Source organism: Phoenix dactylifera, unplaced genomic scaffold, assembly GCF_009389715.1.
Source record: "Phoenix dactylifera cultivar Barhee BC4 unplaced genomic scaffold, palm_55x_up_171113_PBpolish2nd_filt_p 001983F, whole genome shotgun sequence".
Classification (NCBI taxonomy): domain Eukaryota; kingdom Viridiplantae; phylum Streptophyta; class Magnoliopsida; order Arecales; family Arecaceae; genus Phoenix; species Phoenix dactylifera.
The window spans coordinates 1-56,531 of record NW_024069265.1 but is presented as its reverse complement, the minus strand read 5'-3'; the positions used below and the strand labels follow the sequence as shown (position 1 = coordinate 56,531).

At 39.4% G+C, this 56,531-nt stretch overlaps 2 protein-coding genes, 1 long non-coding RNA gene and 2 pseudogenes across 4 annotated transcripts; 3 read left to right on the top strand and 2 right to left on the bottom strand.

Moving 5' to 3' along the window:
- Positions 1 to 4,890: 4,890 nt before the first annotated feature.
- Positions 4,891 to 7,299, top strand: LOC120109281 (annotated as a pseudogene).
- A 10,763-nt stretch (positions 7,300 to 18,062) lies between these two features.
- On the bottom strand, positions 18,063 to 22,059 carry LOC120109282 (annotated as a pseudogene).
- Positions 22,060 to 38,790: 16,731 nt separating this feature from the next.
- LOC103703183 lies at positions 38,791 to 41,609 on the bottom strand. The gene is made up of 3 exons (XR_003384675.2): positions 41,109 to 41,609; positions 39,737 to 40,052; positions 38,791 to 39,584 (listed from the first exon to the last, which is right to left on the bottom strand). It is a non-coding gene; the product is annotated as an uncharacterized LOC103703183 (long non-coding RNA).
- Positions 41,610 to 42,559: 950 nt separating this feature from the next.
- On the top strand, positions 42,560 to 49,453 carry LOC120109283. Of its 2 annotated transcripts, none has more exons than XM_039123043.1 (3): positions 42,560 to 42,576; positions 47,269 to 47,554; positions 47,644 to 49,453. In XM_039123043.1, the coding sequence occupies exons 2-3, from the start codon at positions 47,421 to 47,423 to the stop codon at positions 49,346 to 49,348; spliced, it is 1,839 nt and encodes a 612-aa protein (XP_038978971.1). In that variant the 5' UTR covers positions 42,560 to 42,576; positions 47,269 to 47,420; the 3' UTR covers positions 49,349 to 49,453. The 2 variants fall into 2 exon arrangements, with proteins under 2 accessions (XP_038978971.1, XP_038978970.1); XM_039123042.1 differs by lacking the exon at positions 42,560 to 42,576 and adding an exon at positions 47,071 to 47,181.
- LOC103703171 lies at positions 49,169 to 52,709 on the top strand. The gene is made up of 4 exons (XM_017842196.3): positions 49,169 to 50,727; positions 50,895 to 51,305; positions 51,662 to 51,891; positions 52,236 to 52,709. The coding sequence occupies exons 1-4, from the start codon at positions 49,410 to 49,412 to the stop codon at positions 52,485 to 52,487; spliced, it is 2,211 nt and encodes a 736-aa protein (XP_017697685.2). The 5' UTR covers positions 49,169 to 49,409; the 3' UTR covers positions 52,488 to 52,709.
- The last annotated feature ends 3,822 nt before the right edge of the window (positions 52,710 to 56,531 follow it).

Sequence of the window (56,531 nt, the reverse complement as noted above, 5' to 3'; positions counted from 1 at the left end):
CCGGATTTCCCAATTGGACGCTGCGTGCCCTTGCATACATTGACCGGATTGCCCTTGCCAGTCTTAGTTTTGCCTATCAAGCTCTATCAAAATTATATTTAGCCAAAAAAAAGCTCTATCAAAATTATATCATAATTAATGTCTTCCTTGCTTATTTCTATCATTTGATACAGAGAACAAAATGATAATGTCAAAATTATATTATATTTTAATATTATTTTTATGATAATTTTATTATTAGCTGTAAGAACATGAAGTTTCTAACATAAGATTTGAAATTTTATTTTATTATCAAAGAACTTTGAGTGATATATGACATGAGAAGTAATAAAATAATTAAATCATATCATATGGTTTAAAACAACGAATTAGCCCCTCCAATTGCAGCGTTAAGAATGTATATATTTGACTTCTCCCAACTTCATAATGGCATGAGCCTTGTATACTGACATATTTGTTTAAAGTTTTTAAGTTAATTTGTAAATAATAGATACGCTCGATAATGAGTTTGTCAGAGCCGTATCATATTCTTCGCAACACTTGTTTTAGTAAGTTATCAGTCCTAAATAACAATGTAAAGATAGAGAACTTTCCACCATATTCCAAACTCTTGCCAACTCCCTAAATGATTTGTTATTTTTATTCTCTCCATCTTTTATTTATCTTAGAATGTTCACTTAATCATAAACATTATTTCTCATAAATAGTAGAAAATAATATTTTAGTGGTCATGTGAACTTGCATCCTAAGGTTATATTCACTCTTACTATTATACTAAAATTTGCCAATGATGAATCTATATTATACTTTTTTAGTCAGAAGTAACTTGTTCAATTAGTCATAGAAATCCAGTGAAGGAACTTTTGTTTTTCATCATCTTATCAAATAAAATATAATGCTTGTTTAGGTTAATAAATCTCAATAAGTAAAAAAAAGTTTTGAGCTGCCACCTTATCATTGCTTTGTGGAGTTTTATGAATTGTCAAACTGTAAGTGAGCTGTTGCTCACCTATGGCCAGTATATTTCACCAATTTTCAACCACCACTTGGGACACAGAAATAAGTGAGGAACGAAACAACATTTACTAATAATACTTATAATTAAATGCACCAAGTCCTGAGCACATGCCCTCCGAATTATTAGGACAGAAAAATTGGTATCTAAAAAATGTCAAAAATAAATTTTTTTTGTAGTTTAGAGTACCACTGTACGCGATTGTAGACATTGCGTATTGCTATAAATATTTTTGAGCCCTATTCTTTGATTTGACTTTTATACTATGCATCTCGAAGCCGACCTTTCAAGATTCTGAAAATCCGATAATATCTTCTTACATAAAATATTTTCTATTATATTAATTGATATTTTAATACAATCAATAATTTTAATTCTATCGTATGCAGCCAACCTTATAGCTTTATGATCCAAACAAAATTATATCAGCCACTTCGTTTTGCTTATCACTTCCCCTCCTTCAATCTATATACAAACACCTATCCATATATAGAATGTACTAGAATCAGATCCATGCAATTGCAAATGATGCTTTTATTTGATATATGAATAGCTAAAATTATGTGAACACTCTTTCAATTGTCACATACTAGAGATAATATTATTCTACATACTCTTTATAAACATCATTCCGATGAATATAGCAAAGCTTCCTAGCATATAGTATATCAATAAAGACACTGACCGGCATCCTCCGTGCTATACCTATAGCATGTAATTTATATTATTCTAAAATTTATAATAATAATCATTATTATTAATCATCCTTATTCGCTAATTAACAACACAAATGTGATAAATCAACAGCCTATAATTAGGATGCTAGAAGCCACAACAAAGATAAAGGAAAAGATTAGTTTTTTAGAACATAGTTCTCAAAGGGTATTGCAAATGGAAAAATATTAGAAGGGTAGAATGGAAATTGCATCAAGGGGAACCGGCCCCTCCGGGAAACCGGGTCTGCCAGCAGTCACACCCCTTCGCCAAACGTCGGAGGGGTGCAAATCCAGGATTTCACCCCCACGCTCTTTCCTCCCCCGGCTTTCACCTTTCACTCTACTATTTAACCCCCCAAGTCCCATGCTCGGATGCTCTACTCCCCACTTGAGAGAGAGAAAGGGAGAGAAAGAGAGAGAGAGAGAGAGAGAGAGCAATCGCTATAGAAGCGAGGACCACCGCCTTCCGCCTCTCTCTTGAGAGAGAGAGAGAGAGAGAGCGATCGCTATAGAAGGGAGGACCACCGCCTTCCACCTCTCTCTCTTTAATCGTTCTCGAGTTACCGAGCCCACTTCACCTAATTTTTTCCCTTCTCTCTCTCCCCTCTCTTCTTCTCTTATAGCTTGTCGTCGTCGTCGTCGTCGTCGTCGTCATCGGCAGAGGAGATTGCTTTCATGGAGTAGCGAAGCCAGATCCAGAGCCGGAGCCGAGAGGAAGAAGAAGCAATCAAGGTTTGGTTTTTTTTTTTTTTCTTTTCAAGCCTTCTTCTGCTCTGTTTTGTTCTGTCTTTCCGGTCTGCTCGATCTCTGCGACGTGCTTTTTCGTTTTGAGTGCTTTTTTTTTCCTTCTGAGACTCCGTTCGATCTCTGCAGTCATTCCTCTGTTCGTTGTAAAAAAGATTCATTTTTTTCCTTTTATCTCTCTTTGTATTTTTAAAATAAGACTTTCCGGTGGGTTTTCGAGCTCGATGGGGCATCTCTAATGGCGAATCTGAGGCCTTATATCGTAGCATCACAGAGGACGAGTTTCTCGAATATAGCCAAAGCCTTTCCGTTTTAAACGTTTTTTTATAGAGGAATTGCCTTGCTTTTATTTTTTTTCGTCTTCTCTTTGCAATATGGTACAGCTCGATTTATAGCTACTGAGATCCGAATCGAACATTTGTCTCAATTAAGCACTTTGATTTCGATTTAATTTTCGGCCGTTTCGCGATGCCGTGTCCAGCGAGAAAACGCGTTCTTTCTCTCGGGTTTGGATTCTACTCGAGATACGCGATCGGATTGCGCGCCGTGTCGGCTTTAATTATTTCCCCTTTTTTTTTAGATGGGAGGTGGATGAAGACGGATTATTGTCGGCATCTCCGCGTCCTCTTACCCCCTCTTAATTATTTCCAGATTTTTTGCGTTTCTATTTGGACTTTCTTCATCTATCTTTGATCAAAACTTCAAAGCCTTTCCATTCTAATTTTGTAGAAGGTAGAAGGAAAAATAGCCAGTTTCGCCGCCGTCTCAAGTAAGATCAGTTGATATCGCTATCTTTATAAGGTTAATAATCTGTTCCATGGGTCTAATTCAGATGCTCCAGCCATCGATCTAGCAGCGTTTTGACCTCGGTAATTGGAATCATTAGGGTTGATGGAATTTTTTTTTCTTCTTTTTTTCATGTTAGAAATTGAAAAGGGATTGTTTTAATTAAAATTTCTTTTTGGGGTCACTATCTGCTGTTTGCCATTATTTTGAGAGCTTCCTATATTATTTTCTATTTCATTATGTTTTAATTTACTTGACGATGCGCTTTAATCTCTTTTGCTTTCCATTTTTGTGAGCCTCTGCTGTTCTTGGTTCTGAAATGTATGTCTGCTCTGTTGGGCTTCTATGAAGGTGAACTTGTTTTTGCCACCTTTGGAACTTCTGATGGGTTTTGGTTTCAATTTCTGATTTTGTGTTTCTCGAGTTGGTGTGGATATGGAATCAAGACATGGGATGTTTTGTGCATCATGTGAGGGGAATGGAGTTTGTTTTTCCATCTATGCTTTTTATTTGATGTTTCGATGATGTCTCTTTGTAAGCTGTTTTTCAGTTCTTGCATGATTAGTAGTAATTTTATTTATAACCCATCCCATATGTGCAGTCATAGCTTGGATGTGGGACTAGAATGTTTTATTCTTTGCTAATTTTGAAACATTTTATTACATAGCTTGGATTTGCTCTGATCTGGCTGTTTTCTTTTCGATCCGAGGAAAAACATGATGTGCTTTGGTTTTATTCTCTTAGCTGGCTACAACTTTGCTTTCCTCTTATGCAAATGTGTTAATTGTCCTGCTTGCTGCTTGTCTGGATATTAGTTTGGACACATGGAAGATCCTGCAAACCTCCACCCCACCGCCCCCCCACCCCCCCACCCCCCCCCCCCCCCCCCAACCCCATCTCCTACAAAAAAGAACAAAAAAAATCCTTAGTCTCGCTCGACTAAAAGTTTGCTATGTCAAATGGATTTATTTTATGTTTGTAACACTCTATGATCTGGTTCATCATTTACTCATATTGCTTGCATACTGAATATTTTCATGTTCTTTGGCAGTAGAAGAATGGATTTCTATTTCTGTAATAGAAACACATTTTTACTTCTCTCTGGAGAATTGATTTCTTCAAAGCTTGCGTGTGATTTCTTCTCTTCTGTATTGTGATGTATGGCTTTGGCATCAATTCTATGATCACTTATTCAATTTAATAATAAAGTTGCTTGAACTTATGGATATTGTTGCTTTCTATTAGAAGATGTATGTCAAGAAAAAATCCTTTGTCCTGGCACTCTATTATCTTAAAATTAGATAGAGATTAATGCTTTGTTTGATCTAACATTTTTCTTCCATTTCTGACATGCATTTTTTTCTTTACAATAGCTATAAAATATGATTTTTCCTTTTTTTTTGTTGGATTCCATGCATATTCATTTTGCAATACGAATGCAAAGTGAGTGAGCATCTCCTTGTTCTACTTTTAGAAAATCCTGCTTTGTATTTAATTTCATTCATTGTCTGTTACTTCATTATGTGCGCACATTTCATATAACAATGTTAATGAAAATTTTATGCTTGTGTTCTTCGATTGCAGGAATTTATTGCATCTGCTTTCGATTCTGCTAATACAGGCTTAAGTGCCCGTTTCCTGGCAATGATGGGCGGACCATTAATGGACGGTATGATCTTCTCTGCTAGCCAGAATAACTACGTGCCACTCATGCCATCTGCTAATGAGAAGAGCATCAGCTTTGGAGCCCTCCTCAATCCGCCTATATGGGTGATGCTATTTTAGGCGAGGGAGATCTGGTGGACCCTCCCTCTGAGAACTTTGCTGAGGCCGGGGAAGAAGAGAGTGATGATGACATTGACATAGAAGAACTGGAGCGGCGTATGTGGAGGGATCGGATGCGGCTTAAGCGTTGAAGGAACAGCAGCAGAACAAGAACAAGGAACAAGGGGCTGCTGACTCAGCCAGGCAGCGCCAGTCCCCAGGAGCAGGCACGACGGAAGAAGATGTCTCGTGCCCAGGATGGGATCCTGAAGTACATGCTGAAGATGATGGAGGTCTGCAAGGCCCAAGGCTTTGTGTATGGGATCATTCCAGAGAAAGGCAAGCCTGTGAGCGGTGCATCTGATAACTTGAGAGGCTGGTGGAAGGAAAAGGTCCGGTTTGATCGGAATGGTCCTGCTGCGATCGCCAAGTACCAGGCTGAAACTCCATTCCGGGTGCTAACAATGAGTCGAACCCTGGGACTGGCAAGCCCTCATTCACTGCAGGAGCTTCAGGGACACAACACTGGGCTCTCTCCTATCAGCGCTCATGCAGCACTGCGACCCACCGCAGCGAAGGTTCCCCTTGGAGAAAGGAGTCGCCCCGCCGTGGTGGCCTAGCGGGAAAGAGGAGTGGTGGCCTGAGCTGGGAATCCCCAAAGATCAAGGTCCGCCACCGTACAAGAAACCCCATGATCTTAAGAAAGCATGGAAAGTTAGTGTTCTGACCGCTGTCATCAAGCACATGTCGCCCGATATTGAGAAGATCCGCAGGCTGGTGAGACAGTCCAAGTGCCTTCAAGACAAGATGACCGCCAAAGAGAGTGCGACGTGGCTGGCGGTAGTCAAACAGGAGGAGGAGTTCTACCTGAAGCTCCACCCGGATGCGCGCCCTCCTCAATCATCAGGGAGCGGCGTCACGGGGCCATCTCCTTCAACAGCAGCTCCAGCGAGTACGATGTTGAAGTGTTGATGATGGCAAGAGCGAGGAGGTGGGGAACCAGAAGGCTGCTGTTGATGGAATGCTTTCAACCTGATTGCTGCTGCAGGGAATGAGAACTTTGTGGCATCCGCGCCACTGAAAGAAGAGACTGATGTAGAATTCATCCAGAAGAGAACTGCTGCTGAGCCTGAACTGATGCTGAACCAGCGTGTGTTTACCTGCGATAACATGCAGTGCGTGCATAATGATGTTCGCTTCGGGTTTGCAGACAGGAATTCGAGAAACGCTCACCAGTACCTCTGCAAAAATCAGAACAGTCTTCCTCAAGGTATCTCAGCAACCTCCGGTGGTGGCATGCGGATGAACGAGAACAAACCCCCAGTTTTCTTTATGCCCTTAAATGCCCAGCCAAATGCAACTGGTCTTGGATCAAGTGTCATCCTATCAACATCTCCGGTCTGGGTATTCCTGCTGATGGGCAGAAACGATCAGTGAACTGATGAGCTTCTACGAGAACAGCATCAATCCTAACAAGAACCAGGGAGGGATGAACCAGGGGGGCATGACCCCAGGAGGCATGACCATGTTGGATGGCCAGGATTCCCTTCAGCAGAAGCTTCAAATGGAGGATAACTTCTTCGGACAGGGGACTGGCACGGGTGGCACTGTTTTTGAAGAGGTCGGCAACTTAATGCAGCAGCAGCAGCAGTTCTATGGCCGGGAGGACATGATGCCAGTTGAGCAGCAACTTGGGAACCAGCCTCCTGATTTGGGCACTGACATCGATTTCGGTTCTGGTTTCAGCATGCCTACCATGGGCTATGCTGATGCATTGCAGAAAGGGATGGGAGGAGTTGGGGCAAGAAGCCCGAGTATCCAAGCTGGTTTTTCTGAATGAAATGGAAGAGACCTGATCCTGATGCACCGCCAGGGCATTGGGTCGTGCAGTTAAAACTGGTAAGATGGTCATCTCATGCAGAGGAGTAGAATTCTGGTGCTGAACATCTTTATATTAATATCTGGTTTGGGCTTCAGGTGATCTTCTCCCTGCATTTAGGTGTAGTCTTCTCCTTTTTCTTCTTTGTTTGCTGGAACAGATCTTTATATGTCTGATATTGCTTCCTAGGGGTTCCCTGGAGGTTCTCCAAGCGAAGCATTCCATCAGACTTTGGTTTAAGTATATAGGGTTGTAGGGTTTGGCTTTAGCTGCGGGGAACTGATGAATGGATGGTTTATATGATCCAATCCCGCATCGAAATCTTTACAGACATCTTGTGTTTAAACTGTTATTGGGGTTAATTAGAATATAGTTTTGCTTTTGTTTATAATTATGTGATTTGTTTCTAGTTGGAGTGAAGTTCATGTGCTTGTTGCTTCTTGATAATGGCTATATATTTGCTTTGTGATTGCTGACTGCCCTTCTGCCATCTCTGTACTGTAAGATGGATTATCTAAGGGCGAGTATGTGGATGACCTTGATTGGAAAATGTGGTGGTGCAATGTTGCTATAAAGATAGCTAAATAGCTTGAAGTTGTGATGCCATTTATGCTTCCTTGTTAATGGCAAAACGTTGCCCTTTATGAATGATGCCATGGTTTTCTATTTCATGGAGAATTGTATTAGTCGCACTCTACTATTCGTTGTTGATCGAGGACATTGCATTGCTTGCCAGCTTACCATCATTTGCTTAGGTAAAATGCCTCTTTTTGTGCTATATAAGTAGCTTTCTACTTGTGAATCTGGTGCCAATTTTTTGCTTCATGCATTACCTCTGAAACTCCAATTGAATTGTTGTGATTCCTTGGATTGCTAACATCTTAATGTAGTGCTATCTAGCATCTCGTGCTTCGTTCTCCGCCATCTCTCTCCCATTTTTAGTATGTTCTCTTTCATGCAGCAGTGGTCAAGTATTCGATTGGCCATAGATGTTTCAGAAACTGTTTAGCTAAGTGAAATCCTTATAATCCAAATTCTATGATGTACACCTCTTTTGGGTTCTCGAAGCTCCTGGTAGCCACCTTGCCCCACATCACCTAAACATTAATGGAGTCCATGGTGTTCCTGTTGGTCTGCACTACTATGGTAATTGGTAAAGAAAAGTAGGTAGATCAAAGACTAAAGTGCCTTTTGAAATCTATAAAGTCCTGTCAACCATCTTTCATGGCACTTTTTTAGTGACGGTATCTCACCTTTCTTGTGTTGGCTGTATCCATCCCGTCCCACCCCTCTCTTGTGACTCTCTTCACATGCTCATCTGGACAAGGGTCATGAGTCATGACAAGGACTCCATCCTCTCCCTCTTCACATGCCCCCACTCAAGTTTGTCATCTAAAAACTAGGTAGGAATCCATTTTGGATGGAATCAAAGGCTAAGGGCCTTGGTTTTACACTTTAAAACATGGGAGGGTGATGTGGATGCATTCCAAACATTGGAGTTTATTGTAAGCCGAGAAGAGAAGATCATCGGCTACCTAACCTGGTATCGGTCGGCTCTAAATCCGAATCGAGTTCTTGGATTTGGCTGCCTTTGTTTAAGTTATGCCAACAATCATAGAATTTGTTCCTAGGGATATTCTTAGAGGCACACACATGAATTGCAGTCTGTAAGTGCTGAGAGGGAATAATTGAGGAAGAAGCCTGGAAGGAACAATATACAGTGTCAAGTGATTCAGGTCTTAATGGTGGTCCATGGAAGTTATGAAGATCATCTTGACCAAGGTAGGCCCCTGGGTAGTAACCTTGGAAGTCCTAAAAGACTTGTATAGGTGCATTGTATTATTGTTGTTTGAATAGTTTAATTAGCAAATATCACATGCCTAAACAATTGATAGTGATGGTTTTATCAAATACTAGCAGAGGTATCATACTTCTACCTCCCAGTAGTGTAGGTGTATATTTATATTTTTTGGAAAGGTTAGGGATACATGATTTGTTTATAATGAGTGGAAGGAAGAGTCTGAGCTACAGATTGAAATCGATCGGGTCGGGTCAAGTATGCTCGAAATCTAATCCACTTGAATTACCTTGGATGTTCTCGACTGAATATTATCTAATTAGGGTTGTTTCTGGTTCATGTTAAGCACTATAGATCCATAAGTTGGATCGGTTTGGTTTGATCCGGTTGCAGATTTGTTCTCTTTGTATTCAACTGCTTCACTAAGAGCTTATTTCTTTGATAACTTGATTAATCAAGTATTTCAAGCATCGGTGGAGGACAATCAATTTTACCAAAGATTTCATTAGACCAGTCAAACATTTGAACTCAAACATGGTTGAGAAGGAGACTGGTCTGTGGTGTGGATCCATTGCTAAAGGAAAGATTCTTCACGGCAAGCCCTTGATTAATATGCCCCTAACCTGCTTACCCTTGATGTAAACAAAGGACACGGGGACCAATCTCACCATCTCTCTGCCACCCCTCCACCGAGGGTCGCTAAGGACATCGGCACCGAGACAGAAGTGTGGGTTCCATATTCTAAGGAAGGGGAGGGGGTTCGGGAGAGGGAAAACCATGCCTTGAAACAATCGGTAAAAAAAAAAAAAATAAATCAAAATATTAAGCAAATTATTTATATCCTTGGCATTATCCTCCTTCTTGTTACCTGTACTTTAATATAAGGCCATGGTAATAATTACATGTGCTCCTTACCATGTTAGAGATAATGGGAATACATATAAAAAAAAGGGCAGAAAAGTTCATCAATCATTATGTTTTCATTCCTTGACTCCATGACCATGATTGTCTATAGTACTAACCATTGATGGAAAAAACTAGTCATGAAGATGGGGGTATATATTGGTTGAGTCTGAAACAGATTGATCCTAAAAAGGACAAAAAACAATATGATTTTATTACAGTTTTCTTTTAAAGTTGGTGATATGTATCCTATAATTCTCTGTTAAGTGGTGATATAAAGGTTGTCTAAATTAATGATGTTGCAGTATAAGGTCATAGTGAGAGCTGAGGGCAGCCCCACCTTTATGGTCCATAGAGTGGTCTAAGAAACATGTGTTGCTTGGCATATATTCATCTCTCTTTTTCTCTTTGGTCCATTATGTTGACCAGCCAATTTGCTTGAAAGGTCGCACTCTCGCACTTTGGGATCCCATTGTATGATTGATATTATAAACTTAATTGACAAAATAATACGATGTCAACAAACAAATGAATTATCTTGCAGCCTTCGAGTATATCTGCACATTAACTGCTTTTAATTCCTATAGTTTGATTCTTGAGAAAATATATTAGTTTGGCCACAACTTATGGTCATGTTGGTAATACCTCGTCCATGGTTTCTCCTTAATTTTTTTTCTATTAAGTGTATATGGTATTTTGGTGCGCAATTATTGGAGCATCACTTGTAGCATTTATCCAGTTGAAAAGGACCGATGTCAGTGCTTCAACGTCATCTAAGCCTCTTTTTGCCTCTTTATTAAAGGAGAAGCAACACTTTTAGTACTAGTTATAATGCATGTGCAAATTATGGTTACTACTAATAAATTTTAGATATGTGATAAATTTAGAAAGATTCTGATGTGAATTAGGTAATATATACCTTTTTTTGTAAAATTATTTAAAATATATTTAGCATGTTATATTGCTAATTTAAATAACCATAAGTCTCACTATGACAAATATTTTTTTTTTGAGTACCAATTTTTGACGATGTAGGGACCTTTGTTATACATGGAATAATGAAAACATCTCTTTTATTCATAGAAATCTAGCATTGCTAAAACCCGCAAGGCAGAAATTTGGTCAGGGTTATTATGAATTAAAGTTGGAAAATATTGTCATTTTTTATATAGTGTTAGAGGATTTATTTTAATTAAAGTTCGTTCTAGCGTAATACAAGAACTTAGATTTGGACTCAAATCTATGTTCCCCTATAATACAAGAGAATCGTCCAGCATTGTAATATGCTTTAAACATCAAGGATGAGCAATTCGACTAATAATCTCAGGCACTATAAAACTTACTTGAGTATAGCTTGAGATCAAGTTAAGCTAATTGTAAGACACCTCTCTCTCTCTCTCTCTCTCTCTCTCTCTCTCTCTCTCTCCTATGTGCATCGATGCTCTTAGCCACATTTATGATCTACTGAATTAGTGCCAGCCCATTGAAGACCAGTGGGGCTCCTTTGTCCATGGCTCGTGAAAGAAATGGAAGCCCCCCTCCCCAAGCCAAGGCTTTTGTGGGCCTAGTTGCCACGATTATTGGCCCCTTTCTATCGGGCCCCAACACTGACGTGGTTGCTGAGCCGGATGTCGTTCCTGAGTGGAGGGAGCAATCGGATCAGACCGGATAAGAAAGGTTGGATTTGAAAAAAGATCTTAGAGTGTCTAGGGTTGGGCCAGGAGGGGGCTCATAACGCCTTTTTTTTTTTTCTTTGCTAGGTTAGTTAGGAGCTTGCTAACTAACCTAGCTCACTCTCTTCCGCGTGAGAGTATATAACATATGAAATAAGACATATAAAAAGTTCCCTTCTCTTACCGGAAAGTACTGGAAAGTCAAGTACCGGATTTGGTCGAATACAAGACAGATTAAAAATCCGTCAACTCAAATCCGACCTATTTATTAAATAGGTCAAAAATCTGGACTTGAACTTGTCCATTTCATTAAACATGTAACCTAATCCGGTCTATAATGAGTTAAATCAAATTAAACAGGTCAAATGATTAAGCATTGTCATCTTTCAGAAAATGGCTCTCGGAATAGGAGAAATGATTAAGCTATGTGATGCTTCATGAATGGTATGAATCGGCATGTATGTTGGTGCTGCTTTGTCTTGGACAATTTTGGTCATCAACTTTGGTCGCAATCAGCCTGTTTGATTTTGGTGTAGTTGGGTATTCTGTTGGATGTGCCCTTGGTTCCTTCTTATGTTGAATAGATGGAATTGGTCCGTGATGTCATGTATAATATGTATTCAAAGTCAGAAGTGCTGCTGCCGTGCTTCTTGGGATGTATATCATGAACAAACACTTGGTTCAAAAAAGGGTAGTTTGATGGAAATTCCACTGCATGCGCTAATGGAAATCATTTGTATGAACCAGTATAGACGAAGGATTGAATGCAAAAGTTGTGGAATCAAAAGTGGCTTCACCTTCCTCTTCCTTTCTTAGATGTACTAGAATAATATTTTTTTTATTAACGTGATTCTGTATCAACCTATATTAGTTTCTTTTGTTAGCATAATCTTGCTAGCACAACCTGTATCGTATATATTATTTCATGTATGGAGTCTGTATACGAGTATATATAATTTCTGAGCTGCACCGAATGCAAGGAAAGAAACAATAGAGAAATAAATTCACGTTTCTTTCTCTCTCTTTTTTTATTATTTTTTTCTTCTTCTGCAAATATTTCAACAAGACCTATGGGCGGCAGAATTGATGAATGGTCGCATTTGGACCTGATGGTACTGCAGGAGGAATCTTGATCGGGAGGAACTCATGACACTTTTCTCTTAGATCTTCCGCCCAAAAAACCTTTTCCCTCATAGTTGCATTACATTGTCAGACATTGGAGAAGAATCTAATTAGGGCTGAATGAGAGAACTCATAGAGATACTTTCTTCCAAGAATTGATTGATATACCCAGCATGTACCCGGGTCCTTGGCTATTGGGCGGCAATTTCAACATCACCAAGTCATTAGAGGACTGAAGAGGTAACCCACAGAGTGTGAAGGACAATATAGCCTTTATGGACTTCATCTTGTCACTAAATCTAGTAGACCTTGATCTAAAAGGCAGAGACTTCACTTGGATTAATGGACGATTGCACCCTTCTTTGGCACGTCTTCACCGATTTTTACTTTCAGCTAGCTTTCAGAAACCCCTCTTGAGCACCACCTCAGTTCTTGTACCAATTGCTTTAGACTGCAACCTCAGGTTTCAATGCCGAATATTTTTAGATTTGAAGCTCGGTGGCTCGAAGAACCCGGAAATTCATGACCTAGTGAGGAGTAATTGGCGGGGCATTAAAGATGCATCTAACGTGGCGGCGACATGGGTGGAGAATCTAAGGAGAATCAAATCTATCCTGAAACCCTGTCCTTCTCTAAGAAAATCTCAAGAGAGTTGAAAGAAAAGATGTTGCATGACGTGAATATTATGGATCTTACCACTGATGAATTCAACAAAAGAAGAATTTTACAGCAATCCTTGGATGAGTTGTATCATACGGAGGAGATTTTTGGAGACTGAGCTAAAGTTACTTGGCTTAAGGAAGGGGACAGAAACATCTCTTTCTTTATAAGGTGGCTTCCGGAAGGAAAAGGAGAAATCATATTGCCTTCATCAAGCCATTTGCATCGGACCGATCTGTGTCTTTACCTCAGGTCATGAATCAAAGATTCCTCCTAGGAGTAGGTCTGTGCCATGAATGTGAAGGAAACGACAAAACGAGATTCGAAGGCAATGAATGCTCCTGTTTATTGGTCTGGATATGAGATCTTTCCTCCACTGCTTCTTCTTACGAGCATTAACATTTCCTATCCAGATTATCAGGCACTTGGTTTGAAACCATTTAGCTTGTAAATATGATTAATCTTCAATAAAAACTGGGTGGCTTTTTTTGCCTCCCCTTTACATCCAAAAAAAAATAAAAAATAGTATTGAGTATCATAGCAAGAAGACACCTCTCTTCATCTCCACTCCTACTTTGAAAACCTCTTCGGCCTCACGTAGTTGTTGAAGCCCTCCATCAAGTGGAACTTGATCTATAGTAACCCAACAGTCAATTTTAATGATTTGGTGCAGGATTCCACAATTGAAGAAATCAAAAGTGTAGTTTTTCCTTTTGATGGCCTCAAAGCTCCAGGGCAAGATGGTTTTACATTTGCATTCTTCAAAAGCTACTGGGATCTTCTATGTGATGATACTGTAGTGTTGCTTGATAACTTACACAAGGATGCTCTTGACCTATCTAGATTGAACTTTGCCAACATTAACCTCATCCCAAGAAAAGAAGGCTCCCTCATTACTAAGGATCTACGGCCCATTATTTTGCTGAACAGCTTCTACAAGATCATCTCAAAGGTATTGTCTGAACGACTTGCTAAGTTTCTTCCTTTGCTTATTGATGAATCACAGTTGGCTATTGTAAAAGGGAGGTCCATTATTAAAAACTTTCTCAGCGCGCATGAGATGATTGCCTATTGTAAAAGAACTGGATAGAAAGGAGTCTTGTGCAAGCTAGATTTTGAAAAAATATTTGATAAGATAAATTGGGACTTCTTATTTGCGGTGTCATAGGCTAGAGGCTTCCCTTCGAAATGGAATTGGATATGGAACCTTCTCTCTTCTGCTTCTGTTGGCCTTCTATTGAATGGATTATCTGGAAGATGGATTCAATGCTGGCAAAGTTTGAGGCAAGGAGACCCACTCTCACTTGCTCTTTTCATCTTCGCGATAGATGTTCTTTCCGGATTAGATTGAAGGAATTGACTGCAGTAAGGAGTTCTCTGGCATCAAAAATTTTTTATTTGCAGATGGTATATTGCTATTTTGTGTTGGTAAAATTGACAGTATTATGGCAACAAAAGCTATTTTGCTTGGATTTGAAGGTGCCTCTGGATTGAGAATAAATTTTTCCAAGAGCTCTATTGTATGCTTGAATATGGATGAAGAGGGAGCCAATAGATTCGCCTCCTTGATGAATTGTAAAAAGGGCTCCCTACCTTTCACTTACCTATGTCTCCCATTATGTGACTGAAAAGTTTCAAAACAATGCTAGATGCCTTTGCTAGAGAAAATTAATGCAAGATTGGCTATTTGGAATGGGAGGATACTATCTTAGGGAAGCAGACTAACTCTTATTAATTCAGTTTTACCTGCATTGCCAACCTACTACATGTCAGTGTTCAAGTTTCCCAAATAGGTGTTGAATAGAATTGATCAGATACACCGGGCATTTCTATGCAAAGGGAGGGAGACAATCAGTGGATTTTAATGCCTTGTTAATTGGGATAATGCATGTAGATCCAAGGAGCAAGGAGGCTTGGGTATAAAAAATAGTGAACAGATGAACCTTGCTCTTCTTGCAAAGTGGGCATGGAAATTCACCCAGGATCCAATAACATATGGTGGAAACAAATTAAAAGTGCATATTATATGTAGAAAAAGGCTTGGGATGAGAATCAAGAAATGCTCCAAAAAGCTCTTTCCCATTTGGAAAGATATTATCAAGAGTATAATCTATCTCCCACTTATTCATTAAATGCCTCTCTGCACATAGCCTGTAGAGCACCATTAAAATTCAGCTGAACCTATGAGGCTGGCCATCAAATGTGCATGATCTTTGGACCTACTGCAGGCGCAAAAAATTTCATCCATTAATACAGATAGCAGGGGATCAGCTATGTGCAGCCCTATGTTAGGTAATATGGAGAGAAAAAGAATGTAGGAATCTTTATTGAAAAGAAGCCTTCCATCCGGTCAACCTTGAGCTTTGCATACATTTTACTCTTGGGAGCCACTATGTAGTAAGAAGTCAATAAAAAGTCATGTCAAGCTATGGAATAACCTAGTATTTCCTGTGCATTGCTCCTCCTCTTGTACATAATTTCTTCATCCACTGGGGGGGGTTAAAAAAAGACAGAATTGTAACAGTCTTGTAATGGTTTTGAAGGAAAATATGGGCTAAGACGGAATGTTCTTTCTTTGGTTTTCCTCGGCAAAATCCGCATCTTTGTAAGCACCAAATTCCTATATGGTTAATTAATAAAATAGGGTCAGTTCATCTCCCTCTTCAATCAACTAACAAGAATTCAAAATTTTACAGAATATTATCAGCGCACATCTGATGCAAGAATAGCATCTTTGTAATGGTAAATTTCATGCTCTTACATTCACTATGTTTTATCATGGATATACTTGATTATTGATTTGCTTCAGAATTTTGACCTGTCACAAAGACAGTAATGCTTCAGCGATCACCAAGGTAGGAGTTCCCTCAAATTATATAATAAAATGCAGAATGGGCATGCCATTCATGAGCTCACTCATAATTAGCTTGATTGAATAGTTGATGAGCCTAGCTAGACCTAGGCTCCATTTACTTGAGCTTAGCTTGATTAAGCTCGAAATATGAATATAAACTAGTTCAAATTTAGCTTGACAGGAAATGAGTTAACATGATTTGACTTGATTACAAACAAGCCATGGTTGAGCTACGCCTTGTTGGAACTTGGCTTGTTTACACCCTCTCCCTTTTTCTTTTCCCCCCCGGTTAAATACATTTTAAAATCATTAGTTTCACCGTTTTATTCTAAGTCAGTGGCCAACAAATGTCTGAGCTCCATGGTTCAGTAACAAGTAACAGAAGCAATGCCTTACCTTTTAGCCGCAGCATGCCGTAGGATTAACTTGTTCAGGTTCGTGGGAATGGAATTGGTAAGCAACAACCTCGTGCAGCAAGAGGGAACCTCGCAACATGATAATATAAATGGCCAAACCATAATAATCATAAATTGTGATGCTATCCTGATGGTTAGGTAATGGACTTCTCAATATCACCTGAACTTTCAAATGGTAAAGAAGAAAGAACACAAGGAGTTCATTCATACACAACCACCTCTCATTTGATTCAGGGAATGAGAAGGGTGCACATTCAGACAGAGTTTCGAAACATAATTCCGATTTATAGCTAGCATGCTTCTACAATCAAAAGATTTATCTTTGCGGCTTGCAAAGGTGGAAGCAATGATACTGAAGATGTACAAATTCCACCAGATGTGACATGTTTATTGTAGCATAAATGGCAACAATTTTAAAAGAGAATATTTACATCAGATTCTCAATAGTAAATATGATATAGTTTAGGTAAAAAAAAATGACATAATTTTATGCAAGTCAAGTGGGTAGTTGTTTACTCCATATGGCTTGACAGGTTCTTTTAGTTCCAATTTAGAGATAACATCACCTGCTTTTTGGTCAATCTGGGTCTTCTAACTTTGGCCATGATCAAATATATAAACACAGCTTTCACAATCATGTAAAAAAGCTTTCAAATTTTCTTATCATTCTATTAACAACTGGCTTATTACAGGAACGCTAAAATATACTCACTCCATAATGCAATAACTTATTACACATTCATCAAAAGGGGAAAATAATAAAAAGCAATTAAAAAAAAACTTAGAGTTGAGTCACAAGATCATTAAAGAACGAAAAAAGTCTTATATCCCCATTACAGCTTAGCCTTTTGGGTCTCTTTAATGTGGAATAATTGCTAAGAAAAGCAATCATGCAAAAGAAAGAACAAAGAAAGCATATTAATGAAAACAAGTGTTTGGTTCCCGGTAAACACACTTACTAATATTACTGATGATTTGGAGTTATACACAGATAAAATGCACGGTCAGCATTGAAGCTCTGACAGGGTCCTCGAGAGTCTTATGATATCACACATATAATTTGAACAAATCTGAGTGCTTCTTCTAACATGTCATTGCCTGAATCATGATTAGAAGCTAAGTCAGCATCTCTCTACATACTTTTCCTCAATATAAAGAGCAACACTTCAGTACTGAAAAATAGGAGAATAAAAACATCATGGTCTTCACTACTCTAAAAGCCATAAGCGTACCATAGCTAGTGAATAGGTGGATAATTACAAATAGGATAATAATTTATTCTGTATCACAGAAGTTAGTATGGACCATATTATGCTCTCTCTCTCTCTCTCTCTCTCTCTCTCTCTCTCTCTCTCTCTCTCTCTTACGTGTATAAGATCAGTTCTTGATGGTGTATGTGTTCTATATGATCTCAATTAAGGTTTATCGTCTCTATACCGGATCCCGTACTGGTACCATCTTACTATACTGTCGGTATGCAGTATGGTATGAGACGACGAGGCATACCGAATGTCAATATAATATGAGATTGTGTACCAGTTCGGTACCAGCTGTGGTACGGTACTAACTAGTACGGCAAACCTTGATCTCAATATTAAAGCAATATAGAATCTATGTATGTTTGTGTATTTGTACATATTATTACTGCAAACATTTTCTATTTATAAATGTGTCAAGAGAACAAATATGGTCAAGGCTTGTATGCACTCACATAGTCATTGAGTAAAAGTAACTAGAACTTGGAGGTAAGAGCTCTTCTACACCCAACTTTTGTGTTAGGCGCTGATAGTCGCCTTTTCAATTTATCAGCAAGCACCCCAACTTCAACAGTGAAAACTGCACAAACTGGCCGGTGATCAGAAAATTTTGACTCACCTCGAACATAGGATAACTGCACAATACCATCCCCATGCCATAGTATGCGATCGCACCTGATTAATCATAAAGCTCATCAAGAGCACTAGTTACAGCATACTAGATATAAGTGATCTAAAGATACAAGATATCTTGAAAGGGTTCCTAACCTCTCAAAATATCATAGGTGGAATTTCATGTACCATATACAGCTTACTTGCACAACATATTTTGTGTTAAAGTTGATATAACCATCATTAGCACTTAATAATAATTATGCAATAAAAATAAAAAATAAATTAAAGGAAATGCTATTGTCCTGTATTTACTAGTAAAAAGATTTGTTATAGCCTGTTTAGAGGTTGTACATGACAGGGCACATATATTTCTCTTTTTTCATTACGGGTGATCATATATTTATCTATTTTTTATTTAATATGTCAAATGAGGTAGAAGGCAAGTCATGACTTGTGCCAATCTAGGGTTTTTCACTCATACCTGGTTAAAATGTCAATGCCAATGGTAAAACTTACTTTGGCAACATTTCAGAGGTTTCCATGTACCATATTCTAACTTGGGAGGACAATATCCTATCATACTTAGGAATCAGAATTGTCAATTTATTAACATTTGGTTGCACTCTGGATTTACGTCTTATAACATGTGCCTCAGAGATGGATGTAGTTCCATATGTTGAGCCTTTTCCTTTCTCTTTAGGTAAAATCTTTCAAAATCCTTAGAAGGTTGCTTCTTGGTCACATAAGCATAAATTTTGTAAGTAATGAAGCAGGTTATGATGGCTTCCAATTGACTAGGTATATATGTCCATGGCAGGACTGCCAGGACCCCTCTTTTGCACAAATTTGCCTAAAGCACAAATCAGGAAATAAACAAATAATATTTAGCTTTGATATCAAATGGAGATCTAGTTGTAATATGTTTTATACTTAAGTGGACCATGCCTTGATCTACTAAACTGAAAATTACATAGGAAAGGCTTGTTTCTAAGTTTCTTGTCGAACTACTCACTTATCAATAGTATCATCTATTAACAAAACAAGAAACTCTTCAAGATCGTGCCTATATGAGCCTGTACAGTCCACACATCAAATCCAATCATTTTCTAAAGTTGCACAGCTTTGGGAGGAAGAACTCTCCAAAGTTTTGAATAATTAAATAGAGTGCATATCTAGGCAAGCTTAACAGATGGGTATCTAGCATACCATGCAGGATTCTTCGTTTCTCTTTTGATGTCACACACTCTTCAGTGTAAACATCTGAGTTCATGGAGTACTTGTAAGTTGGAGGAAAGCAGATTTTCCCTTCATGCCATCCCTTGAACACTCGCCCAGCTTCTAGTTCGATCTTAAGCTATCCACAAAAACACAACAGTTGTTAGGAACTTTACCTTCTACATGGTTCATGCATATGAATAAACAAATCACAATATATGGATCTCTATAGAAGCATATGACTTTCTAATATAAAGAAGACATAATTTTTTCTCAAATGAAAAAACCAGTTATACACCATTGCTATTAGATTTATGCTAAAAATGAGGACAGGACATGAGATTCATAATGCTTCAAATAATCTAAATGGCAATATGAACCACATGAAGGATAGAACTTCATTGAGATTACTGCTTCTTACCATGCCTGGCTTTAAAATGCATATGATTAGCTACTTGATCGATTCACCATTACCTGATCCTTCTCAAATAGGGCATCCCAATTTTCCCCCTTGAGAAGCCTCCTAGTCTCAGAGTAGCTCAGAGCAATTCGGTAATTCAAGTCGCCTAACCATATGACCCGACTGATTCATATTGGAAAAAAATAATTCTAGAGGTTAATGTACAACAACTAAATCTTCAATGGAAGCTGACTAGAAGTACAAAGAGACATGCTTACTCATGTTCAAGAATTTTTTCAGGACTTCTTCGACCAGGTGTCTTGCAAATATTTGGGAACTGTGTATTCTTTAGTATCTCTATAACATCAGAGTTTCTTCTAAGTTCATCTCCTTCTTTCTCCCCTGAAGCCAAATGACAGCAGACAAAACAAAAGCTTGTCTGATGCAAAGTCATGCTCACTGAGACGCAACCCTGCAACAAAAGTTCCACCATCAGGGTATACTACCACTAAGAGAAAGCTTCACAAGACCAACAAGAAGATGTTTGTATCATAACATTATTGTTAAGATGTGTTTGAACAGCCAAACGTTGCATTAATTATTGCAGGAAGTATATATGTGCATAAATAAATTGAACACATAAATAAATTGAACTTGACAACTCAATGTTATTTTGGTACTCAGATGCATAATGATCCTAAATTTAAATAAAATGAATATGTACTGAAGAGTCTCATTCACTGTAGAAAAGTAAACATGAGTAACCCTTATATATAGATTTTGTTGGGTGATTTGGTTATTCTATTTGTCATGAATTCTTGACAGAGCCTTAAGATTCCTAAGAGATAACGAAAACTTTATGATAAATATAAATAACAAGAATGTCGATTAAATTAATCCTTACCTTATTACCAAGATAGCCCATGATTCCGCGCCCTACACAGCAGACTCTAAGATGACCTATATGTTGGACAAGTTCTCTCCTAACCCAAACAGTTACAAAAACTCCCACCATCTGTTTGCTAGCTATGAGGCAATACCTCAGCTGGTTAGTTGTTTAAAGAAGTTGCACCATTTGTATCCATCGCCATGAAGTTGCTTCTTTCCTCCTGTTCATGCTCTGAAGAGTTCTTTTCACTTAGACAGGCATAAGGGCATCTGAAACATGAATCTCTATAATATTTCTTTGCCACTTCTGCAGTGCAGTTGCAGGCCTTGAGCCATCTTCCATGCTCTGTTCTGAATATTTTACTGACTGCTTTAAGTGAAGGTTTCTGAAGGAATAATAGGCTATTGATTGTCTTTGCTTTGCTAGCTGCATCAGCCTCTTGTGGCCTGTTTAAGGCTTGGTTTATCAAAGCGAGCCATTTCACTGCTGGTTCACTGTCTTCTATAACAAGCACATTTCCGGCATTCAGAGGGACTATTTCCTGAAATCTGATAAGAATAAAAGGAACTTAAGAAACAGATGGCATGAGTATAACAAAGTATTAAAAGAAAGAAGAAATTCCCTGGAATAATAACTCCTGGACAGCCAAAATATTTTCTTATTCAAAAACTGATCTAAAAGCCATCAGATAATCTACTTTCTGATTTAAAGAACTAGACATTAAATGGTATCCAAGTAAGAAATTATCACAAGAAAAAGATATTCAAGTTAATTCATCATGAAATAGTGCCAAAACTATGGGACTTGCAATGAAATAAAATATTATAGAAATGATCATCTTAGCATTCATTTCGCTTATGCTATAATGTTAAAATAGATATCATACCCTAAAACATAAACATCTGCTTGATCATTGGCTGGAAGAAGTTCATTTAGGTTCAGTTCATCATGCGGGGGTTTTCCTCCAACATTCCATGTTGTGACAAATAACCTAGACAAAAAAGAATGTTAAAAGAAAACACATAGAATCAGGAAAAAAAATGATGGATACTAGACTTCTTAAGCCCATCAGAATACCTGAAGGTTTGAGTGTCTAAAACATTGGATACTGCAGAAGAGACGTTACTAAGACTTATGTTCCCCAGCTTTGAAGTAGAATATTTTTCTTCAATGTTAGTTCAAAATGAAAAAGAAAAAAGGGAAACAATCAATAGAATGAGAGAAGAAATCTTGTTGAATCTGATTAACTATGGAAAACAAGAAAATTAAGAATCATAGCATTAGAGAACATACCTGAAAAATTGTTCATGAATTCATGCGAGGAAGTGGCTGAAAAAGAAGTGCTCTCTTCCAATTCAGCTGTTTGTTGGAACATAATGAATTGAAGTTAGGAATCAGGAGCAAAGAAAGGTACGAGAAGAAGCTAGAAATACCGAGTAACAGAGTTTCACCTAGCTTACCAAGCACATCTTCAAAAGCACATTACTAAAGCAGTAAAGACTATGCTTAAAAACCAAGTAACAGACCAGAAATGCTCATCCCTATTTGTAAGTTAGCAGCTCAAAATATCTTTCTTTTATTCCTTTCTGAGAGTCTTCCTTTTGTGAGCTTCTAGCCTTTTTCTTGGTGAAGTCACTTTCTTTACAGTTTACCCTAGTGAATTTGCTTACAGATTGACCACAAGAAAATGGGATTACATTCTCAAGCAGCGTAAAACCATAATATCTAAAGGTGATTAATTTAGTAAATCGTGTATCCACTAGCAAAAACAGATAGCTTCCCATCGTTATGTAAAAATCTAAGAAACATGCAGCTGCAATTCGAGATGGATAATGATAGCAAGACTAATGTGCTTTTCTTGTTATTGCAGTTAGGTACTACCATTTCAAAAGAAATAAAATTTGCTAGCGAAAAACAGAAAGCAAGTAGAGGCAAAGGTGAATTCTTTGAATGTAGTAACATTGACATTGCTTCTCCTCTCTCTCTGAGTTTCTATGTATCATAACAATATCCATTTCTCCTTGCTAGAAATTGGTACTGCCTGTCAATTTTTTCCTCATTAAATTTATAATAGAGGAATCAAGAAAGATAACTTGAAGTCTATTTTTCCTTAGGTGCTGAAAGCGATTGACAGGTCAGTCAATTCGATCTCTCTCTCTCTCTCTCTCTCTCTCTCTCTCTCTCTCTCTCTCTTTCGAGAATGAGGATGGGAGCTCCACCTTTCTTAGTCGAATTTGGAACTTTTCCCAATTGGAGGCATTAAGGGGAGCAGTGCCGCCAGGTAGACTGGTGCTCTTTTGGCAATGCCATGGATTCTTTATCGCCAAAGGTCATAATTCTTCCTCTCCTAAAAAAGATGGTTCTTTCAGCAAAAAAAAAAAAAAAAAGATGGTTCTCATAATACTTTGTAACCGAATGCAAATTCACAAAGTTGCATTTTGCTGCCAATCAAACATGTGAAAACAAATTTCTACAATCATTTTAAATTTAAATTATATAAAAGTTCATATGCTAATAAATTTACAGCAAAAATGAGAAGGCTTTTCTTGTAAAGAAGAGAGAGAGACAGAGGGAGTCATCTTAAGAACTTCAGAAGTTAAAAAAGAAAAACCAAATGGATGTCTTAGGAACCAACCAAAATAATTGAGCGACATTTCATTTCCCTTGGATATTTTCTTCTCCTTCCTCCCCGAAGACTTTTGGAATAAAGGGCTGCAAATCAAAGCCCACAGTATAAAATTTTAGTTCTTTAGAAGAAATAGTTCATTATACACGCCAGAATCGGTCCCTGACGCTCAGGTTCCTTGAGTAAAAGGGAAGGAAAGAAAGCAAGAGCGTCCACAAGGAAGTAGAGAAAAGTTCATGAAGTAGAGGCAATAAGCCAAATACCTTCCTTCTCCTTCCAGTCCTAAATCTCATGTTTAGAATCCAAGCAGCTTCTCTCAACCAAATCTTTGGCTAGTGCTGCAATGGCTAACCCACCAAAATACATATATCATTTCAGGGAAATAGACAGAGTAAACGCCATGAAACATAACAATAACATCACAACAACAATGACAAAGCTCTAACAAACGACTGAAGTCAACCTTTAATCTTTCGTCCGTCTTCAAATCAACTTCCAACGGCATCAAACAAGAAATTATGCAATCTAATACACCAATAGAACCCAGGGACCAAAAATTAAGAAGACCTGTGTTGGTTTTTAGCCAAAGTTTATGTACATAGGCTTAAAGAAAAAAGAAACTCTTTTTCTCCCCTGTGGTGCTTGTTATCCCCAGAGTTTCCACCTTTCTGGTTTTAAGGCTTCCAAGTTCCAATCTTTTGCCAACCTCTGCGATCAAAATGCCGACTTTTCAAAGGCATTTATAGGGAAGGGTGGTAACCAGAAACCGGGAAGAGGGAAACAATGATCACCAGAGCGCGACGAGAGATCTCGAGATTGGAGACAACGCATTGAAAAGAGAAATCCAGAAGAGCTCCAAAGAGAAAGGAAACAACTGGGTATGGCCCATCCGGATTGGATATAGATGGGATATGCCGAAGTCTAGAAGACGGCGGGCTTCCCCACAACGAAACGCCGTGACTGCCTCCTGGGTCTCTTCTGGGGTTTGCCGGCCCAAAGAGAGAGCAGTCAAAGGCTCCTTTTAGATGTTTGAGGGGAGAACATGGGAAATACTGCACCTCTGTCATGGCCTGTTTGTTCCTTTCTTCCCGCGACCTAAATGATCTTTGTTGAATTAATCTCTCTTCTCACAAACCAAATGGTCCGTGATGAATTATATAATAAAAATTACTATTTGATCACAAAAATTTTAAATTAGAGTTAGTTACATTAAGGAGGATAATTTGTGCTCAAATTTGCAGGGCGGACTACAGGAATTTCGATGACAAGTAATTTTGATGTATAGAGAAATTGGCTAAGTTCTTCGAGATCTATTTGGATGAAATGATAGCATAAACAAGGTCAAAAATCGGACGGTGATGGGATTTATACTCCATTGTTATTTAGTGGGTAATATGGAAGCAAAGAAACAATACGAATGATACCATAAATATGATTGAGAGAGTACATCCCAATCAAAGTTTGAGATTTTGATTGGCTTTTGTTATGAAGGCTTGTTTCTCTTAATTTTCTCATGTTTTTTCTCTTGTCTGATCCTTTTTTTCTTTCTTCTTTTTATTCATTTCATTTTTAATTAAATGGGTTGATGGATAATCTCCACCCTTTTACTGATAAAGCAGGGGAAAAAATGAATGCATTGGTTAGTATTGTACAATATAGTGCAAAGCATGTTATCATATTTTGACACAAATTAACTTAATTTGTCGTAATCCTAATATAATTTGAGTACGGTTTGGGATGAGATAATCAAAGCATAAGCCAATATATTTTGTAAAAGCCTACAAGCTTTTTTTGCTAGCAAGCGGCCCCAGCAATATAGAATTATATAAAATTTTATGCCTTAGCTATACGTATGTCCGTTGTTTCTGAAATGAAGATTCAAAACAGTAGTAGAAATTTAATATACAACCTAGTGGATCTAGCTAATCGAACGCTTCCACTTTCTTCCTTGATGACAATGCAGGGCGTAACATTTTTAACAATTGATAAGATCACTAGAGCATAATTTAGATGGGTACTTATCATCACTTTATTAAAATTATGAAAATTGTATATCTTAAAATTATAAAGTTGGAAGGAGGAAATGAAAGGGATAAAGAACGCATGAGAAATTGGAGAAAAATCATAAGGAACCATCAAGAAATTAGTCTAATAATTTTTGTATGTTATTTTGGTAGGAGGTAGGCATATAACATAAAAATTTCAGTTGGATATCTAGAGATGAGTCTCAATCGCTTCCACAATTTGGAATGGATGTTTATAAAAATTTAGCTCATTCATGAGCTGTGTGGTTTTTAAAGCTTCACAATGGTGAGAACATCAGATTTTGGGAGTATAACTGGTTAGTGACATTGTTATTTATAATATAATGCCCGAGTGCTAAACACGAGTGCCATGGCGGCTTAAGGAAACTTTGCTGATAGTTGGAACCTTACTAGGGTGCTAGGGTGTATCTTTCGGACAAAAAAAAGGATTCATTTTCCTTCGCACGAATTCCATTGGTCAACTTTTATGATAGGGGATAAATGCTAGAATTCGGAGTGCTTTGAGATTTGTGCAGTGGGTGATCCAATGGTGGATCGTGTGAATCCTCTGGCCCAACCCCTATTCCCTTACTATGCCTTTTACCTTTATAAGTGGATCAAGAATTGAAACAGTTCCAGCAAAAAATTATTTCGGTTGGGCAATCAAACGTGGAGAATAAACCTTACTGGAAGCTAACCATCAACATATCCTTCTCAGTGTCCTCTTTTTATAAGGTATAAGAGAATGGAGGATTTCTTTGCCCATAATTCAAAGCCTTATGGAAGGCCCCTATCCTGGAGAATATAAGAAACTTCACCTGGCTCGCTTTGAAGAAGACACTCAATACCGAGAACCTTGTGAACAAGAAAAGATGGAAGGCCAAACCCTGCATGTATTCTTTGTGCAGATGACTCTAAACTTGCAGTAGATTAGGGTATAGTAGGAAGGAGGGGGAAGGATCAAGTGGGATGGAGCCAATCGCATGCAACTAAAAGTGTCAGCTATTATCTTTTATCCATTATAGTTAACTATCTCTATGTTAGTTTCAATCATGGATCATGTCTCCTTATAATCAGATGAGTAATTAGTAGCCAAATATTTGAATTCAAACAGGTATGAAAGTAATCTGGGGACTCGATGTCATACCTTATCCTCATTGTAAATGGAATAAATTAGTCTATTTTATAGTCTTAGTTCATTTTTATCTCTTCTTATTGCTTAATCTGTATCTTTACTTATATCACATTCTTTTTAATGAATAATTATCTACAACAATATATTATTGCTCCCTTTATCCTCAAAATGTATGCAAAATTTTAGTGACTGTGGGTATACGTTACATCGGGATGATCAATTACATAATGCCTTTTAGCTTTGTATATAATCTTAGCTAGTTATGTAAATCATTCTACCCATCAAAGTACGCTTTTTATATTTCTTTTCTTTTTTTTCTTTTTTCAGGGAACTTATTCTTCTTTATATCTTGAAAAGAGATAATAACTAGCTCGCCTAATTCTAAGAGAAATGGTCAATCAACTTACTTTAGTAGAATGGAACCCTTCTTCAATCAAGAGATCTCACATTCAAAATTATTGCTGATATCCCTATGTAGTCTTAAATAAAAAACTTGAAAATGATTTGCAAGATATTGATCAACCTTAGTTCTTTTGTTTCTCTCTTTTAACTTTACAAATTTCTATTCATTTATCATGATACCATTCGAATAATAATATTTATAATTTTTTTAACTTCAAGAAAAGAAAACTTAAGTTGGGTAGAATTACATGTAACTAAAGCGCCCACATCGGTACCCTTTGTGGATTATAATTAGTTTTTTCTATATGACTATATCAACTTTTTTTATCTAGATATCTCCCTAAAATTTAGAAGAAAGAATCAGCAGAATGAATTTTTGAATTTCCAGGCGCATGCCTCATCACATTAGAGATGATACAAGAATAATTTGAGGTCATATCTAAATCTCACCTTAACTAATTATATAGGTTACCTAAATTAGATCTGGCAACACTTTTAACCAGTTGTTTGTCAAACATTTAAGAAACACCTTTTCATGAATTCTCCTAATTGTTCGCTGTCGGACCTTAAACACCCTGATCAAAGCTCGCCCATGTATCCAATTGTTCTTGTACAGACAGGTAGTAGCTAGGTTTCCATTTGTCAAGATTCTACATCGCCGGAATTGTGCTCACTTGGATGCAAGAGATGCAATCAAAACATTGAGCCAATCACTATTTCTTTGGATGCAACGAGTCAGGTAATTTGGATAAGCTCGAGAAACATATATATATATATATATATATATATATATATATATATATATATATATATATATATATATATATATAGAAATTATGTTCAATAACATTGTTAGAATATTCTGATGCCACTTCAATGTTCAATGTTCTTCTAAAAGGGTACAAATTGAAAGTAGTGCAAAATGCAATTATAGCTAACCACCCTTGAATCAATCCTAGTTATCAACATCTGCACATCCTAACTTAAATGAAGAAATACTCTCTGCATTTCAAGGCACCCATGGTTGTAATAGAAGTTGATGCGAACATAGCTAGAAGTTATTTTCTCGGGCCATACCTAAACCTTTCCTAGATGTCGTAGGGTTGTGGATTTTTTTTTATTTTTTAATTCTTCCTTTTTAAATTGATTCTGTACCTACAATGACTACCTGAATGGAACATGCTAATGCATACGTACCCAAAAAAAGATACTGATTCATGGGTTAGTGATAACAAAATCTTAAAAGCATTCCAAATGATAAAATTAGTTTGAAATTCTATAACTCTAATGCAAAAAATTACATAACTTGTTAAAATATTTGCAAAAGAAGAGGAAAACAAAAGAAAAAAAGAGAGAAAAAGAATCGTATCTCAGGCTTATATATACTAGTATATAGACTCCATGTAAAAAAAAAAAATATAGACTGATATAGGATCATGCTAAAAAAAAAAAAAAATATTATGGCTGATATAAGTTGTTATGTAGTCTCTAAAATTATACTAACATAACTCTCTCCTAACGCTAGAGTAATTGATAACTTATAATCATCAACTATTAAAATCAGTATATGTTCTCGCCCGGTTGAAGCTGCATTAGTTTCATGTGGTAAAGGACTAATGAAGATTGCTTTTTTGAAAAGCAAAGTCTCCCATGTGAAATATGAGGATCTTGAAAATAAGAGAAATTCGTGAAAAATGGAATGAGAGGATGGCTGATTGTGATCAAAATCATGAATTCCTCCTAAGTCCTAACTGTATGCACGGTTGTTTTGCTAACAATAGATTTCAAATTTAGGAATCCATAATGTGCATGGATTGATTTGAAAATAATCTTGAATCTAGCATGTTCATAAATGCCGCCTCAAGATGATATTGAATCTAGTTAGTTTCCAATTATAGAGGATAAGAGTATGCTCAATCTAGTACAGTTAATGCGTTGGTCCTCTTCCAATCTAGTTTGAGATCCCATCCATCAACATTAGCCTTGGGATTCTTCTTAAAGAAAAGTTAGTATTCTACGATAAATAAGATTAGATCATAGAATCTTGTACGTGAATTTAGTTCAAGCCTAACGTCTCAATCAAAGATAAGCTTATATAAACTAGGAGAAATCTTCGAGCCTATTTGATATTGCTTTTATTTTTATTTTTGTTTTTAATGATATAAATACAGAATTAGAGACAAAAAAATGTTTGATGCTATTACTTCTATCTTTATTTTTCAAAATTATTTTTTATTATTTCTAAAAATTAAATAATTCTTACTTTCAATATTTTAAAAATAAGAAACTCATTTTTTTCACTACCATAATAAACATTGTCATCATCTCCTTTACTGCCTTGGCCGCCGCTATTATTGCCCCACTTCCACTTATCACTGCTCTCAACCACCACTACTGTCTCTACTATACTTGTCACGCCCCGAACCCGGAACCTAGGCCCGGGACGCGCCAGACGCCGCACACCCGCACGGCGGACCGCACGGGCCGTGCAAGGGCTGAATAATCAGACACTCAAGTTACAACATCAGATCACAATATCAATACTAAAAATCTATCATTTATGATAATCAAATCAATAATTTAATTTCAAATGTCTCAAATAAAGTGATAACATTTATTTACAAGATCAATTACTTATGACAAAATGAATCTAAATCTATCTATTTCCATTGTCATAAGTCCTCTCCTCTCGAATCCCCATCAATCATCTCCTGCAATTATGTCAAAAACAGGTATGAGCTACAACAGCTCAGTAGGTAACAACATGCATAAAGTCACGATAACATGTATCAAAGCATATGCAATGTAAACTACAGGTCATGTGCACAAAATAAATATGATGACCGCAAACCAATCCGATACTCAAGTAATATATTATATACCATCTTCCGTCTATCATATCACGCATAACATAATCCACAGATCAAACCGCATGACTACGGCCACCATCACCCAGTGGCATGGTCACACCCGAAAGTGTCAACACTCTGCTCTAATGGAGCCCTGCACCGCAGTGCTGCACCCCAGGGTGCCCAATCTCTGCTCCTCAGAGCATGCTCCGCCAAGCCAAAACACCCCATAGTGCCGGAACTAGTTCCTCATACAAGTCGACAGGGCCAACGTTTCCACCCCATTGGCGGGAATCCTAGACAATAGTCACGCGGTCTCCAAAATCACATCCACAATTTCCAACCAATCAAACTTAATATAAACATAAGTTTTCAAAACCAATATCTACATAAAGCATTTCAGATGATCGATTTCCAGTCAAAAACATGCTTCTAAATAATAATGATGCCAAGAATATAAAATATATCATATGCTGGAAATAATCATACACATATGCATAATACATGTAAATCATACTTTGAGTAAGGTTACCTACCTGGGTTCGCTTAAAAATCCCTGCACAGATATCACGAACCCCTGATTAAACAATAAAATATTAATTATTTAATTAACTAAGAAACATAATTTAAAAATTTTTTCAAACTCTTAAACTCCTAAGTTCATGGATCCAAGAATGGGCCCCCTAAGATCAAACATGACCCTAAAATCAGAATCCCTTAAACCCAAGTCAATTGTGGCTCAAGACAGATAGGCCCAATTGAACCAAACAGATAACAGGTCCAGATCAGATTTCGGGCCCAACCCAAACAGCCCACAGATCCAATCAGGTCCAACTCAGCCCAAAAACAGTTCCCTAGCCCAAACCAGATCAGATCAGACCAGATCAGATCAAGTCTTGATGAACCAGATTATCCTCACATCAGGCTAACCCAAATTCCTGACTCAGATTCAGGCCCCTAATCAAAACCCATTCACTCAACCCAGATCAAACCCAATTCACGGAGTAGGTGGAACCGGTTCACAGTTCAAACCCGGTTCAAAGTCTGGTTCAACCAATTAAGGCACGGATTTCAGAGCAAGCAAAACACCCAGGCCGAATAAAGAAGAAGAAGAAGAAAGACAGAGAAGAAGAAAGAAGGAAGAGGAGAAGAAGAGAAGAAGAAGAAGGAGGAGGGGGGGGTGGCTGGTTCCGGTCGGCCTTCGGCGGCCGACCGTGGCCCTCGGCGGCGGCGCTCGGCCAGCCGCGTCGGTCACTCCACGGTCACAGGCGGCGGGAAGGGAAGAAGGAAGAAGAAGGAGAGGAAGAAAGGGAAGGAAGGGAGGGACCGGGGCTGGGAAGCCCGGCCCCCGTTCGCCACCCCCCGGCCGAACTCATCTCGGCCGGATTGACCCCAGCCGGCCACCGTCGGCCGGCCCGAATCCCAAAAAATGAACTTTCCCCGAAACAGGGGAAGTGAAACCGAATAATCTCCCCTCAAATCCAAAACAATGATAAAAACATATCTTCCTCACCTCCGGTCGGTCGACCAAAGGATCCCGACGGCGTTGGCGGCTCCGGCAGCGGCGGCGGCTCCGGCCGGCGCAGCGGCTCTCAAGGAAGGGGAAAGAGGAGGAATGGGGCTCTCAGAGAAGAGAAAGAGAGAGAGAGAGAGAGAGAGAGAGAGAGGGAGAGGGAGAGGGAGAGAAGAGGGGAAGAGGGAAGAGGGGGGGGGGCTTGCGGAGATCACGCGGGCCGTTCGGCCGGCGTGTTCATCGTGGGAAGACCACGATGAACAGACTGAAGTCGGCATCCATTGCCGACTTCAGTTCATTGGGCCCAAGAATGGGCCCAAATTTCAGGTCCTTACACTCTAACCAACTAAAAAAATTTCGTCCTCGAAATTAAAAACATACCTCAATCCGAGAACAAGGCTGGATACTTCTCTCTCATCTCCTCCTCCAGCTCCCAGGTGGCTTCTCTCTCACTATGATTGCTCCACTGGACCTTGACATATGGGATAGTGCGTCTTCTCAAGACTTGGTCCTTCCTATCCACTATACGGACAGGCTGCTCCACATATGTAAGATCGGCGCGAAGCCTGCAAAGGTGCCACATCAATCACATGATTTGGATCAGCAATATACTTCCTCAGCATGGAGACATGAAATACAGAATGAACTCCCGATAGAGCAGGTGGAAGTGCCAGTCTATAAGCAACAGATCCAACTCTCTCGAGAATCTCGAAGGGTCCCACATATCTCGGACTGAGCTTGCTCGAACTCCAAACCGCATGATCCCTTTAGAAGGGGATACTCTGAGGAACACATGATCTCCGACCTGAAATTCCAATTCCCGCCTCCTGATATCTGCATAGCTTTTCTGTCTGCTCTGAGCTGCTCGGAGTCGTTCTCTGATCAACTGAATCTTTTCCACTGTCTGCTGCACCATCTCTGGACCCAAGATCTTCCTCTCCCCCACATCATCCCAACAGATAGGCGATCTGCACTTCCTACCATATAGAGCCTCATAAGGAGCCATCTGTATGCTTGCCTGGTAGCTATTATTATAAGCAAACTCTACCAGTGACAAGTGATGATTCCAAGAACCCCTCATATCAATAGAGCAGGCTCTCAGCATATCCTCTAGAATCTGAATGGTCCTCTCAGATTATCCATCTGTCTGTGGATGAAAGGCTGTACTGAAGCTAAGGGTGGTCCCAAAGCTCTGTGCAAGCTGCCCCAGAAATGTGCCACAAACCGGGAATCTCTGTCTGATACAATGGATACTGGAACTCCGTGCAGCCGTACTATCTGCTCGATATATAATTCTGCCAGCTTCTCCAGTATCATCCCAGTCTTGATTGCCAGAAAATGAGCTGTTTTGGTCAGTCCTGTCTACGATCACCCAGACTGAATCATGACCTCTAAGGGTACGAGGTAGCCCTGATACGAAATCCATAGTGATATGCTCCCATTTCCACTCTGGAATCGGCAGAGGCTGTAGCATACCTGCTGGTCTCTGATGCTCAATCTTAACTTGCTGACAAGTTAAGCATTGAGATACATGCTGGGCAATCTCCCTCTTCATGTTATTCCACCAAAACACCGCTTTCAGATCCTTGTACATCTTGGTACTGCCTGGGTGCACTGTATATCCCGTACTATGAGCTTCATCCATGATTTTCTTCTTCAGACTAGGATTATCTGGAACATAGACTCTGTTAATAAACCTCAAAGAGTCATCTTCATGTATACGGAAATCTGACTGTGTACCAGACTCGATATCCCTCCTGATCTTCTGGAGTCGAGGGTCATCAACTTGCGCTGCCTTAATTCTATCAATAAGTGTAGGCTGGACTCGCAAGTTTGCCAATTTCATAGTAGCCTCATGTAGATACACCTCTATCTCTGCTCTCCTCAGATCTTCCAGAATATCCTTCTGAGTAGTAATCAAGACTGCAATATTCCCTGAAGATTTCCGGCTCAGTGCATCTGCTACTACATTTGCCTTTCCAGGGTGATAGTGGATAGTCAGATCATAATCTTTTAACAACTCCAGCCACCTCCTCTGTCTCATGTTCAGCTCTTTTTGAGTAAAGAGATATTTCAGGCTTTTATGATCAGTATATACCTGACATGTCTCTCCATACAAATAGTGCCTCCATATTTTCAGAGCAAATACAACTGCTGCAAGCTCGAGATCATGTGTGCGATAGTTTTCTTCATAAGGCTTGAGCTGTCTAGAGGCGTAGGCAATAACTTTTCCATTCTGCATCAGCACACAGCCCAAACCCTTCTTGGAGGCATCACTGTAAATAGTATAATCAACACCCGTGACTGGCAGAGTCAAAATATGTGCTGACACTAGCCGGCGCTTCAATTCCTCGAAGCTCTTCTCACACTGATCCGACCACTCGAATTTCACTCCTTTGCGAGTGAGTCGAGTCAAGGGCCCAGCAATACTAGAGAAGCCTTCTACAAATCTTCTGTAATAGCCGGCTAATCCAAGGAAACTGCGGATCTCTGATACATTTGTCGGTCTGCTCCAGTCAACTACAGCTTCGATCTTCTTCGGGTCAACCATAATTCCTTCTTTAGATACCACATGCCCCAAGAACATCACCTGATCCAGCCAGAACTGACATTTCTTCAGTTTCCCATACAATTGATTCTGTCTCAAAATTTCCAAAACAATTTTCAAGTGTTGCTCATGCTCAGTATGACTCTTGGAATAGATTAAGATGTCATCAATAAACACAATTATAAATTTGTCCAAGAAAGGTTTAAATACCCTGTTCATCAGATCCATAAATGCAGCTGGAGCATTTGTCAACCCGAAAGGCATCACCAAATACTCATAATGGCCATATCTGGTGCGGAAGGCAGTCTTGGCTATATCAGACTCCTTTATCCTCAACTGATGATATCCAGATCGCAGATCAATCTTTGAAAACACCTGGGCACCCTGAAGCTGATCAAACAAGTCATCAATCCGGGGCAGGAGATACCTGTTCTTGATAGTCACTTTGTTAATTTCCCGGAAATCAATGCATAGCCTCATACTACCGTCCTTCTTCCTCACAAATAACACTGGTGCACCCCAAGGAGAGACACTGGGTCGAATGAAACCCAGATCCAATAGCTCCTGCAACTGTTCCTTCAGTTCTTTTAGTTCAGCAGGGGCCATTCTGTAAGGAGGTCTAGATATGGGTGCCGTACCAGGGTTTAGATCAATGGCAAATTCCACCTCTCTAACTGGTGGTAAACCAGGAAGCTCATCAGGAAAAACATCAGGGTATTCTCTGACCACGGGTATGTCTTCAATTTTCTGTTCCGACTGCTCAGAATCCATTATGGCTGCCATATACACAGAGCACCCTTTCCTGAGAGACCGAATACCCTGTAAGGCTGCCACTATCTGAGGGGAGACACACCCTCCATCACCCACAAAATAAAACTCTTCAATGTCAGGGATTCGGAAAGTCACCCGCTTCGAGAAGCAGTCAATGGTAGCGTGATATATAGCTAACCAATCCATACCCAGAATTAAATCAAATTCATGTAAGTCCATGACAATAAGGTCAGCTTTCAAGTCTCTACCCTCTACAATTACTGGGCAAGACTTGCATATCAGTGAGGTGATCATCTTACCCCCAGCTGGGGTACTAACACATAATTCTCTCTCCAAGGGTGAGCAAAATATATCATGCTTATGCACATATGTAGATGAAATAAAAGAGTGTGTGGCCCCTGAGTCGAATAGTGCATATGCATAAGTAGAATGTACTAATAAGGTACCTGTCACTGCCGTGTTGGATGCCTGAGCATCCTGCTGTGTCAGTGCATATACCCGTCCCTGGGTGCGAGGCCCTCCTCCTGTCTGCTGTCTGTGAGCGGCTGGTTGAGAAATCTGTGCTGGATCAGGGAGAATCTGTCGCTGAGGAGCCCTAGCGCTCGGTGGCCTCTGCACAGATCCGGCCCGGGGACAACTAGAAATCCCGTGGCCCGGCTGACCACACCCATAACAGACAATAGTCCTAGACTGGGTCTGAGGACACTGAGCCATCTTGTGGCCCTGTTGGCCACATCTGTAACATGCTCCAACCCTGGGCCGTCTCCGGGGACAATCAATGGCCTTGTGTCCAATCTGACTGCAAAAATAACAGGCTCCTGATATCACCCGGTGCTCTGGTGCAGTCCTCCCAGGTGGAGCTCGCTGTCCTGCTCCGTGACGGATCTGCACGGGTCGGCGTACATGCCGCTCACTATCCGAATCAGAATCTCTGGCCCTCTTCAGCCTCCCTTTATGTGCTTCCTGCGTCTCTTTCCAGATAATCTCCATATTCTTCGCTCTGTCTACAAGATCATCATAGTCGGTCCAATGGACAGCAGCCAAGCCTCGACGCAGGTGGGGTCTCAATCCCTCCTCAAATCTACTCATCCTGGCTACAGGGTCCTGGACGAGGGAGGGTGCAAAACGAGACAGTCTATCGAACTCTGCCTCGTAATCCTCAACTGACATACTCCCCTGAGAGAGACTCAGGAACTCTCTCTCCAACTCTCTGACACGGTTGGACGGAAAATATTTGGAACAAAAAGCCGTCCGAAATCCAGCCCAAGTCACAGTCCCGATATCCTGTATCATGGTCCGCTCCACTGACTCCCACCAGTGGTGTGCCCGGTCCTGGAGCATATAAGTAGCATATCCGACTCTCTCCTCCTCGGTGCATCCCATGGCCCTGAAGGCCTTCTCCATCTCGTCAAGCCAGTGTTCGGCCTCCTGGGGATTTGTGGTTCCCTTGAAGGCCAGAGGAGCCAACTTCCGGAATTCTGCAATGCTCCTCCCCTGATCCGTCGAGCTAGCAGAGGGATGCTGTGGCTGTGGGTCCCTCTGCTGTCTGACCAGCCCAATCACCTCCCTGACCAGTTCTAATACTGGGGTCGATCCTCCCGCCTGATCCTGTTCTGGTCGGTCTAAAACTGTCGGAGCAATCTCCTCTTCCTGAACTCGCTCCGCTGGGCGAGGAGTCGCCGGATCATCTCCCATCGTCTCAATCAGACGACGAGGTGGTACACGAGCACGGCGGGGCGGCATCCTGATACAGACATAATACCACAAGTTAGGGTTAAGTCAAAAATCATCCTATGAGTTTACTACCCCACTCTCATTTCCTCACATGTGTCCTTATGCTCCTAGGGTTTTCATTAGTTATTGTTCTTTTGTTCTGATGTCCCTAGTGATCGTTAACCTAAGCTCTGATACCACTAAATCTGTCACGCCCCGAACCCGAACCTAGGCCCGGGACGCGCCAGACGCCGCACACCCGCACGGCGGACCGCACGGGCGTGCAAGGCTGAATAATCAGACACTCAAGTCACAACATCAGATCACAATATCAATACTAAAAATCTATCATTTATGATAATCAAATCAATAATTCAATTTCAAATGTCTCAAATAAAGTTGATAACATTTATTTACAAGATCAATTACTTATGACAAAATGAATCTAAATCTATCTATGTCCATTGTCATAAGTCCTCTCCTCTCGAATCCCCCATCAATCATCTCCTGCAATTATGTCAAAAACAGGTATGAGCTACAACAGCTCAGTAGGTAACAACATGCATAAAGTCACGATAACATGTATCAAAGCATATGCAATGTAACTACAGGTCATGTGCACAAAATAAATATGATGATCCGCAAACCAATCCGATACTCAAGTAATATATATATACCATCTCCGTCTATCATATCGCGCATAACATAATCCACAGATCAAACCGCATGACTACGGCCACATCACCCAGTGGCATGGTCACACCGAAGTGTCAACACTCTGCTCCTAATGGAGCCCTGCACCGCAGTGCTGCACCCCAGGGTGCCCAATCTCTGCTCCTCAGAGCATGCTCCGCAGAGCTAAAACACCCCATAGTGCCGGAACTAGTTCCTCATACAAGTCGACAGGGCCAACGTTTCCACCCCATTGGCGGGAATCCTAGACAATAGTCACGCGGTCTCCAAAATCACATCCACAATTTTCAACAATCAAACTTAATATAAACATAAGTTTTCAAAACCAATATCTACATAATAGATTTTCAGATGATCGATTTCCAGTCAAAAACATGCTTCTAAATAATAATGATGCCAAGAATATAAAATATATCAATATGCTGGAAATAATTATACACATATGCATAATACATGTAAATCATACTTTGAGTAAGGTTACCTACCTGGGTTCGCTTAAAAATCCCTGCCACAGATATCACGAACCCCTGATTAAACATAAATATTAATTATTTAATTAACTAAGAAACATAATTTAAACAATTTTTCAAACTCTTAAACTCCTAAGTTCATGGATCCAAGAATGGGCCCCTAAGATCAAACATAGACCCTAAAATCAGAATCCCTTAAACCCAAGTCAATTGTGGCCCAAGACAGATTAGGCCCAATTGAACCAAACCAGATAACAAGTCCAGATCAGATTTCGGGCCCAACCCAAACCAGCCCACAGATCCAATCAGGTCCAACTCAGCCCAAAAACAGTTCCCTAGCCCAAACCAGATCAGATCAGACCAGATCAGATCAAGTCTTGATGAACCAGATTATCCTCACATCAGGCTAACCCAAATTCCTGACTCAGATTCAGGCCCTAATCAAAACCCATTCACTCAAACCCAGATCAAACCCAATTCACGGAGTAGGTGGAACCGGTTCACAGTTCAAACCCGGTTCAAAGTCTGGTTCACCATTAAGGCACGGATTTCAGAGCAAGCAAAAACACCCAGGCCGAATAAAGAAGAAGAAGAAGAAGAGAAGAAGAAAGAAGGAAGAGGAGAAGAAGAAGAAGAAGAAGAAGGAGGGGGGGTGGCTGGTTCCGGTCGGCCTTCGGCGACCGACCGTGGCCCTCGGCGGCGGCGCTCGGCCAGCCGCCGTCGGTCACTCCACGGTCACAGGCGGCGGAAGGGAAGAAGGAGAGAAGAAGGAGAGGAAGAAAGGGAAGGAAGGGAGGGACCGGGGCTGGGAAGCCCGGCCCCCGTTCGCCCACCTCCGGCCGAACTCATCTCGGCCGGATTGACCCCGGCCGGCCACCGTCGGCCGGCCGAATCCCAAAAAAATGAACTTCCCCGAAACAGGGGAAGTGAAACCGAATAATCTCCCCTCATTTCTCTCCCCTCAAATCCAAAAACAATGATAAAAACATATCTTCCTCACCTCCGGTCGTCGACCAAAGGATCCCCGACGGCGTTGGCGGCTCCGGCAGCGGCGGCGGCTCCGGCTCTCAAGGAAGGGGAAAGAGGAGGAATGGGGCTCTCAGAGAAGAGAAAGAGAGAGAGAGAGAGAGAGAGAGAGAGAGAGAGAGGGAGAGGGAGAGGGAGAGAAGAGGGGAAGAGGGAAGAGGGGGGGGGGCTTGCGGAGATCACGTTGGCCGTTCGGCCGGCGTGTTCATCGTGGGAAGACCACGATGAACAGACTGAAGTCGGCATCGATTGCCGACTTCAGTTCATTGGGCCCAAGAATGGGCCCAAATTTCAGGTCCTTACAAGAAGATTCATCAAATACAAGTTTAAAATCCAATAATGATGGGGTCTGGATCCTAGGCAAACCTGAATTGATGCACATACGATTAGCTTCCCATGTGAATGCAAATCTTCTTGGATGTGATACTTGTAATCTGACATGTTGACAGTCTCGACCACAACTGAGTTACTTCAGGTAAATATTAATCATTAAAATTTAAAAGCAGCAGGGTAGCATTTTGTGATTCAAGGCCTCAACTATCCTTCTCTGACTTCATGTTGTTGCCTCTCTCTTCATTGAAGGTCTTGGACATTTTTCTTTTTCTCTTTCTTTCAAGAAAATACCATTTTAAAAACTTTATGGAGTATGGAAAACTCCTGTGTGTAACATTTCAAATGCATTTTGACATTTAAGCTTCATAAAAAGCCATAAAAGGATCACAATGAAATAAAGCATAACAGAGACTAATTTTTAGTCGGTGTAAATCCAAAACTTTAAAAACTCCCAATTCTGAGATTAACTTCTAATTTTATGAATTTATTATTCAAGTAAGAAAATATAAATTTGTAAAGAACAACAAATTGGATTGCTATTGTTCAGAATTGGCATCTTCATCAGCTCCTTGCTGCAAAACTCTTCTGCAAAAACTTGTGGAGCTCTTTGGCAACTGTAAAAGGATACTCCTCCTGTGGTAGGAGGGCCCCTGGTACCTCCACAAATACGGCAACACCTTTGGCCTCCTTGAGATCATCCATCTTAGCCTTGGACCTCTTGGGAGCATTTGCAGTTGATACAACCAATGTATCTTCCCATCCAGCTAAGAAAATAGCTTGAGGATTGTGAAAACCATTCCACATGAAAGTTCTTTAGAAGTTGTATTTCAAGCTTTGCTAAATAAAAAATTGAAATATTTGGTATGAGGGACCGTCCTATCACCAATTCACCATAGCTACAATTAGAGTGAAATAAAGATATTTATACCTGAAGGTGTCAAAGGGCTATCTGGAGCATGCATAAACTGAACTAAGAAATCTTCCACGAGATCAGCATTGTAATTAAGTGAAGGCCTATCCGAATAACCCAAACCAGGCCAATCAACTATGGTAGCATGGTATTTAACTCCTCAATCTCACTGAACAATATCTTTAGCAACTGTTCTCCATTCCTCCATAGAGCTAACATCTGAGATCGTAGGTACCATTAGAATATTCTTGGCACTGGCAGCACTCTTCCCCTCATGTTCCTCATAGTAGATGTTGACAGAATTGCCATCAAATTTCCATTGCCATTTACCAGTCTGAAAGCAACAAGGAATACTATGATGAGGAGAAGGCACATAGATATCTTGTCACAGTTTACACCAATAAGAAGTAGAAACAAAAGCAATACAATGGTCAGCATTTCATCACGAATGAATGTTGGAGCATAATTTCTATCAGCATCTAGAAACTTCAAGGTTCGAAATACAATAAAAGCTAGTTAGCAACAGAGATTGGAATTTGAAAAATTGACCCAATTAATACATCAAACCTTTGCACGCATTGCACAAGCACACGACAGGTGCACAAAAGGAAAGAAAATGCGACAACTATGTGGCTAATGTATCTATACATATTTTCCTTGAATCAATTCATTTCCAAATATGTGCAATATGCAATCTAACTCCTAATCCTTATACAAGTGACTAAAACCTCAAAATAAAACAAACAGAGGATACCAGCATCAAGAAAAGGAATTGGCAACTGAAAAATTACACTGCCCAAACCAAGTTGTAATTGATTACCAGCTCAATGCACAGCTTTAGCCCTTTTTTTTGTTGTATCATTCAATTATAATTGGCTACCAACTCCATTTTGAAGTGCACAAACTATTCAAATGAACAGACATTTGCTCAGAATTTGGAATCAGGCAATGTTGGAACTATATTTATGGACAAATAATCCAATATGAAATATCTAGCCATCACAAGCTATTTATCTTGCTAGTTGCAAGCGTTAATCCAATTGACTAGACATTATAAACACCCAATCTAGTTAGCAATCACAGTTCCCCGCCAAACAAGGGACTCCCTTAGCTAATCCCAGCCACTCTTTCCACGGCAGCATCTTAAAACAATACCAATTCATAGAAAACTCATTCCAAACACGAAATCTTGGTAATTCGCAAACTTGATTAGCTCAAACAGATCTACAAATCGAATAAAACCACTTCGTTCACAAAATTCCACAAACCTTTCACTGGTTCCAACTTCAATTTAGGACTTCCATCCAGTAAATCTACATGCGCGTGAACTTACTAAGGAAAGAAATGCAAGTCATAAGGAAAGAAATGCGAGTCATCGAGCATTGATTACCTTCAATGAAGTAGAGGGCTTTTCAGCTACAGCGGAAGCGTTGGAAGAGTGGAGAGAAGAAGAGATACACCGGATTCGGATGAGCTTCACGACACGAAGGGAAAGGAGACGAGAGCGAGAAAGATGGGATAGGCCAGAGAAGCCCGAGGGGACGGGAGAGCATCGGAAGTCACCATGGCGGGGGAGGAGAATTCTAGGGTTAGGGTTTGAATCGGAAGAGCAGGGAGGATGAGAGTAGGAAATGTGGTTGACTTCCATGCCGCTGACTTTTGTTCTCTATCTTTTTTTCCACAACAATTCTAAGTTTCTAACACAAGGTTTGATATTTTTGAAGAGCAAGAAAATTACACGCGTAGCCGCGTGGGGCAACTTTGCTTCAACTTGATTGGATGATCCTGACCATTGATCTGTGAACTTTGTTAATGATGGATGGTATCAACGTGGTCTAAAATCCAATCAGTCACAGTGTTTGTCGGGAATAATTGATAGACGACCAGGATCAGCGTTTGGCATGTTTGTAGAGAGAGGGCCCGTTTGTATGCCCTAATAGACTACCTTGGATAAATTTCAAGGTTTTTTTTTTTAAAAAAAGGACAAACGATAGGGACTAGGGATGTAATTGGAATGGTTTTAGATCATAGAATTTAAAAAAAGAGGTATTAGGATAAATTTTTTTTTTAAAAATGTTTCGAACATAATCTTTCTCTACTTCTAAACTTCTCTCCTTATTTAACAAACAACTAAATTTGGATTTATAGCAGCATGTAGTAATCAATCCTATGAGTTTTAGTATGCATATTCATAAGTAGCCCTGATTTTACTTGAAATTAAGTGAAATGACTTGAGCTTGGCTATTTATAAAACAAACCAAGCTCAAACGAGTCACTTAGTTTCAATTGAAATAAGAGCGCTTATGAGCAACACATCCGATAAGAGCTTGATGTTTTCTTCCAATACTTTTTTTTTTGTTGAGAAAAGTAAGAGAGGGTTTTCTTAGTATTTTTTTCAAATTTGATTTATTAGTAATAACTTTACCAACTAATCCAGTTGGCGCCCACGAACTCAATATAAGAGACTTTACCAGCTTTAGAATATAGAAACACTTGTAATATTTTGATCGGAAAGAAAAAGCTAAAAGAGTCTTCTAGAATATGCCAATTATATCTCTTTAAGCTTGCTCTAAGCCAACAAGAGTTATCATTTTTATAAGGTTACATGAAGTAAATCTATGGACCAAAAAACCAAAGTCTTTAAAAAGAAACTCTTGGTAAGGCAATTAAGAATTCATATTGAGAAAGATGCGCACAAGACTCCTTAATGGGTAAGGAATTCTTTAGATGATTCTCGGAGATATGGTTGATCCAATTTTGCACACTCCAATGAGAATATATGTTGAGCTTGGTGGACCGGAGGAAGGGAGGTTGTTTTGGCTAGGGGATTTCATATCGGTTTTTAAACGCAACAATAGGTACGTCTCTCTCCATTCCTACTGTTCTTTAATATTTTTCAAAATGCAATCCTTAAATTTTGATATAAAGAAACAAAAACATCGTATTATTCAATATATTTCATCGATGATGCCTCTTATTAGTTGTAGTAGAGATCTATGATCAAACCCTTTGCTTTTATCTTAAATAGAGGGGTTCAAGGATCATAGGTGGAAGCTGTTCTAATTGTTTGATCTAAAATTATCAAATTAGTATGGTCTCTTGTTGATGTACTAGAGATCCATGAGCATATCCCACTTTTGTGAGAAATAGAGAGGGTGAGAAATATTGGATGGAAGATCTATTCCTGCCGTTTAATTTAAAATTAGTCATGAGCATCATCTTGAAAAAATTGAAAAAGAGAAAGTGATTATAGAAAATTTGAAGAAGGATAGGAAGAAGAATAAGAGCATTTTTCTTCTACACCTAAATAAAATTCTCTGAAGAGGCTGGAGTTGCAGGTAGACCTCCTTCAAAGGGGAAAGGACCCCCACTTTCTCAAAAAACTAAAAATATAATAAACAAAACAGAACAAAACAAGAACAGAATAAAGAAGGGGGAAAGGAGAAAAGGAAAGATAAAAAAAAAGGAGAAAAGGAAAGCTGAGGGGACCCCAGAGAAGTGCACCTGGATCTGCCCTTCTTCTTTTTTTTTTTTTAAGTGGGGCAATTACCGTCAACGGTCCCTTTCCACCCACCTCCGGTGCAGGGGAAAGCTCCACCTGAAACCTGACCACAGAAGTGAGGACGACTCGATCCTTTGTGCTCCCATGGTGCTTGATTCAACGTCGCTAAGAATTTAGGAAGTTCGGTGTGGGACAATTACGGATTGCCGTGGCTATACATTCAGGCAAGACTTGGACTTTTCCATCCAAAATGTTGCTTATGCTACTAGACCAATTAGTCGCTTACTTTTGAAGGCACATCAGGTCAAGTCAATTGGCCGTGTCACCTAGGGCTGTTTGCATGATGTCCAAGATTGATCAGAGAAACGGGTCGTGTCACAAAATGGAACACTAGTTGTGCCTAGGTAATAATCACTGACCTGTCAGGACACTAATACATGGGTAAGGTTTGGGTCCATTTGACCGGGCCAGGCTCAGATATGGTTAGCCAATCAAAATTGTAACACGACTAGAATGGGCCAACTTATATCCCACTCCAACTAATGGGACAAAAACCTTAGGAAAAAGCTCAACTATTTTGTTTGGCGGAATATGGGGAGTTCGGCTAGTTAGCTGCATTCTCAAATAAAAAGTAGCTTTAGTCTCGGCAATCCGGCCAGGAGATTACTATCATCTTTTTTTTTTTTTTTTTTGGGTGGGTGGGGGTGGTGGGGTTTGAACCAAATAACTTGGTCAGATGAGCCAGGAATAACCTGTCTCCATGCTAACATTTCAGAAGCCTCGCCTGAATCAAATTTATCTTCTCAACCAACCTTATCCCTGTTGGTTGAAAGTTTAAACCCCAGCAGTGGTGTATAATTTCCACAGCATTTCTCCAAAAAAGAAAAGGGGAAAATTTTCCTCCTCTTTTTTTTTCAAGATGCAGTTATTAGTGTTCCAGTAACAAACTAGAATAGTAAAGATAGGTGGTTGCAACCAAGTAGCATATGTAGAGTCAACAAGAAGTATTATTATACATGGGTTGCTTTGAGATTTATGTAAGTGGATGAATGATGAGTTCGGAGTGTATTGAGATTTGTGCAGTCATGATCTGACGGTGGATTTTACCAAAGAAGATGAATTCTTCTTTCGCACGAAAGATACAACCTCGATCCATTGGACACCGACTCATTTCAAGAGAAGAGGGTGCCAAACCAGATGTATCCTATTCATCAATCTAGAGACACTTTATAACTTGTATTAGAAATTTGAGTCGTCGTCCTCTCTTACGGTGTCCTTTTGCAAGGAGAATTTGGACTATCTCAAGCGAATGCCTTTTGTCTCAAAGGAAGGCCAGCAAATCTGCTGTTGAATGTTGGCCTGGACTCAATAGACCTCTTTTAAAGACAAAAACTTGGGATCAACTTTGCTGATGTTTCGATCTTGAATTGACCCCCTAATTAGTTCTTTAAAACCAAAAAGAAAAGAAAAAAAATATATATCTGAGAATCAAAACCGGTTGGCCTAATAAAATTATTAGCTATTGGATACCAATGATTTCGGTTGGAGTCTAGTCCTCGCTCTAATCTTGATTAGACCTTTTTCCATCCTAACTTTTAAAACTTATATTACAAATATTCCCATATGATTGTTGTTCATCTAATCATCTTCCACTCTCGTGCAATTCATGGCCAGGTTAAATCATTACCTAACCATTGACACTTAATAGAACAGTAAGATATATGCTGGTCCATGGTTTTCCGGGTCCTTTAGGGGGACCGTAGTCCCCGTTGGACATTGTGTTTGCATTCTAATTTTCCTCCACCGTGCCCTTGGCTCCAAGGGAATAGAGACAATTAAAGAGCACTAAAAGCTAATTGAGCTTCTAGTGGGGGCTATGTATGGTGGAGAATTAAAGAGGAGAATGACAAATAGTCCTCATGGAAAGTGCCCAAACTTGGAAAACAAAAGTCTAACCCCGATCACAAGTCTTCTAACTCTGTGAATGTCCTGCAAGACAAACACTTCACATAGATTTGTTGAGAGATTTCCTAATTAAGTTATTTCTTTAAAGACTTTTACCACCCTATTGTACATTTCTTCCGCAACTAAAAAATTCCTAACTTCCTTTCTTCTCCATTGAAAATTTAGGTGGGTGACATATTCAAATTATATATACATATATCATTGGAAAACTAATCTCCTTGCAACTTGGACGCAAATTCTCAAACATCCTTCGTTGCCAAGTTTTGCACTGCACTTAAGCTTGTTTTTCCTTGGCCTAGTTAGAATTAAGGAAATGCATGCTAAACGCGGTTCGAATATAACATCAATTCAGTGATAGGTCTTCGGCGGGATTGCGCGAAGAAACCATCCTTTCAACATCATGTGTAACATTCTAAAATCTAAATGCTTATAATACAATCAATTATTCTAGTTTATTGACGTGTCTATATAGTCCAATCTTATTTTATTACTATGATATAGACAGGAATTTTATATTAGGTTGCAGCAAAAATGACAGGTGAAGACTTTTGAGGATTTCTTGAACAAAAGTATGGCTTAAATTGTGGCCATTGTACCGTCTATTGCGGTGGAAATTTTGTTTTTTTTCCTTTATTTTCTGTTTATTGACTGCTACATATTGTTGTTTTCAGTGTGAACCATTGAAAAAAATGAGGTGCACATATCGTCCTTTCTTTGGCCTACAATGCCGGCCGGGTCATAACTATGGACAAGTTAGAAGGTTCCTAGCTATTGAAACACTGAGAACACATCATCAGAATATGAGATTGTTTAGGTGAATTCAATAGTTTAGTGATCTTATGCGGCATACTGAAACTATTAGGCGAATATAATTATTTCAATGAACTGGAGCAGTGTTGTGGTTAGCAGGTGAGATTCTTGAACTGCGTCAATAGAATCTACAAGTTATTGATTAAATAAAATGAGTTCATGACTACGATACCTTATTAGTATCAATAGTAGTATAAGGCTAATCAAATATGTTAAAGAGATGAACAACCAAAAAACAAAGAAATATACAACTAGTAGATCAATCTTAGATAAAAGGAAAGAGTACAATGTAATGATGATAGAAGGAGAGGGTATAAAAATATGGGCTCGTTTGGTTTACGGGAAGCATTTTTCCTCCTAGGAATATGATTTATGGAAAACAGATTCCTAGGAAAAGGATGCCTAGGGAAGTACTTTTGGCATATTTGGTTAACCATAGAAAAGTGAGAAATTTCCAAAATGCTTATGTTTGGTTGGCCATGGAAAAGTGAGAAATTTCCAAAGTGCTTATGTTTGGTTTACCATCTACTTTTCTGGAAAAATTATGTATAATTCCTATTATGTCCTTAATAAAAATTAGATCTTTAATGTCTCTTTAATGCTTCTTTAATACTGAAGGGTCTTTTTGGGAAAAAAATAAAAATGGAGTGATTTTCGCCTCATGAGAAAGCATTTCTCATGCTTTTCCATAAAATGTAGGAATCATATTTTCATGGGAATACAACTTTTTTTTTTCTCTTTTGAAAACTCCAACCAAATAAGAGACATCTCATTATTTTCTCGTTGACCACACTTTCCTCTCTCTTTTTTTCGCGAACCAAACGAGTTCTATAAGGCTGAAATTTTATGATTAGTGATATGTGGAAGAACTATATCTACCTTGTTCCACCGTATATTATTTTCCAAATCTTGTAGTCAGACGAGTTTTTATAGGAAGGTAGGTTCCCAGGGGGTGCATTGGCCTGGTCGGATATGATCCCAGTATTCTCGAAACACTTGGCAGGAAACGGATGGACTTCCCAACGGTCAAATCCGCCAATTAGTTAAGAAAATAATAACAGCCCGGAGATTTTTATGCAACCAAGGAATTAACCGCGGGCCAAGTTGTTCTCATGTTCTTTTCCCACCCTGCTCCCTTCCGTGAACTTCACCTCAAATGTCTCCTGTCTCATATCTCGTTAATTAGGTTGGATTTCGACCTCCTACAGCCATGTTTCAACGCGAAGCTTCGGATCCTTTCATTTGAATCATGCTCTGCTTTTCTTCTTCACAGGTGGTGAGTCTATTTCTCCTGCAGATTTTCCATGAAAGAATAAGAGAGGCCTCAAATTACTCCTCCATGATTGCTTCTAAATGAGATGAGTTCATAAGGGTGGGTGGGTTGCAGCATTGGATATCAGAAAATTTGCTCTTATTGGTACTTTTATGGGCTCCATGGATAAAGAGACGCTGAATGATATCATATTCAGAAGAATGGCTCTTCTCATCAGTTCCTGTTGGTTTTTCATCACCAATTCTCTGATCCTTCTGATTAGCTCTATAGCCAGACAAGTTTTCAGGTAACTGAATTCCAAGCCCAGTTTTCTTTTGATGTTCGAATTGTTTTGCTATGTAGAAACTAATATGTTCTTTTCTTTTTTTTTTGTAGAATATTTAAGATAGAGGATAGTTCTCAGGACGATGATTCCAACGTTTCGGCAATCGAGTCAAGGCTGATGCGAATTTTTGCCGAGTTAGAAGAGAAGGATTCTGATTTCTTACAGGAGAAAGAGACATCAAGTTTCAGTTTCAAGTTCCAGTACCAGATTTCTGAAGACCAGAGAGGAAGCAATGAAGAATCTCCTTCTCCTATTGCTCAAAATGAAGAATTCATGGCGCCTGTTGCCGAGGGAAAAGAACCATCCACTGCCACAAGCATTAGTAAGTACCGCTTCTTATCTGGGAAAGATTTCAGTGGCTTTGTACAAGAGCCAGAGGTCAAGACTTTTCGTGTTGAGGAGTCGTATATTGGCTCTGAAACAGATTATTTATGTCATAAAGATACAATAAACAGCAGGTTAGATGCCAGTTTAGTGCCTGCAAAAGATTTCCAACAGCCTAATGTGGAAGTTGTTGATGTTGCTAATTTAAATAATCAAGGCGAGTTTGAAGATGCGCTATCGATCAAAAACAAGAATATGGAGAAGGAAAAGGCTGTTAATTATGAGACTAGTTCACCGGGTGAGAAAGAAGTGGGTTCTCCATCAGCAAAAGAATTCGACAAACCCGGTGCGGAAGATGTTAGTACTGATAGCCTAAATGCAAGAAGGAAGCTAGGTAGTAGGTCAGAAAATGTGATATTGATCAAAAACAAGCATTTGGAGAAGGAAAAGGCCATTAATTATGAGACCGGTTCATTGGGTGAGAAAGAAGTAGGCGTTCTGTCAGCAAAGAATTTCCAATTACCCAGTGTGGAAGATGTTTGTACGGATAGTCTAAATGCAATAAGGAAGCTAGGGAAGTCGGAAGGAGGGATATTGATCAAAAACAAGATGCTGAAGAAGGAAAAAGCCATTAAGTCTGAGACTAGTTCATTGGGTGAGAAAGAGGTAGCCTTTCTGTCAGGAAAAATTTCCCAAGAGCCTAGCACCAAAGATGTTTGTACTGATAGTCTGAATGCAATAAGGAAACCAGGGAAGTCAGAAGATCGGATTTTGATCGAAAACAAGATGCTGAAGAAGGGAAAAGCCATTAATTCTGAGACTAGTTCATTGGGTGAGAAAGAGGTAGCCTTTCTGTCAGGAAAAAATTCCCAAGAGCCTAGCACCAAAGATGTTTGTACTGATAGTCTGAATGCAATAAGGAAACCAGGGAAGTCAGAAGATCGGATTTTGATCGAAAACAAGATGCTGAAGAAGGGAAAAGCCATTAATTCTGAGACTAGTTCATTGGGTGAGAAAGAGGTAGCCTTTCTGTCAGGAAAAAATTCCCAAGAGCCTAGCGCCGAAGATGTTTGTACTGATAGTCCGAATGCAATAAGGAAGCTAGGGAAGTCAGAAGATCGGATTTTGATCGAAAACAAGATGCTGAAGAAGGGAAAAGCCATTAATTCTGAGACTAGTTCATTGGGTGAGAAAGAGGTAGCCTTTCTGTCAGGAAAAAATTCCCAAGAGCCTAGCGCCGAAGATGTTTGTACTGATAGTCCGAATGCAATAAGGAAGCTAGGGAAGTCAGAAGATCGGATTTTGATTGAAAACAAGATGCTGAAGAAGGAAAAAACCATTAATTCTGAGACTAGCTCATTGGGTGAGAAAGAAGTAGCCTTTCTGTCAGGAAAAAAATTCAAGTGCCAGTGCCAAAGATGTTTGTCCTGATAATCTGAATGCAATAAGGAAGCGAGGGAAGTCAGAAGATGGGAAATTGATCAAAAATAAGATGCTGAAGAAGGGAAAGGCCATCAATTACAACAAAGAAGTAGGTTCTTTGTCAGCCAAAAAAATAAAAGAACGCAGGGTGAAAGATGTTCATACTGACGGTCTACGTGCCAGAAGGAAGCAAGGCAAGTCAGAACATGGGATATCGATCAAAAACAAGCTCTTGGAGAAGGAAATGGCTATCGGTTCTGGCACTAGTTTTAGTGGAGCAAGGTTTTTTTCAGAGGATTTCTATGGCTTGGACTCAGATTCTGAATCTCCTAGTTTCAGTGATGGTTACTCAGTAAAGGACCTCATCGTGGATTCAGACAGTGAAGGTTTCTTATCAGAGGGAGAATTTGTTGGGCACGAGCTTGGATCAGATACTACAGAAGCTTCAATGGATACTAACAGATATAAAGCACAATTATTAGAAGATATCCACAAATTGGAAGAATCCCAGCTGCAATTTAGCTACACTACTGATGCAGAGTCAACAGATTCTGGAGGGAGAATTAATTTTGAGAATATTGAGTCGGATGATGTCTGGTCAGAGAATGAGTTGAGCAGTCCTGAATCAGAACAAAAGGAACTGAATGAAGGAGAGGCTGAATCAAGAGTAGTTCAGAAGGTCAAGGAAAGAAAATGGCCTAGTTCAGATGCATCCCACATAGAATTCACTGATTCAAGTGACGACGAGCTTTATTCAATTAAAAATTCTGGCAGCTGTAGGAAGAGCTTGGATGAAGTCCTGTATGGAAGTGATTCGGTCAACCCAGAAACTGTACTCGAGAATTTAGATGGAAAGGAGGAAGAAGATTTGGCAAAGATTTGTAATTTTGAGAAAACCAAATCTGAGTCTTCAGAAACAAGGTGTGATATCTCTAATGGCAGCCCTTTGCGAGCAATTCATGTTGCGGGGCAACAGGATTCAGTGGAGCTCAGAAGAGAGATGGATGAACCAGTACAGAAATCAGAACTTGGAAGTGGAAAGGAATCGCCAGAGAAGGATGTAAAGAAAAGTGGAGAGAACAATTTGAAGTATTCAAATGATGAGGATTTGGATGATGAGGATTTTGATGAATTGGAGTCTCTGTGGGAACACCAAGATTTGATAGAGCAGCTAAAAATTGAATTGAAGAAAGCAAGGGCCACTGGTCTTCCAACCATCTTAGAAGAATCAGAAAGCCCAAAGACAGTCGAGGATCTGAAGCCGTGGAAGATTGATGAGCAGTTCTTGCGTGAGGATCCGATGGACGAGTTGCACAAGTTCTATAAGAGCTATAGAGAAAGGATGAGGAAATTTGATATCTTAAACTATCAAAAGATGTATGCAATAGGTGAGTCCAAATCTATTTCCTTTGTTCTTAGCAGCATGTCATCAAAATTTCAGTGCTTAATTTGTATTTCATTCATTCCACCCTCTTTTGACCAACTTTGTTTACTTAAAATCACATGCCTTAGTTGGCCATTAATATTTGTACTTCTCTTTCTCATCTGTTCACAGGCTTTCTCCAGCTGAAGGATCCTCTTCAATCAATGGGGTCTCAAAAACCCTTGATTTCTACAATCACATCCATTGTCTCCCAAAGTTTCTTGCCTTCTCGTCATAAATCCAACACTGATCCATCAGAGAAGTTCATCAAGGAGCTCCGGGATGACTTGGAGACAGTATATGTTGGGCAAACATGCCTCTCATGGGAATTCCTCCGCTGGCAGTACGAAAAGGCTCGGGAACTACCAGAATCTGATCCTTACAGGAGCCATCAGTACAATCAAGTGGCTGGAGAATTCCAACAGTTTCAAGTGATGCTGCAAAGGTTCATAGAGAATGAGTCCTTCCAGGGACCAAGGCTACCAAATTATGTGAAGAATCGATGCGTCCTTCAAAATCTTCTTCGAGTACCTGTGATTAAAGGTAAACCAAAAGAAACTTCTACTGAAAGGAACAAAGCATGCGATAAAATGCTTCAATACAGACATCTGATGCGATACTTGGTGCTTGCCAACAGTTTATAAGATGCTTTTGTATTGAGGTTTTTGTGTTATCTGCCTTATCATTAATCTCACTTTGCTCATAATAACAATGTTTCAGATCGCATCGGCTCACCACCAGATCTTAGCTTTCTGACAAATCTATTTGCTTTTTTTTTTTTCATTCCTTGAAATGAAATGCATCCATGTATCAGTTTGGCAAATTCATCTTCTGATATTAGCTTGGGAAGAATTCCATGTTACTTGATAAATTTTAAGCCCTAACTGGTTATGTTGCAGAGGATTGCTTGAAGGATAAATTGGAAGAACAAAGAAAGGGTAATGATGCAATTACAAGTGACATGTTGGAAGATATCATGGAAGAATCGATTACAATTTTCTGGGAATTTGTCAAGGCAGACAAAGATGAAACTCCAGTGATCTTAAAGGGCCTGTTGAGAACTCAGGTTGAACTTCAAGACCCATCAGACTATGAACTCATGATTGATATTCAAGCCATTTTGCAGAAGGTAGCCTTAACAATTTTCCTCGCAATTAGATATTCTGCATTACTTTGTATCTATTTCTGGTCTTTAGCTTACTCGGAATTGTTGATCGATCTAGCACAAGATCATGACATGAGCTACAAAATCCGTTAACTGGCTTTGATGCTTGCTAGTATAAAACTAATGATCTGTCAGATAAATGAATTCAAACTTTATGTATCCTGTTAGATTATATGACATTAGCATCTTTAAGATTCCTCCTTGTTTAAAAGAAAATCGATACTTTGAAGGAGTTCCTAACATATCGATAGTAAAGATCACCACCAAATACCTTTTCTTCTCTAACCATCCTTTTTCCTGTGGTGCAGAAAGAGAAGAAGTTAAAAGACATACTGAGAACTGGTAATTGCCTGGTCAAGAAGTTCAAAAAGCCAAAAGAAGACAGAACCAATCAAGACCTTTTCTTCTCACAGGTAGACATGAAGTTGGTAGCAAGGGTACTGAAAATGTCCAGAATTACAACTGAACAGCTGGTGTGGTGTCATAAGAAACTGAACAAGATTAATTTTGTAGATAGAAAGATCCATAGGGAGCCTGCATTTTTGTTATTTCCATGTTGAGATTGATGTTATTCTTGTTTTAAGTGTAATTTGCATGTAAACCTAGGAGAACCAGGTTTGTTATATGCAGTTCTCCACATAGGTTCTGCAGGGTTCATTATACTGATAATAATGGACCATACCTTTGTTTAGATTTTTAATTAACTAATAGCATAGCAGTCTACTTGTATGAACATTTTTTTTTCCTAATGCTATCAGCTAGATGGCGGCATGCACTCAAAGGTAATTAGCCATTATGTGTTTGATCTTCAACTGGGGTGTGCAGAAATGACTTCTGCTGTTGTTCATACAATATAAAATTTATAAACAAATAATGTGTTATTAACAAATAATTAAAAAAGAAGATGTGAAACCTGACAAGATTAATAATGCATGCTCCATCTTCTGTTTTGCTTTCCTCTTGCCCTCCCCTCTCTTAACCATGCCTTGTGATGGGTCCCTTTCCATCTGTTTGATGAATGAGTTGATTGGTTTTTTCCCATCTCTTGCATCGAAAAACAGATTATTTTCTACGATTCCAATTCTTCTCAGAACAGTATCCTTATCCTGGCTCAAGTTTCTTGACAAGAGTTTTGTAGCATTGGGAATGTGAGATTAACTAAGCTAGTTCATCAAATCAGAGAATAAGTCTATAAATGTGTGGGATACTTCATCAAGCAGTATAAATTTCACCGGGTATAGAGTGCACAAATTCACTGCCTGTATGGAGATATTTTTCTAAAGCATGACAGTCTTATTACTTCTGATAAGGAAAGGACCTCTGATTCTGAATTATTGACTTCCATTTTTGCTAGTTTTCCATAAAAATGAAAATAGAAATACTCTCTATTGGTGATCATCACAGGAAAAGAAAGATTATTAAATATGATCAACTTAGCATGCTTAGGAATTAAACTAAATTGAAAAAAATATGATGAACATCAGCAAGCTTGGGATTGAAACCCAAAATTAAGTATCAAGATGAGAATTAAAATAGTCCTTGAAATACAGGTCCAGAGCATAGAGGCTCAATCAGTTGTCACCGACAAGTAGAGAGATGAGCTTGTGCCAGCTAGAAGTCCTTGTAGGTCCAAGGGTTGGTGTTTTGACCAAAAGTTTGGAGAATATATGAAATAATCACCTAAATATCTAAAAAAATCTTGAACTATTCTCAACTATGTTTTTTCTTGGCCTGAACAATTTTCCAAATTATTTTCAAGAAGTCGAATTAAACCAAGATTGCCTGATGATTTACAAATGTTTTGATTTGTCACAAATTATTCTTCCTTCTGCAGAAAACATTTGTGATTCACAAATCAGTGGTGTCGGTTATGCTGTTTGTCCACTGTCGTTTTCCTTCCATCTTTCATGCTTGTTTTCACATTAACAAATGCAAGGATGCGTCGGTGAGTCAATACTCTTTAGTTTGCTAATATTTTTTCTGAATTTTGATAATCTAAATCCTCCCCAAATTTTTTATCGAATTCTCCAAATCTTCTTGGATTTCCAAGACTCTGTGCCCTGCCACGTGTACCGTTAATAAGACTACATGCCCCAAATGGTTGTGCTTGTAGATAACTCATTTATGTAGCAGTACATCGAGATAAGCACTTAATGAGCGGAGCTTATAAAGAAGCTGCTATGAGTGGCTTCATGCAATGCCACGTGGTGCATACACTCGGTATAATTTTTCCTAACATGTGGACCTCTTTTTTGGACCTCACTAATTATTGTACTTGACTACTGAGTGGTTACGATTGTGGGAATTATAAGTGGAGAACTATCAACGAGCATAGCATTTGAGATGGACAATTAAATTCCCTTCACTCTTTTAATAGCCTTAGCAGTTCAAGGATGGTGATGTACAAGCCCATCATCTGGGAATCCTCCACAGATGCCAGGTTATCAAACTGCAAGTGCTGGGCCATGAAGCATAGAAAGTGTCTCAACCACTAGCAAGTCTGCACAAAAATTGTTGTCAAGTGGTGCTACAAAATTCTGAGCATCCTTGTACATTAGAATTCTAGATGCTGAAGTAGTGCCAAGAGCTTTCGTGAAGCCCCATCCTCTCTCGATGGCCTTTGCATCAAAAAAATAAAAGAGTTTTTTGCATGGATATCCTTCTAAATATCGGATTTTGCATGAATATCTTTCCAAAATTGATATTTGTATATATACCCTCGTAAAATTTGTTACTGTACAAATATCCCTAATATAACGGTTGTTCTAACGATGTTAAAATAAATCATATTTATATTAATTAAAAAGAAAATAAAATTTTAAAATCATGCTATTGTTCCTGTATTCTTCCCCTGCTGCTATTGGGATCGCGATCCATTTACATGTCTACCCATTAAGAGTATTTTAGTCATTTTAATTAGAAACCGTTAATTTTTTAACTCCGTTAGATAGTATGGGTACATATGTAAAATCAAAAATTTAAAAAAAAAATAGAATAGCAAAACAAATATTTTTACGAGGGTATACATACAAATATTAATTTTGGAAGGGTATTCATGCAAAAATCTGATATTTAGGAGGGTATTCATGCAAAAAATCTAAAATACAAATAAAAGAATTTTTGCAGACTAGGCTCTGAGTTTTTTCGCAGAGCGTAGTTGAACCGGATATTCAATAATATTGCTTAATAGGGCATTAAGATTTTACTAGTGTTATGTGGATTAATCCTAAAGTCTAAATATTTGTATGAGCCGGGTAGCCAAGCTGATGAGGGAGGCATGCTTTTTTTATGGATGGATGCACCGGAGATGGCAATAACGTATTCCTAAAATGGCCGGAGGAGTGAAGATTCATCAATTCTTTTCAATTTAGTCCTTCAAAATATTTAACCTCTTTGGATTTTACAATTTGAGGTCTTCCCTACCGAAGGAGATTACCTTTCTGCCACTGCTCCCATTTGTCATTAAAGAATATTTCATGGATAAGTGCTGCTGTCTTCCAAGTAGGCTTTGAATGCCATTCCTTTAGGCACATAAGGCTTTTGAGATCCTTCTTGATGTTTAAGTACAAATTTTTGTGTGAGGATTAATTTTCATATGAAAAACTTATCAATTGAGTTAATAGATGTCCAGGCAAAAAATAATTCGGCACTCAGCATAGGGCATGTCGAAGCTTAAAATGTGCACAAAATTTTGAGCCTTACAAGTTTAATCCAGTTCCTAGCCAAGCTTGAGGCATGGTCTTCCCTTGGTTCATATTCGAGTCCATAATTTGACGTGAGATGCCTGCTTATGAGCCTTACAGAATGAGATATGATGGGAGGCGAAATGGATCGTCCAGCCCATAATAAAAAGGGCCACCCAATTTCGGTCCAACAGATACCAATGCCAACCAGACGTGTCCTCAATCCGGCTCAGAATCAGCCCGACCTCGGACTTCGCCAAAAGCTCCTTCAACCTCAGATATTCGCTGACGTGCCCCGGCCAAGATCGGGGCGCCCTCTTTATTCGCTGACACGCCTCCGACCGAGCTCGGGGCGCCCTCTCCAATTACATGCCCCGACTCCTGAGCTCGGGGCACTTCGCCGGACACACCTCGGCACCCGTCAAGCCGATCCTCGCCAAATGCATGATGCGACCTCTCAATGAATTCGGCCTTGCCGATAGCCCGCACTCATATGCGTGCCCACGCCCTCCTACGTGGCCGTACGTCGCGACACCGCTCTTCGCCACGCTTTGTTAGCTGGCCCATGGCAGTCCAAGGACAACGCTATATTACTCTGGCCATACCCTACTACGACTGTCAATGCCTTACCGTTTCCAAGAACGGACTCCACCGCGCACCACAAGCAAGCTCTGGCTGCGCCACTCCCTCTCATGATGGGAACGGCCATGCTTCGCTACCTGAGTACCCCTATCACGACTATAAAAATTTCCAACAAGTAATATATATTGAGGAGACTTTTGGCTGGACCTACTAAACTCCACTCCAAACTTGATCGTCAGAGGACCTTTACCGAAACACTGATGAGGCTTTGTGCAGATACTCCGTCAGTTGCAGGAGGTGGTTCCCTTTCATTTTCCTCCACGCTCCGGCAGCTCCCCT

Excerpts from the sequence above, each read along its gene's own strand:
- LOC103703171 (XM_017842196.3), top strand. The coding sequence starts at position 49,410 with ATGCTGAAGAAGGGAAAGGCCATCAATTACAACAAAGAAGTAGGTTCT. Across the intron at positions 50,728-50,894 it reads TCAAAAGATGTATGCAATAG|GCTTTCTCCAGCTGAAGGAT; the intron begins GTGAGTCCAAAT and ends ATCTGTTCACAG. Across the intron at positions 51,892-52,235 it reads TTCAAGCCATTTTGCAGAAG|AAAGAGAAGAAGTTAAAAGA; the intron begins GTAGCCTTAACA and ends CCTGTGGTGCAG.
- LOC120109283 (XM_039123043.1), top strand. The coding sequence starts at position 47,421 with ATGGGCTCCATGGATAAAGAGACGCTGAATGATATCATATTCAGAAGA. Across the intron at positions 47,555-47,643 it reads ATAGCCAGACAAGTTTTCAG|AATATTTAAGATAGAGGATA; the intron begins GTAACTGAATTC and ends TTTTTTTTGTAG.